The 60,948-nt window shown below is 37.0% G+C and overlaps 1 protein-coding gene across 5 annotated transcripts; it reads right to left on the reverse strand.

The window, feature by feature from the left end:
• Positions 1-19,276: 19,276 nt before the first annotated feature.
• LOC126832031 (chitinase-3-like protein 2) lies at positions 19,277-60,639 on the reverse strand. Of its 5 annotated transcripts, none has more exons than XM_050562721.2 (8): positions 60,548-60,639; positions 26,250-26,312; positions 25,036-25,457; positions 23,972-24,096; positions 23,035-23,158; positions 21,359-21,544; positions 20,967-21,086; positions 19,277-20,159 (listed from the first exon to the last, which is right to left on the reverse strand). In XM_050562721.2, exons 2-8 carry the CDS (start codon positions 26,299-26,301, stop codon positions 19,881-19,883), a joined length of 1,308 nt encoding a protein of 435 aa, XP_050418678.1. In that variant the 5' UTR covers positions 26,302-26,312; positions 60,548-60,639; the 3' UTR covers positions 19,277-19,880. The 5 variants fall into 5 exon arrangements, with proteins under 5 accessions (XP_050418678.1, XP_050418679.1, XP_050418675.1 ...); XM_050562722.2 differs by lacking the exon at positions 60,548-60,639 and adding an exon at positions 56,092-56,110; XM_050562718.2 differs by lacking the exon at positions 60,548-60,639 and adding an exon at positions 48,164-48,444.
• Between the last annotated feature and the right edge of the window lie 309 nt (positions 60,640-60,948).

Consider the following 60,948-nt stretch of genomic DNA (forward strand, 5'->3'; position numbering starts at 1 on the left):
TTTATCTAATCCGCTACTATGATGTAAAAAGTACAGCTGTATTTTTGTGACTTGTAGAAAGAGACTTAGCCAATGAGTCGACATCAAGACGTTATGACAAAAATAACACGATGTTACGACAGAATAACGTGTCGTGTCACTGCGTCAATACTGTCGTTATGTCGTGTTATGAAAAGGGTGAGATTTAATATGGCTACTATCAGCCACCATAGCTTATAGCAAGCCTATCTTTTGGATTCAAATGTTACATAAGTTTTTATTATACATGAATAAATAGATTTACCTTTGAGTAAATATTGTATTTAAAAATAATATTTCCAATAAACTAAGTGCAATTTACATATTTCAGGAGACCAGGAAAGAGAAGATCACGTGCTAGCATGCACGTGCATTCAACAAACCCACATGAATAAATTTATCAACAATGTGTTATTCGGAAATTCGAACACGCTCACAAATACAATGGATAGGGCCTACTATTAGTCTATATTGCAAAATAAATCGGACTTCCCTGTCCCTCTCAATTTACATATTTCTATTTCGGGAGGCCAGGAAAGAGAAGAACACGTGCTAGTCCATGCACGTGCATTCAACAAACCCACAACGCAAGTATAAATGAATAAATTTATCAAAAATGTGTTAACGAATTGTATTCGGAAATGCGAACACACGCTCACAAATACAACCCTTCACACTTAAAATACGAAAGACAATTAAATGTATACTATTAATCTTTATTGCAAAATAAATCCGACTTCCCTGTCCCTCTCAAAAAAAACGACAAACTTACTTAACGTTTTATCCGTACTGCCAATATTGTACCATCATTCATCTTGGCTGCTGGGTGAACCAGCTGTTTTGAAGTTGCGCAATAGAAGACTCATCTGTAGAAACGACGACGAGGATTATATATAGCTCCGGCGTAGTAATACAGAGAATTGCCCTGGTTAGGTTTGGTAGCCCCAAAAGTCCTGGGTCCGTATTCAAAGGTTTTCTTAAGGTTAAGTAAAAATACTTAATTTTTCCACTTAACCAAGTGTGTAGCCTTAAATCAGTATTCAAAGGCTGTATGTTACATCTCCTTGGCTATGTGAAAAACTTAACTGTACACTTAAATTATGGAATACCGGCAATCGCCAAAAATCACGAATTTCTAACTTCGCACGCAAGTTATGTCCCCTTAAAAGCACCACTATAATCATACTAAGCTAATATATTTTCATGGAAAATTCAATTTTAATAGATTTCAATGACAGATATGTGATGCTTGAAGAATCGTTGCGATATGTGGTTGGGCTTTTTCCAGCCAAACTCTTTCCCAAACAATCACCAGCCTGAAACATCGCCTTCTCCGCATGCTGTAAAAGGGCGGCGGCTGTTTGTGGTAAAACATAATGTATTTTCATAATGTATGGGCATCAAAAGCTGATAGCTTCCAAATCCAACAGGGCGTCGATCCGTTACAACTTCTCAGGTGAGTTGGGAGTTGAAATAAGCGGTAATTTTGGAACCAATGTAGCACCATGAGTCTTCTGTCTGACGTGGAGAGCGTCTATGGGAAACCGGTCGCCACATCCTACATACAACCCATGCATCTTTTCTTACTACATATTTCTGTAGCCTTGTGATCGTCTAGAATTTGTCTCTAGCTGTCTTTACTTCTGCTTCACGTTGTGTATTTACTTATCACAGTTTCTTAAGACGTCTGTCTTACCAGGAATAATAATGCATAGTTCGCTTCTACATTTTATATAGCATATAACTGAATACAGGTATACAAGCATAGCACAAATTACAATACTATATAGCTAAAACCACTTCTCCACCCTATCCAGCCTCTCGGCTGTCTAGGAACTCAGGTGTACCCTCGATCTCTGGAATCTAATGCAAGTCTGACTTACAGGGTTCCCCGGTTTCTTTTAAAGGTAAGTGAATATCATGCACAATAACGCGTGATCATGGCCCTGAACTTGTGTAATTAACAAAATGATTGGTTACTTTAAATCAAATGATGCAATTAGAATAATTCCACTCACGTGTAATTCGGTGGTAAATGAGTGACATATGTTTTCGATAAATCGCTCTTTTTTATGTGTCAACTATCAATTACAGACTAAGTTGATTTAAGTATTTTAAGTACATATCACATATTATGCGAATATGTTATTTCTCGAGCAAAAATTCTACTAAAAGTATTACACCAATCAGCACATAAATTTTTTTTTCTCTTAACATCACTGGAGTAACCCGATATGTTTTTCCAAGGGGCTATGTCAATATAGGGCGTTCTATATTTTCTGATTGTAAATGTATTTTCTTTTCTGTAAGCATACTAGACCACAGGTTTTGGTGTATATAAACAAGGATTCGGTGCTAACAGGGGTGTAAATTGGTGTGGTGGTGCGTAACGGTAGTTGAACTCAAATGGGGTTTAACTTTCTACCTCTTTGGACCAATCAGGCTATTTATGACGGTAATGGAACGATTGTGGATATCAGCGGTAAACTTTTCCAGGAGTTTGACATTTTGTTCCGAAGAATAGCTGCAGACATTCAGGTTCATATAACTTAAGTGAAAATCTTATCTGCTGATAAAAACTTACTTCATGTCCCTACAGTAAAAACTAAAACTGGTGAACGGACTTTTGTTTACGCCTCTGCTAACGTGTGGAATGAATTACCTAAACATGAATTACCGAACTTTTTAAACGTGCTTTTAAACTATGAACATGTTGACTTTTTAATGTTTTAGAACTATTTGTTTTACATTGTATTTATTTTAATTATGAAAGGCGCCGCGGAGCAGCTGTTAGCTGGAGCACTCAGCGCTATACAAATTGATTATTATTATTATTATTATTATTCACTAATGGAACTGAAATCATTACACTGAAAAACGTCTAGTGTTGAAGTTCAACACAATAACGTGTGTGAAAACTAATATACATAAACTTGTGTTCTTTTCTAATACATTAACACAAGGTTATGTTCTTTGTATTGCACCAACACAAACTTGTGTAAAATTATCAAATCTTGTGGGGTTTTTTTCAGTAATTTAACACAAATAAGGTATATGTTTCGACATAGTGAAAAATCTTAATGATTTATTGGTTTGTTTGGCGAAAGGAGTATAGCAATGTTGTAAAGTGACTTCACCAAAAGTGTCCAGTTAAAAGAACAGAAATGTCGAACCTATAACTTTGTTCAATAAATGAAGGTAAACAAAAATATACTAATATTAATAAATATCTATAGTCTGACAGTATATTTATAGTGCGCCCTTTCATATAACATGTACAGGGGATAAACATGATCACTTCAAACTAAAGTAAAATCGTATTGTTTAAAGGGACTATCCCGATTGGAACAGAGTTTCAAAAATAAAAGTCCGAGTGCGTAGGAAATCTAAGCGCAAAAATATAGAGTAATGGTGTATTTACCTTGTCTTAAAATTTCAGCTTAAAATATTGAGTCGTTTGGACGTGAACGTCAAAACTTCTTATCCGGACACTTACCACTTTTAAGATTTCGGGTCAATTTTTTCGTTGGGTGGCCTGATATTCGATTCTCGTTCTTTGAGAGGTCCATACAGTGACTGGCCCATGTGATGTTCTTGATAACGAAAGGTACATTTCAACTATACATTATTTTTATAAAAACAAATGTCTGGTTTTATCCAGACTCTGCATAATACAGCTTGGGACACGGATCTCCATTTCCAGATGCAGAATGACGGGGTTTAAGTTGTTTGAAAACGTATCACAAATATTGAGTTAGTTGCTCGGCCCTTAGGTAGAGGATTTGAAGGGTTTTTAACACAAAATGAAGCAGTTTTATTCTCCCAAAAATATCGGGATTAGCCCTTTAAGGTTTTAATTGTATGTTTATGTAATTGTAAATAAACTATATAAAAAAAGAAAGTAAAATCTTACAATGCCCATGATTTTGTTAACACTGGTACAGAGTTATGTTATTTATATGAAATAGAATAGATGTTAAGATAACATTTATAAGGCTACTTTGTTAGCTACAATAATTTGATTTTGATGAATTCATTCCAACTTTAACCTGATATGCATAATATTTGTAATTCTCTAAATTATTACAAACTTTACGCAGAGATCGTCACGTTACTTTTCAGTGTATCTATTGATAGTGAGATACCTGTAATGTCTTCTGTGAAACAAATTGTTTTATAACAGTAGAATAAAATAAAGAGATCGAGATTGACAGTTTGTTCTGAACAGCCGCAGGGGTTTGGGTTCATTGTGTAGAGAATGAATATAACCATCTTCACAATTGAAAATGAAATAATTATCTTTAGATTTGGCAGCTGGGGCTGACATTGTGCTTATCTTTCTCTTTCTGTTAATATCCAGTTATCCTTCCCCTGGGGATTCTGAATTGACGCTCGATGTTTATAAAATCCAGATCGCAGTCTCCATCAGTAAAGTGCCGGCAGTTCCTCATTCCGCTATCATGGGTCCAATTGTCACTACAGTGTTAGCATGATGTAGCTTTGGTGTTCGGAGCAGTCAGTGTATGAAATGATCTCTTTATTCTGCAAATGATAGGGTTAGATTATGACTTGTAGCTATGTCTAGCCGGAAATCATACTGACAAACCGTTCTTCCTTGATGCAGGATTTATGTTAGGATTGCGTACAGAAACGAGGTTAACTAATGAACGAACGGTGTATTATCATTGACGATTTAATTTCCTGATTTAAATTCACAATTTAGGAATTCATATTCAAGATACGAGCGTATGTAGTCATGCTAAACATTATCTTTATCTTTACATTTGTGATGTATGTAGTCATGCTAAACATTATCTTTATCTTTACATTTGTGATGTGTTGTCCCAAGTTTCGTCATATCTTATCTTAGATACCTGTGATTAGGCATGTATTGCTAAATACATTTATCTACTATGCTACTTTTTAAATTTTAGATGTTATTTAAGAACCACTTTTGTTCATAAAAATCTACTATTATAACAGTATTATCTAGACTTAAAATAGCCTAATGCGTGTACTGGTCATATGAATAGCGCTTGTATGATTAATATCGGTCGTCTTTAGTATGACATATATATTTAAAGGCAAACCAGTCCGAAATTTATTTGTCTTGTATCATTTTGATTTGAACGGAATAGGTTAGTATTGTAAATGACATAGGCTCAATGGTTGACGTTTCTACAATTTGTATACAAGTCAAGCCAATAACATAATCTGATTATAGTAGGCTGTTTCTAAAATAGAAATTATCAGATGTGGATAAAATGCCGAACCATAGCAAGTTCTACGACATTGAACTATTGGAATTGTCAAGTGCGCTGAAGGGCTTTTGGGACGGCCCAGTGTTGCGCTTCGACCTCTAGCTGGTCGGTCGCCTCTGGCTTGTAGTTGTTGTTTCGATCCCTGGTGTGAGCGTATGTGGCTTGGAGGTTTCGATCCCTTGTGTGAGCGTATTTGGTTTGGAGATAGGGACGCCTTCTCAACCTCGTTGGTTTACTCCGGGTTCTGCGTTTTCTTCCCACACTAAAGACCCCCTGCGTGTGCGCTAAGATAATAAAAATGAAAATATGACAACTTGTTTGTGGAATCGGACATTAAACACTAAGAACAACAACAAGTGCACAAGAATATACGTAACTTACTTTAAAATGTAGAATTGCTAATTTTATGTCTCCGTGTTCAGTATAAATTAATATCTTTTTAAACCTTCGATAACAGAACGACTTATTATATCCGATCACAAATAGTCCGTCACAACTTTAACCAAACGTTTCAGTGAAATGTCTTTGTACAGTAGACTTCACTTTCATGACTTCAAGAATAAGAAACCTGTCTGTCAGGCCTATCCTAAAGTTGTTTAAGAAATGATAACACGCGATACCGAGATCTCGAATAAAATACAAGGTACAATAATCATAATCTTTACGATTAGACATCATGTTTTGATCTTTATCAGAGGTCCAAAAATTGCTTATAAGAGATAATGAGAGAGAGAGAGAGAGAGAGAGCGAGAGAGGTGCGGTTTAACGTCTACTCGACCCACGTTAGGGCATTTCGGGACTAAAATATGGATCAATTCTATTTAAATAATTCGTTTGCTCGTCATAGTCTTTAACAGTGGGAGGAAACCGGGCGACCCGGAGAAACCCCACGAAGTTGGACACGCGACCATACTCCGGGTCACGTTCAAACGGGGAATCGAAACTACGCCACATGACTCAATGACAGACCATGTGATCAAACCACTAGACCACCAAATCTATCTTTTTAAGAGATAAACAAAATTGTGTTATCTTATGATTGGTTTTACTGCTGATTTTTTTTTTCTTTTAGTACTCTTTGGGGGTAAAGAGTCAGTTGATATTACTACACGTAACAACCTGCGATATCCATCTATATGGAAGCGGACGTTAGTGTTTAGTTTTCATTCAGCAATCCTGATAACATCCCCATTGGCATAATTGTTCCATTTTCTTCCCGTCCTCCCTGTCACGTTTCCTCTAGCAATATGGCCAGCTTTCCGCTCAAACAGGACTGGTCTCTCACAAGGAAAAACGTTTGTGATATCACACTCAGTGGATGCGGAAGTTGGACCATATTTCCAAGTTACAAATTACAGTCAGACGGAAGTTAGATGCGGAAGTTGGACCATATTTCCAAGTTCCAAATTTCAGTCAGACTTGCTCTAACGATAGGACAAAGTTCAAATAAGTGTGGAGTGAAAACCTGTCGTAGAAATCAGCATGGTGATAAGGGACTAGTAATAGAGAGTGAGAAATTGGCCCAGGGTCATTAATACAGCTATAGGCTCCACTGTAAATTGTTCTCATAAAAAAAAAATATTCATTAAGGGGCGAGTTATGGAGGGAGAGAAATTGACCAGAACAAGGTGTCGTTTTGCCATGTGGGCGTTTCGACTTGCTTGTCATACACATAATTTCTTTTTATCATTTAGATAATGATAACAGTCAATTTTATCTGGCAAACATGAACATGTACTCGGGTATACAGTTCACTGATAAATCAGCCCTAATTTTTCACGTATGTCATCGGTGTTGCTTCAATGTGTCTTATAACCAGACGTAGGGCCAAGCAAGAAACGACATCTAGTCTTTCGGAGGGTCCAAAAATCCGAGGTCCCGCGTATACATTAGCGTGCACGTCAAAGCCCACTTGGTATTTGGAATTCGAAGAAGAGAAGGCGGGCCAGTCAAAATATCCTTCATAGCACATTGCATGGCGTATGCCCGTTTTCATTAAGGCAGTTATTGCAGAAAAGTAGGACGTTAAACCACATTTAATTCATAGTCATCTTCATAACGATACATATATGTTAGTATATATTGGTGATTATCTCCCCAACATACATGTTATCAAAACGGTAGGCCTACATAGGTGATTCCATGAATACTTGGACTAATCTGCCCCGAAATCATATAAGATGTATAAATAATGGTGTTTGAAAAGAAAATCCTTTTGACAATTGACCACAGTGATATGATTATAACACGAGTATACGACCTACAATGGCGTTCCACCTATACTCATAACACGAGTATACGACCTACAATGGCGTTCCACCTATACTCATAACACGAGTATACGACCTACAATGGCGTTCCACCTATACTCATTTTCGAACTCGTTTCCGTGAATTTGTTTACCGGTTGACCCACATGCGTTTATCACCAAAGAGAGAGAGAGAGAGAGAGAGAGGCACAGAGTGGTGTTAACGTCCACTTGACACAAACTAGAAGGAAACCCACGAGGTTCTATAGGCGACACAACTCTTTGTCACGTACATGCCGGGACTCGAAAGCACACTAATTGACTCAATGACAGACCTTGTGATCAAAAGTGCATTCGTTCACCGTTTCGCCTACATATTTAGCCCGTCATATTTAGCAGAAATGACAGCATCACCCGTCACAAATCTGTGGACAGACACGGGTTGTGGGAAGAGCTAGATCTAAAGAGAATAAGGTGTGTATGGAAATATCTTGACGACAGGATCACTGCTGCTTGGGCAGGCGAGGTTGGACAGGCGACCCTACTCCTTGTCACGAACAACCGGGGATTCGAAACCACGCCAGTTGACTCAATGACAGGCCTTATGATACAGCGCGAGCGTGCTAACCATTCGGCCACCCAACCCCCCTAAAATTTACGAACTGACAGATCTAATAACAATCTATATCGTATGACCTGGTGGGACGGTAGCCCCAAGGAAAGGGTGGTATGGGAGTGGGGCAAGATTTTGTAATGGTTCCTTAGTTGAGGTAGTAGCTGCAGCCTTCAACACCAAACGATACGACCGGTGATTTTGAACCCGTGTCGCTGTTACAATTCCTATCCATCAGTAGTAACAGCCTTTCAGAGTCTTAAGGGATCAAATTTTGTTTTACGCACATTTTGCTCTAAAATTGGGTAAAATTTCATTTCCCTGTCAATGGTAGCGAGAGGTCCGTGATCAATGAAGTATCTTAAACTTCTCTAAACCTCCTGGCTCGGATGGAGTCTGTCCATGTATCTTGAAACAATTTGTCAGTTCTATTGCTCCCCATATTACTAAGCTTTTTAATCTTTCCTTGGATACCTCAACTCTCCCGAACATTTGGAAAATTGCTTATGTTACAGCAGCTTATAAAGGCAAGGGGGGGGGGGCTTAATATCCCAATCACTTGTAACTTTTGTAAAATCCTAGAACGAATTTTCTTTTAAAACTTTGTAAAAAATAATAATTTACTTTTAAAATATCAAACTGGTTTCCAACCAAACGAATCGATAATAAACCAACTATTAGAAATCTGTAATATTATGACTAGTAACTTATATCAGGGTAAACAAGTTAGCTTTATTTTCTGTGATTTGTCTAAGGCATTTGATCGCGTCTGCCTTGGGTTTTCTATTACGATGGTTTTACTTCAAACTTTTTTTTACAAATTCATGCTGTCGTTCCCCAATGGTCTGCGTTAGGTCCATTCTTATTTCTAATTTATATGAACGATATCTCTAATGATCTTTATAATTCAGAACGATTATTTGCCGATGACACGTCATTATATACTATCATCAATAACAATCCTGACGAATGTGCAAACTCACACATGACCGAATTCTATTATCAGATTGGACTAATTATTGGGCTGTTTAAAAGAAATATTATACATCCGAACATTTATTTTAATAACCAGTTATATGAAGAAGTAAATAGTCGTTGTCATCTTGGACTTAACCTTAAAAAGAATGCCACATGGTCAATATATATTTCAACTATATATTAAAAAGCTATCAAACGATCGTTCTTCTTTAAACAAAATCTATTTGTCATTTATTAGGCCAGTTCTTGAATATGGTAATGTCGTTTGGGATAACTGTAATAAGAAAAATTCGGATTTATTAGAAAGTGTCCAGATAGAAGCAGGGCGAATAATAACAGGTCTACGACGAAATTCTCAAAGAAAATTTATTTATACTGAACTTGGATGGGAGCTACTGTCTCAACGCAGACAAAACAGAAACTGATTATGTTTTGAAAAATTTATTATGACTGTTCCCTGACATATCTACAAGATATCTTACTTGATTTTTTTTTTTGATTTCTCGAGTTACAACCCGCGTTCTTAAAATCTCACCCTCCAAATTCCTTCATATAAAACAATGTCTTATTTTAACAGTTTCTTTCCGAGTACGGTACGACTAATATCTCTAAGTTATATTCTTTTCAAAAAATCAAACCCTATCATAACGTTGGTAACAGAATATTATACACTGCCAAATAAGAAACAATAGTAGTAATCTAAAAAGCCACCTCAAAGAACCATTCTTGTCCGACTCTGTTGTTTGTTTCAATTGCCCGAAAGAAAAAGAAGATCCATGTCTCTACCTTTTTATGTCCATAATATAATCAAATTAGACTACATATGTTCGAAGTTATTAGCAAAATTATAAATGATTAAAATATGACTTTAAGAATTTTTTTACGGGGAGATCGAAGCTTATCATTGGAATCAAATATAAAATTAACGAAAACTGTTCACCTTTTTATCAAACAAAGCCACATATTTTAATTTCAATATCAGTGCAACATACACTTACACACAACCTCGGTATTATGTTCTTTAAATCTAATGTTTGTGCATTCTTTACTTAAAACTAATATATATTTTGTTTTAGAGTCATGCAGAATAATTTACCTGTTATTATACAATATATTATAGAAAAACTATTTGGACTGATTAAAATTTTTTTTAAAAATTACTTAAAAGAAAATATAGTTAATTAACTATAGTTTTGATTCATTTTTCAAGACATACAGTGAAAATGTCAGTTTTTGTCACCACTGCCGGTCACTATAAAATTTGCCTTGATGTTATAATTGCCAGAAATAATAATTCATAAACAAATATCTATTAAGTGAATCAAGGATTATTTTGAGTTTGATTTTGTAGGTACATGTACTTCATGACAGAAAAAAAACGTTGTCTTTTTAATTTCTATGAAAAATGTTTTTTTTATTTATATAGTCATAAAATAATGGGTAATGAGAGAGAGAAATGGGGTTTAACGTCCACTCGACACAGACTAGGTCATTTCGGGACCAACACATGGTTCGATTTTATTTCAATCATTCGCTTGCGCGTAGGGGTCTTTAGCAGTGGGAGGAAACCGGAGGACCCGGGGAAAACCCACGAAGTTGGACAGGCGACCCTACTCATAATGGGTAATACTTTCAATGTAATGTAATTAATTACATTGCTAAAAATGAGAAAGTAATTTTAATGATTACATTTAAAAAGTAATGGTAATGGTAATGTAATTAATTACATTGCCAATGTAATGGCCCCAGCCCTGTTACATCTATTGTAAGAACTGATATAGGCTGCAAGCCTGTTGCTCAATCCCATTCGGTTATGAATAAAATATCGTTTAAATCTAAATGGTAGCGTTAATAAAGTGAAAACAAACCCCTGGTAACTTACGTTTTTCGATATGAAATGAACATAACAGGTTTGCGATAATTATAGAAAAACTCGTTATGCAACGACATATCAACTGATCGAATCCGCTTATAAAGGATTAGTAAAGTCCCTTTATTTTAATTCCCACAATAATATAAGTTATCAAATCTCCACCCCATTTATAGACCCGCCCGTATAATAGTTGTTATGTAGTTATGGCAACAATATGGAATTTATACCTATCTGATGGGGAAAACAACAGTTTTGTTGTTGCTTTGATTATGCAACAAAATATTGATTAAATAGGTTATTAAATATATATAAAATTGGTTGTTTATAGCGACAAAGGTGGTACAATTTTATTCGAATAATTATCTTGCTCCTAGGGGCCTTTAGCAGTGCAGGAAACTGACGAGGTGAAGCAGGCCCACCCAGAACTAATGTAGATTGGGTTTCGAGTCCAACATGCCTGGTTGACGGCTGGAACTGTTCGTAGTTCTATTTTATTACTTGCTACCGATAATATACAGCCAAGGTCTTGCTATGCTCATGAACTCGCGGTTAGCAGTCAGTTATACGTTCTTACCACACTCCCGCGACGTGCCTACCACGCTTATAGACACTGCGTCATGCCCACCCCGTCCTCATTCTCTTTCAAATCAGAGAACAACCAAACGTCAAGCAATAAAGAACATTCTATAGTTTTCTTGATGTTTCCCGTTTGAGTGCTAGACTGGAGCTACTGGACGAGGCTCAGTATCTTCCCTATCTATCTATATATATATTTGAGACTGTCGTTTGTCTGTCTGTCTGTCTGTCTCTCTGTCTGTCTGTTCGGGGTTGGCGGCTACACTAGGTCTGCCCCGAGTCCGAAATTTGGGGTAAATGGGTAACTCGAATCGGGGAGTAACATAGGCCAGGTGGCGTTAGTCTACCACTTCCGGTTTCGGAGTTATGACCCCCGAGCGACGCCGGTCTGTTTGTGGTTGGCGGCTACACTAGGTCTGCCCCGAGTCTGAAATTTGGGGTATAGGGGTAACTCGGACCGGGGAGTAACATAGGCCAGGTGGCGTTAGTCTACCACTTCCGGTTTCGGAGTTATGACCCCGAGCAAAGTCTGTCTGTTCGGGGTTGGCGGCTACACCAGGTCTGCCCCGAGTCTGAAATTTGGGGTATAGGGGTAGCTCGGACCGGGGAGTAACATAGGCCAGGTGGCGTTAGTCTACCACTTCCGGTTTCGGAGTTATGACCCCCGAGCGAAGCCGGTCTGTTCGGGGTTGGCGGCTACACTAGGTCTGCCCCGAGTCTGAAATTTGGGATATAGGGGTAGCTCGGACTGGGGAGTAGCATAGGCCAGGTGGCGTTAGTCTACCACTTCCGGTTTTGAACTTATGACCCCCCGAGCGAAGCCGGGTATCCTGCTAGTATACACATAGAGGTCGTAACATCGTAGAAAGCATGTGGTCAGAAGCTTCGTTCCAGCGTGGCGGCAACGTGGTTGAAGGTGGTGGGGACGTGGCTGTAAATGCAATACTTGCTAATACCCTCGTCACACCTGGGTGGCGTCCTTATTCCGCTACTACGGAGACGGAAAATGGTCTCAGAGCGCGTCAAGATCGCCATAAGCGTGGTGAAAGCGTGGTGGAAACGCAAAATATCGTGCTGTGGTCTCCATGGTCGCCAATGATCGCCGAGTCACGGCGTTTGTTTTGAGCATGTTCAAAACAAAAGCTAAGGTTCTGCGATTTGACCTAGACAGCTGTGAGAACGCGACTTTTTTCAAGTTTGTAATTTTTGGGACATTTATCTTGCGTTTTGTTCACGTTTGCCGGCAACCTTGTGCATTTTCTAGTCGCCGTACGTTCGCGGTAGCGCAGTAAGGACGTCAACCCGGTCTGACGGGGGCATAAGAAACCCTCGTGGCATAGATTATGTTATCATTTGACTTCCAATCTGAATGTGGAACGAGCATGTGGAATGCTGTTGCGTAATTGGAAACATAAAGTATGTCACCACTTACACAATGACGTGACCGGCCACCAGTTCTGTCAATGGTGATAGCAGAGATGTCATAAATGACGGATCACGTCTACTTAATCAAAATCAGCACACCGTCCCATTTTTCGGCCACAAACGGCAGTCATATTAGAAATATGCTAAATATGTTAACATGTGATCATTTTAAACAGTGTAAACGACAGAAATGGAATCTGGGCCCGAAAATATATACATGGCCACCATCTTGAAATATGCAAAATAGGTGAACTTGTGGTCATTTTATACAATTGTAACTGACAGAAATGGAAACTGTGCACCTGAAAAACTATATGTTGAGACAAAAGACGACTACTTAATCAATATCAGCACAAGATCCCATTTTCCAGACAAATATGGCCGCCATCTTGGAAATATGCAAAATGGGTGAACATGGGGTCATTTTACACAGTTGTAACCGTTAGAAATGGAATCTATGCCCCTGAAAATATATATATTGACACCAAACACTACTACTTAATCAAAATCAGCACATCGGCCATTTTACCCGCCAAAAATGGTCGCTATCTTGGAAATATCTTCAAGAAGTGATGGAAAAAGATCTGAAATATAGTCACGACCCCTGCCAATATTAATACATTCCCAAATCACAGTTGATATGTCTATAACATTATAAATAAGGTGAAAATTAGTTGGAATATTATCGCAAAATGGCTACCCTCAAATAATGGCCTCCCATACTACTATTCAAAAAAAGTAGGGGATATTTGATTTTTAAGTGTTATTAAAGTCACCTAATGAAACTGACGAAGAAACAAATGACAAAATGAAATGAAGTTCACATTCATCGATTTATTCCAAATGATCGTTAGACTAAGTAAGGCACAGACTGACCATTATAAGGGTAAAATGATACCCGGGGTCAAACAGCAAAGTTACCACAGCATCACAACCAAGTCAGTAACGGGTAAATCCTCCTCTGTTTGCCAAACAAGCATTGATCCGACGTGGCATACTCCTAATGAGACGTCTAAGGTCATTTTGGTCCATATTGTCCCATTCCTGTTGCAACGCAGCAGCAAGTTCTTGGACATTGGCAGGACGTTATTGACGTTGACGTAACCTCTGTCCAAGCATGTCCCAGACATGCTCGATGGGGGAGAGGTCGGGACTCAGTGCTGGCCAAGGTAATGTGGTGATGTTCTGTTGTTGGAGGTAACCTGTAACGATCCTGGCCCTGTGACATCTTGCGTTGTCATCCTGGAAGATGAAACGGCGGCCATGACGTCGTGCGAACGGCACAACATGGACTGCCAAGATGTTGTCCCGGTAGTACTGGCCTGTAACACGCCCTGCAACAACATGTAAAGCCGTTCTTCCAGCAACAGTGATGCCTCCCCACACCATAACAGAACCACCCCCAAATCGATCATGTCTGATGACGTTAACGTCTTGGAAGCGCTCGTTTCGACGACGCCACACCCTCCTACGTCTGTCCAAAGAATCAACAGTGAACCTTGACTCATCTGAAAACATCACATTGCTCCAGCGTCGATTATCCCAGTGTTGACGATCCCTACACCAACGACGTCTTGCCTGAATGTGATGATCTCTCAAACAAGGGATCACGCGAGGACGTCGGGCGCGAAGGTGACCCCTATGCAGTCGATTCCGAATCGTCTGGCCACTCACTCTCACACCAGTGTCTGTTTGAAGACGAGCGCTGATCTGATTTGCTGTGATGACACGATTTCTCAAGGCCAAGGTACGGATAAATCGATCCTGGGCTTGAGTTGTCGCCCTTGGTCGACCTGAGCGTGGTCTGTCCTGTACAGATTGTGTATCACGGTATCTGGACCATAGCCTGCTTATGACAGACTGAGAAACATTCATCGTCCGCGCCACAACCGCCTGTGTTGTGCCGATCTGTAGCATGCCAAGGGCACGTAACCTTTCATTTTGGGTAAGCCGACGCATATCAAAATTTGTTTTCTGGTCACTAAAACAATTAAACTGATGTTTCCACCCTGGAATTCAATGCCACAATGACTGTAACATTCAAAGTCAGAGTCGTGCAAATCTTGGGTTGGACCCCCATGATGATCCCAAGCATCACCTGCATTCCATGCGGTAGCTATTGGTGCGTTTGGGCGTCACATGTAACTGGAAATGTTTCTTCTGTTAGGTTCTATAGTGACTTTTTTCGTAGTCATTTGCATATTTTAGTATTATGCCCCCAAAATCAAATATCCCCTACTTTTTTTGGATATTATATGAAGACCTATCAACATTGAATTTTTTTGTCATTAAACATCAAAATCTTCAAAATAATGCTTATTCCATGATTTCTACCCGAAAATCCAACGGATGGGAATTATGTAACAAACCGAATCGGGCTACAATGTTATTAGAGCCTAGAAGGGGATGATAATAACGAAATAAATCGGCCCATAAGGAGGTAAATTTATACACTCCATGGGGACATAAAGATCAACACGGGGCTTTTGCTATACACTGTAAAAAATATCTGTTTTTTAAATCCCTACTTTTTGTTATTTGAAGGAAATTATCCGTATTATCACAGAAATATCTGTGATTTTAGATAAATAATCCGTATTTTTACCATAAAATCTGTTGTTTTAGTTGCATTTCTGTATTTGGACAGAAGCGTCTGTATTTTTACATATTTTTCAGTATATTAACTGACAGAAACTGTTTATTAACAATGTAAATTGTATTATTAATCAAAAGACCTGTAATATTCCAGAATAACTTGTATATTAACGGCACTGTTCTGATTCTTCACAAAGTTATGGTGGATTTAGTTAACGCATGCGCGTCGTATACTTTAATTATGGCGTTGCTGACAATGCAAAGAAAATAAATAACAGAAGCAAATCAACAATAATATCTGAAGGTAAGTCTTCCTAATAATATATACAGGTGTGAAGGCAAATCTACAGCATAGGTAGATACTGAGTATGTTATTGGATTTAAAGACACAGTCTCGGTACTGTCTATTCTGTTTGCCGTTTTTTTCATCTTGTAGAAATATATGAAATCGACCATATAAATAATATCAATGTGTATGAGACGCGATGGGTCAGTGAATATTATAGTAGGGTGAATTTGGACTCATTAGTAAATGTTTAATACGTCGTGCTAATCCGCACAGTATTACTTAATTCAGTAAATTATATTTTTATGGATCTTAATCCACCTTAATTACCCACCATTTATATCTACTTCATATTGTCTTATATATTTCATTAATCACCTATCTCCACCATTTGTACAAGTGCAATTCTTGTGTATTTTCTGGAATCTTTGTTGTTGATGAAATGAAGACAAGACTGTTGATGGTTGTTAATAGTTCTCTATATTCTTTGGTAAACAGTAATCAACAAATATCACAACAGACAATTAATATAACAATTATTGGTCCAATGCTTAATAGTAAATAAGCTCCAATGTGGATATTGGAATTGACATCAACTTATGTCTCCAAATATCTAAATACAGTTAAATAAGGTCTGTCCTTAGGTATGTGATCTAAGTTGATCTCCCAAGACACGTGTGTAGCAAGTTAAGGTGGATTAAGATCCATAAAAATATAATTTACTGAATTAAGTAATACTGTGCGGATTAGCACGACGTATTAAACATTTACTATTGAGTCAAAATTCACGCTACTATAATATGATGCTGGCTTATTTACCATTAGCCACGAAAGCTACCCTGTTTTGCAACTTGTCCTCCCTTGCCAGTGATGCAAGTTGGAATCTGTTCATTTTGGACTAACAACAGGGGCCCTGTGTGCTATTGACTGTACATTTTAAAGAACCGTAAGCCCTAAACAGATATCTCCGCTGCCTTGGCAAGATGTCGCCGATAGGATACCATACTCCATGACATATGCAGGAAAGTTAGCACCTTTTAATTTCATGTTTTTGTATGTGCTTCATCGTTTTGTTTCAGGTTTTTATTGAAGCTAACAAAATTGCAAATGGAAGAAGATACGGTAGAAAGTAATAAACATAGCCTCCAGAAATCACAAAATTTGAAGCCATGTACAATTTCTTGCGCTGTTTTAATGTTTTTGTAAATTCATGACTAAAAATTACATTTACAGAAAATAAATTATTTTTTACAGATGATTTTGTTTATATTTAATCAAAATAATTATGTTAAAAAACAGAAAATCTTCTGACAGCAGATTTACCAGATTTTTTTCCTATAATTTTACAGAAACATGCTATTGTGACTTAACAAACAGAATAAAAATTACAGAAAAAAAAATCTGGTAAATCTGCTGCCAGAATTTTTCTGTTTTTTGACAAAATTATTTCTTACAGAGTCAATTTACAAGACCCCAACCCGCACCCTAAAGAAACATACGTCCACCACGCACAAGGATGCTTTATATCCAGGGACAGGGACAAAAGAAAAAAATATTTCAAGACATAATGGATAACCGATATTCTGGAAAGTGTGCCTTTATGTCCATATGATGGAAGTCATAAATTTTCCGAACGGGAAAAACGGGTAGCCGTTTACCTCCTTACCGGGCGATTTATTTCGTTATTATTATCTCCTTCTAGGCGGTAATAATTTTAGAACGGATGGTTAAACATAGGTTAGTAGCATAACGGTTTCCAGAGTTTTTGTGTTTATTTACACAACATGATAAGATTACGGTTTACATATACCGTGAAGCCCAATTTTAGACCAGCTGCTGAATCTAAAACAAGACAAAAAGGAGTGGCCGTAATATTAGATATAGCGATGGTCCGAGATGGTCGCACAAGAGCTTGAGAATTATTTCAAAGGTGTATATAGATAGCATTGATCGACACTTCATCGCCGACAAGCTAAATGCGCGCTCTTAAGTTTGGTTTAGTATGAACTTTTAAATGAACATCAACACGTAACGGCGAAGGTACTAATTTCATACAGACCATCTCCAACAATACAACGGTGAAGGGGCTAAATCGCTAATATTTGGGACCTAGAAATTGACAAAAATGGGTCGCAACGCATATAATAATGTAATATGAATGTATATAAACTGATTTACATTCATTCGTTTCTGTTTTTACTGCAATTTCTAATCAGTTATGTTCGGCGAAATACGCCAGAAGTCTTATGTGAATCGCAATCTTTAGCGGCTGTTTTTTTTCAGTCTACACCGATGGTATTTATTGCGCATGCTCTCCAGATAAGAATATAGCGTCACCATTTGACATGACTTGTGGAATATGTCTAGCCCTGTTCTTTGAGTCCCTTGTTCCAAATGGCGCTGAAACGCATTATGGTACACGATTCGTGTACCAATGATAAAATGTTTATTTTGTCTTGAATATTGGATATCAGAAGCCCAACTTTTCCCTGTAAGATCACAATACCAATGTTGATTTGAATTGACAAATAATTCGTGTTTTCAATGTCGAGGATCTTTGATGATATTGAGTTAAAGACTTAGCTACTTTAGAGTAGAAATGAATATGTTGTTTTGTTGATGGAAAAGGTGAGCAAATAACCCTTGTTGTGCGCTGGCCTTTAGAGGTAAAACAAACCCAACAATGTTTTATTTTACGAAATAAAATTATTTTCTAATTCAGCTCATTATTAATTATTAACAATACAATTTCTTAATAAGTATTACTCTTTTGTATGACATTCAATTTAGCACCCGTACAATTCAACCTTTAAAAATTAGAGTTATCCCCCTTTGTTAAATTGGCGTGTTCTAGATTTCTAGAGCTAGGAGTAAAAAAATGAAAAGTTCATACACTCGTATTCGTTTTTCCACCTAAGAGAAATACTTTTTGTCACCAATATGAATTGACACAAATCTTAACCTGATGACTAATAGTATTTTCATCAGAAATAATTAAAATGGCGAATTGCATTTAAAGTTATTAAACCATCTGAGTATACTGAAGATTTCAAATTAAACAGACTATTTGTTTTAGTTGTCGTAATGTTCGGGTGTAATAAAGCTTAAGAATCGCCTTTTCAGAGGAAAAACTACTATACACAGTACCAACATTCTACGTGGTTTTTTTTTATTCATCTGTAATATCTTAATCAATTTAATGCAGGCCCCAATAAAAAGCAACGCCCTCATTATCAGCCACCATAATCCTCCAGAACACAGAACAGCAAACATATAATACATAACAACAAAATAATAATAATAATAATAATAATATAACAATTAATCCCGGCCCTTGCCCCGTATTTGGTATTTTATCACTGGGGATATTGCACTGAATAAAATACTGAAGTTATTTTGCAACTGTTTCATGAAAATCGCCCGTTTGTATAGGTATGTCTTTATCAACCACCAAGAAACAAACGAATAAAAATATTGGTGTCCTAAAGTGACCATTTTTAACATTAACATATAAATTTAATATTCTTTAAGTAACAAACAGCCTTGTGTTTTGGGGTATTTAATAATATTCAGTATTTTATTCAGTTAATATCCATTTAAATCATTTATTCCATGTAAGAAATTCGTCGAATGTCCACCCAGTCCCCTTACTGTGGGATTGATTGCATTGAATGGGAAATTTGATTCCTTTTTTGGAGTCACGAGTCACAAACACATTTGTGGATCGACATATATTTAACCAGGAGACAACTACACATATGTTGTTAGCCACCGTATTTGAATTTGATAATCGGCACCCAAAGCAGGTTCGGAGTTTCGTATTCGCCGCAATCAAATACGCCTCATTTTCACTATATACAAAATTGGTTCAATCCTAATTGAATACGTATAATCGAAGCTATGGAAGAACTGTTCGCGTTGATAAGAACATAATGTCGAATATACCATAAAAAAATTTTTGAGGAAAAACGGTATTTCAAACTTGACAGTCTATGAACAATTACCCGTTAATGAGCCCAAACAATATACACTGTCGCTATAAACGATGCTATACATAAAACAAAACGACAAATCACAAGTTGAGAGGCATCTCCACCAGGTTTATGATATAAGACTGCATCAGGTGTGACAGTAGGTACATTTGGTTTGGTAGCTTTTATGATCTCGTTGTGCATGGCTGTAAGTAATGGGAATTTGCCCTTTCCACAATGGTTGCCAGCAAAATCATCGAAATCCATTGACCAAAACATGGCTCCTGCATACCCTTCAGCCAACATCCATTTCACCTGTAATTTAAGGTGATAATGCAAATACTGCGCGTAAGTGGGAAAATTTTAAAATATGTTAATAAACCAATAGTGAAGTATTATCAGGTAAGCACATGCTATCCCTATAGAATCTTCATTTTTTGCAAGGACGGCACCAAATCTATTAGAAATGAAATGAAATAATGAAATGGGGTTTAACATCCTACTGTTCTGCTCGCCTGATCTATTATAGAACTTGTGAGCCTACATTAGTCAACCGTCACTGTAGTAGATACTGGAGATGAAAAAAGACAACCGAAATTATATCCTCGCTAGCCAGAACAAATATTCAATAGGCTGATCCAGAAATTTCAGTGACCATCTGCGAGCGTCGAGGGCGCGAATCCCATGACGGGTGGTCTGTCAGCATCCCCCGGTCAAATTGGAAAATTAGTGGAATGCAGTAGATGTCATTTCCAACTAACTGTTAGTGTTAGTTTCATGTATAATCCCGAGTCCTGTACCGAGCTTTGGGTTCCAGTCTGACCCAGGTTAACTCTGTTATGCGTTTTTAATTCTAATTCAAAAGTTAATGTTTTGAGTCTAATGCTTGTCTTAGCCGTGAACACGCGGTCCAACCCATGAGTTGTTGTTCTGGGTCCGACCTACCATTTATTAAAAGCACTCGATCTAATTCTTAAGTTTGACATCCAGATCTAATGCATAAGTTCCACACGAGCGTTCAAGTATGGGGTCTAACTTAATAGTCCCTGTTCTAACCCTTCAATTATCAACTTGACTAGAGATCCTAGACCAAAGTAAAGCGATGTATTGGTGATATCTTACCTTAGCTTGAATACTCCTAGTATCGTCATATCCTACCCATTGATTACCCTTGTAAGCATAGGGTACTTCCTGTTCATCATCGTATTTCACAGTAGCGCCTTGCTTTATCATCTCACAGATCTATAAAAAAGGGTTGTATTAAAAAGGAGAGGCGGGCGGTGTGTGTGTGTGGGGGGGGGGGGGGGGATGATTCTACTTTTAAAGTTTTTTCTATCTAAATATGTTGCTTACTTATCGAATCAATATCTATCAAAGTCAAAACTGTGACGCAGCTTGGGAAACTGTTGGTTGCCTTCCTGGTGATTAACCGATCTTATAACTATTGACCGTTTCCTTAAAAGTAATTGGAAATCGTTAGGGTTTAAGTTATTAAAAGGAATTAAAGATCTTACCTCGGGGTAAACAAGTCGACCTTCTATAAGATATAAAGTACCTGTAGTACCCCCTCCATCAACAGTAGCACCAACATCAAATACTGATGAATCATTTAATGTAAAACTAGCACCAGCACCAGTCATACCAACTACTATCTTTTCTTTATGTGCTTTATTACGTAACCATTCACCAACAGACCATTTCTGAAAAATGGACATTTAATATTTCTTTGTAAAGGAATAATAATTGAGCTGTGGGTTATTTGTCACAAATCTAGCGTTGTGAGCGGCTCATATCTAGTTCTTGAGACTTTCTGGCGTTTTTCGCCGAACATAACTGGTTTGAAATTAGATTAAAAACAGAAACGATTGAATGTAAATCAGTTTATATACATTAATATTACATTATTATATGTGTTGCGACCCATCTGTGTCAATTTCTAGGTACCAAATATTAGCGATTTAGCTCCTTTAATGTTAATTCTCGTCTCCTTGACCAGCTCTAACTTTTCCCAAATTTCCGTGGAGTTGATCGTTTTCTATCAACGGTTGGAGTAACATATGACTACCTCTTGTTCAAAGGCAGTATGATGTTCACCATGGAAATCTCAAGATACACAAACTGTAAGTAGCATACAAGGGAGCTACGGTGGCTAAGTGAGTAAGACGCTGGCTCGCTTGTCTGAATGTCGCGGGTTCACTCCTGGTGTTGGCCGAGACAATTCATCAGAACATTTCGGCGTGTTTTTCCCTTGTCAGTCGTGCTTTACGCAGGGCCTGACAAGGACAGCTGTCTAGTCGTTCAGATGGGACGAAAAACCGAGGTAACGTGTACACGTTGGTGTGCACATAAATGATCTCTTGGCAGCTGGAATTCGATATAAATAAATTTTGAACTACTTTTGTGTGTAAGCAGTTTACGAATGAATTTCGAGCTCAGATGTCTTCTATATCCATATATGGAATATCATACCACGTGTTAAAGATACATTATGGGAGATTAGATACAGAGCTGGTACTTCTCACTATAATAGTTAAAAACTATATAAAGTAAAGGGAATTTGCTGAGAATTTCAGTCAAATTGATCCACTTTGAACCGAGAATTTAGCGATTGAATTATGGGTCTAGCCTCGAACATCATTACTAAAGTCGGTACGATAAAAGAAAAACATAGTCTCGATTATTCATTTTGTGATATAATCATGAACGAGCGTTGAGCAACAGATCGGATCCTAATGCAGTAAATATCCCAGGCTAGCGATGCCATCGAGAGTTGAGTATGTTCTGGATAAGTTAATTAATGTCTAATTAAACATACATTATGCAAGAGCTAAATATGCCTATTTTGCAGGTTTTTCTTTAGGCCTGAAATGTTTTCTAAATTATTAATTATACATTTTTTCTAAATTAACTTATCCAGGCCATAATCAACTCTCGATGGCGTCGGTTTTCTCCGATATTAAATAGATTACATGGAGGAGCGAGCCTTAACTTCGAACAACCAGTACGGTGATTGAAATTTTTGCACACGTCTTGTCAAACCTTCAATGGTTAATATCCGTGTTCGCAATAGAGTAATTTAAATGAAATTTTCAAATTATTCATTTTACATGAATGTATGTATAAACATATATAAGCTATATAAACTTATAATATCAATTAAATTAGTTTTTGTAAGATTTATTTTGCCTACCTGGTTCAACTGGTCTGAAAATCTTGGATCTGATGTTCTAGGATTGAGTGGACTATTAAATCCAGCAATTTTATTCCATGGTCCAAAATAATCATACGCCATAATATTTATATAATCCACATACCTGATTTATACAAAAATGCAATTTATTATAAAACATAATATAAAAAGAAAGAATCACGAAAAACAAAATGAACAATTAGAAAACAGATAATTTGATTTATCTTCACAGTACCAAGTGAAAGGTGGGAGGTTGGGGGGGGGGGGGGGGCTTTATTCAAGGATTATAGCAACGCCTACGCGTTTATGCACATGCGCCGTTCTGGTTGCATCAAACGTTTCAGTTAAAGATACATTATGTGAGATTAGATAAAGAGCTGGCAGTTCTCACTATGATAGTTAAAAAAAACTAGATAATGTAAAGGGAATTTGCTAAAAATTTCAGTCAAATCGATCCACTCTGAACCGAGAATTTAGGCGTTGAATTTTAGGCCTAGTCTCGATCATCATTAAGGTCGGTACGATAAAAAAAACATAGTCTCGATTATCCATTTTTTATTTAATGATCAACGAGCGTTGAGCAGCAGATCGGATTCCAATCCAGTAAATATCGCAGGCAAGCCAAAACACCGAGAGTTGATTATAGTCTGGATAAGTTAACTAATGTCTAATTACTAATTTAGATAACATTTCAGGCCTAAACAAAGACCTGCAATAGGCAGATTTAGCTCTTGCATAAGGTATGTTTAAAGAGACACTTGACACACGCCACACGGCAACACGGTAAATGAAATCCTTGGACAGTGAAATAGTTTAGTACTGAACAGTGAAAATACACACACGACAGTGAAAATACAAACATAAATATCTTGCATGAAGCAGACAAAAATCTGAAGTATGGAAAAACAATGTCCAAGGGCTAAAACACGAAAATTACTTAGATATTTGTTCCACTTCGTAACCGTCATGTATACGTTTTTTTCCAGCCGGTGCTGCTATGGATATTATGAGTCTTGGTTTACCAGATTCTTTAGTTTCTCTTTCAAACTCTTCTCTTAAACCCTGCAAAGAATATACAAAACTTTAAAAGGTTATATATCAATAAACAATATACGTCCCAAAGTCATACACGTATTACTTATTACTTTTCAATACTTTCAACTATAATCAATAATTATGCTCCTTTTATGCGGAACCTTATTAATGCCTTGACGAATCCTATCATCTCTTTGTTTGACAAATAAAAACGTCCTACACAGATAAGGGTCTGGTTGTCAGGTCTGTCAAAGGGTCAGGTGTTGTGGTTCCGATCGCAATCTCTTGTATAGATGAATGAATTGGAATTTAGTCCTACGTTTCTGAGAAGGGTTTTGGAAAAGAAAGTTTGGGACCTGACAGTTAAAACACTCTTGTCTTTCGGATAATACAGACAAAAACGAGGTTCACTAGTGTATTCGTTTGTTTAGGAGTAAAAGAACCCTTGGCAGTTGGACTTTGATAAAGAATAGGCGGATACACCGCAGTCTTGTCAAAACTGATTTCATAGCAAACTACATGGCGTGTATGACAGTCTTCCAATATGATCATAACACAGGTAGTTCAAAATATCGTTTTACTTGTCTTTACTACACTAGGATCTGGAAGAGTTGTTATATAACTGGTTGATCTGAGGGATTAGCCAATGGAACGGTCTGTTGTGGTGAGTTCTTGGCGTGGGTGTCCCATTGAAAACATCAACGCTGATTGGTTTATCAAGTCTGACCTCATAGGGTCAAAAAACACTCGTATGACCACTGACGCGACAACTGGTCAGATCTTCATGTAGTGGAGGCCATCGAGTGTATAAAAAACGAAACGAAATATAGATCTGTATTTCAATCAGACTGGCAGTCTTCATTAGCCCGGTTGATGCCAAAAACTAGGATGTTAAGACCCCATTTAATTTCAGTTATCGTAATGATTTTAATTATAAACTGGGCGTTAAAGAGAAGGTGTACTTACTCTTAGTAAAGCTGTAAATTGTTGTTTCGTATTTTCTGTCTCGCCCGGATATTCCCAATCAACATCAATACCATCGAATCCATTATCTCTTAAAAATTTAGCACTTGTCTTGGCAAAATGTTCAATGTTTTGGGCTTTAGAAGATAAAGCTGCAAACGTTTTAGATTTTGCATTCTGTCCCCCAACAGATAACAATGTTTTTAATTCTCCGTTTTTCAGTTTTAAGTCGTTGAATTTTTTATATCGTTCTGTCTCTCCGCTAGACATAGCACCTAGCGTATGATCCGTTTTAATGACTGCGAAGGCATAGATTAGATGTGAACACAGATATGGGTTAATGTCTTCAATAGTAAAGCGAACTTTCTCAACAGGGCGACTATTCGCCCAATTGGTAAAATAACAGAGACTCACAAATTCTGCTCCTGGAAAATAAAGCAAATACTATCATTAAAGGGATTTACAGATAATTTTGCATAATATCATATTCGCAATAACCCTGGACTAACCTAGCACGGATCTATCTAGACTAACTTAATTTATTAAAAATCCTAGTCATGGCCTACATGGAGCAAATCATTTTAGAAAAATACTTTTTCCTATCGAGTGTTCGACTGAAACGCCTGTGTAACATTGACGGATTGGCAATATTTTCGAAAATTGTTGGTCTGTGGTGTTTCTAACAAAATTTTTCTTACTCGGTGTCCTTATTCTATTGTGTAGTACTACATTTCACAACATTTTCAGCTAATTTTGATGCACATTTTTACTGTTTTTGAAAAATATTTTCAAAATAATAATGTAATAACAAGATAGTAAACTTGTCATAATAACAGGATAGTTATCTTGTAATAATAACAAGGTAGTTATATAAAATAACTACACTGTATCTTGTAACAAGACAATCCGAATACTTTTGTTTCATTTGATTGACTCTAATGGTCTTCCGTAGTGTTTCTTATCTAATCGTGTATTTTTTGTTTTACATATTATTGTGTCTACGTATAGATTTTGAGTACTGTATTTTATAATATGTCTACTATTTTACTTGCAAAGAAAAAACTAAGGATAAGGTCGCTAGTCATACAAATAGAAACATACGGTACCAAGTTAAATCTGGTACCAAGCCAAACCGCAAAAATGAGTTTGGAAATCCAGATAATCCTTCTCTGCCTACATCCCAACTAATTATAAAAAGTATACTTGATATACCTTACCTATAATTGGAAGGATACACATCCATGTTAGAATTGATGATAGCGGGTTCATCTTCTAGTCACCTGTAACAAACAATAACAATGTTTACATATTTTATAATGTAACGCAGCACAAAGGGGCAAGAAAACATTATACTGACATCCTGGTTCCAATAGTGCAGTTGTAATGCAACAACTGTTGTTGTCGTCGCTGTTGTTGTTGTTGTTGTTGTTTTTGTTGTTGCGCTGTTGTTGCCTTGTAGTTGTTGTTAGGTGGTGATGGGGATGGTAATTGCAGGATGTGAGATGGGGTTGGTCTCTGTCAAAACCTAATTGGATTTAAATATTCCCCAAACAGTATTAGTTGATCAATAGTCGCCCAATAATCCCCATGAGAGAGAGAGAGAGAGAGAGAGAGAGAGAGAGAGAGTTTAACGTCATTTAGGGAATAACATATGGTTCAATTTTATTTCAATAATTCGCTTTCGCGTAGGTGTCTTTAGCAGTGGGCGATTGGACAGGCGACCTTACTCCTTGTCACGTACAACCGGGAAATCGAAACCACGCCTGTTGACTCAATGACAGACCTTATGATACTGCGCGCACGTGCTAACCATTCGGCCATCCACCACCCCCCCCCCCCCCCCTCGTTATTAATTGCTAATCCGATATTCTTTCTTAATCACATTTGTATTAGTGTCGGATTCCACGGTATTAGCTGCATCGATCTGACGATAATTCAGCGCATTTCCTATGTCGGCTGTAGTACAATTCAACATCGCGCTTTGTGGGCGATAAGCTATCATATTTCAGCGCACACTTCTGTTGCAGTAATTCATCTTTGTTCAATATTAATCTAATTGACATTTAAAAGATGTGGAATTGGGTTTAAAATCCTAATTTCTGCACCAACTGGGCTAATGGGTTTGGTTTTAAACCCTGTGGTTTCGCCTGAGCTCCGTCGAGATGTGACCATGAACGGTTGATTCCGGTGACAACCATACGGTCCGCATGACTAGAAGAAGAATATCAGATAACTCCTTAGGGTGCTAACACCACGGGGTGGAAAGAAGCTAAAAAAAAAAGGTGTAACTATATGAAATGAAATGGGGTTTAACGTCCTATTGTTCTGCACCGACAGCACTAACGATCGAGATGCCATTCAGTGTGCTATAAGTTAACATTTTTGCGTCGACAGCGGCGCTACGGCCTATTCTTATTCGAATTTCAACTGTCAAGAGTTCAATTATGTGTACACCGATGTATACACGGGACCTCGTTTTTTCACCCTATCCGAATGACTACGACGTCCCGTGCCAGGCCCTGCGTCCTGCACCACTGACAAGGAGGGGACCACGTAGGAAAATCCTCGGTCAATAGCGGGATCGACCACAGGAACCCCAGGTTAGCGAGTCAACGTCTTACTCACTGAGCCATCGCAGCTACAACAACTATATGAATCGTGACGGTTTTCCTTTTATCCATAAATGCATTCTTCGCTTACAAATAACCCTACCTGTGCGCTAACATTAATACACTCCTTTAACAATTTGCTGAAGGAGAAATCTTAATCCTGCCTCCATGGTATGACAGATCATAAAAATGAAGATTGACAGGAACTTTGAGATTTCCACTGAATCCATAAACAATTTTATCCTAATTCCATAAAACTGAGACTTATTCTCACCTTCTAAACCCTGAGTTAGTCAACACATGAGAGAGTATGGTTCATAAATTGATGAATTCTAATAATAAAATTTTGAACAACCATTTATGACCTTTTGTTGTATGGAGTAAATTAGATAACTACATATTTACAATAATAATAAAAATCAGGGTTAGCCCCAGGTATCCAGGACACTGATCTGTGGATAAAGACGGTAATTGTTGTCTATCTGATGCAGTCTGAAGACCTAGACAAGGTCAATTGGTGTAAATTGGTATTACTGTGTATATCAAATATTGCTCTAAGCAATTCCTCAGACGAAAAGGGGTTTAAGAGATTTGTTTTATGGTGTTTTTATGAAATGGGGGTTTTGCACCAAAGCAAAATCAAATTATGAATAGACCCAACAATTTTCACTCGAAGTCAAAGGCTTTCATTTCATTTATAGAGAGGAGGCCATTTGTATGGGAGGGGGGGGGTCACGTGGCTAAGTGGGTAAGACGCTGGCTCGCTAGCCTGGAGGTCGGGTGTTCGATCCCTGCATTTGCCGAGAAAGTTCATCCAGATTTTCCGGCGTGGTTTCCCCTTGTCAGTGATGCAGGACGGAGGGCCTGAAAAGGACAGCTGTCTAGTCGTTCGGATGGGACGAAAAACCGAGGTCCCGTGTACAAATTGGCGTGCACGTAAAACATCCCTTGACAGTTGGAATTTGATATAAGAGTAGGCCGTAGCGCCGCTGCCCGGGCAAAATTTCCCTCAATAGCACACTGTATGGCGTATGCCCGTATTCATTAGCCCAGTTTAGGAGCAAAACAGTAGGACGTTAAACCCCATTTCATTTCATTTCATTTCCATTTATATGGACCTACATTTCCCAAATTTAGGGATCGCTATAGTCGTCTGGCTAGAGAATTTGTTCGCGATTAAAATCTAGATGATCCATGGCATCAGAACCTTTGATATTGTTAATAATCTTGAGTTCTCTGGTGGATGATATATAGTCTGTGTCATAGAGATTCAGTTTCAGACCTCATAACCAATTTGTATCTCATTTTGTTTTTTAATGATACCCTTTTAAACGTGTCCATAGCAAATAAAAGTAACCGTATGTTCGTTGTAACATGATAAATACTAGAAATTCCTAATCGAAATGTCGCTCGGTCATAAACAGCAGTTGTTATATTCCGTAGAATTGTAAAATATATATCAAATGTAGTGACGGATTATGAGGTCGCCGTGCCCTGTGGCAATGTGGCCGCCGGGCCTTAGTGACAAGATGACACCCTGGGGGGTTTCTCTCCCTCTTGTAATTAGGGGATCCGGGGGTACTCCCCCCCCCCAAGAAATTTCGACCTGAAATGGTGGTCGGTGTGATAAGGTGGGGGGGGGGGCACTGCCATAGGCACATTGGTACACGAGTAAGTTCTGGCCCGATGACACCGGTTCGCGATTCTTGTTGTCAAGCCAGCTGGTTGAGTGAGAAACGGGGACCAGACGAAAATATTAGACAATCAACAAGAAATGATATTTCGGGTTTCTGGTTACGGAAACATTTCTGGATATCAACTTCCCGCTGACCCCCGGCCCAAAGTGGAATCGTTGATATCAATTTCTTTTCGGACCGAGGCCCCTAGTGGTCCCTCTATCTAATAATTTCAACACCTATCGAGAAAAAAGCAACTTTTTTCACGACTTTTGGGAAATGGGTCTTTATTAATTTTTTCTACAAAGTATTAAAAAAAAAATAATTCTGTCACCTAACCGCCGAGCCCTAGGCATTTGCCTGTGTTGCCCTCGTCATGATCCGTCAGTGATCAAGTGGATATACATAGTGATATATCAATTGAATATAATATACTATGTCAATGTAATCATTCATATAAAGTATAAATATATGTTATACAAAGACAAGAAACTTGAGGTTAAAATAAACAAACAGATTACAATCCATTTAAAAATAATCAATACTTTACCCGATTAGTAAAATAAATCCATGAATTATAACTTATAAAAAACCATCATTCACAACCGCAATGATTCAAAAGGACGATATTATATGTAATTCTTTTCACGTTCTTTGTAAAAACATAATGTACTCTCAACTATCAAAATACTTTCGTGAATTAACTTAAAGCCCTTTTAGCTAGAGGCTATTTCTGTCACTTTGTTAGCAGTTTAATATTGGCCAGTATTAACGTAATATAATTATATCCGTGCAATAAATCTACACTATAATTTACACCGTGTCAATAATGAGGAGGGCCTAAGGCAGTGACATTTTTTACTTAAAGTGAAGATATCTGAATAAAAAATGTAACAAATTAATTCTGTTTAAATAAACATATTTTTGCGGTCAAAAACCATTATGTGGTAAGATTTAACTACGGTGGTGGCATATTTAAGGTCGGTATACAAAGTAAAGGATACGGTAAGTATAAGAAAGTTCACTGAGTGAATTCCCAGATAGCTAAACACTCTCTTTTTTTTAAATTGTTTGTCTGTTTGTGTTTTTCTGAGTATGATGTCTTGTCCGTGTATTTGTTTTTGTGTAAATTTTGTGTGGTGCAGTCCCCCAGCACTTACTATTGAAACGATCAATAGTTTAGTAATATTAATTCCTGTCTTTAAATAACCTCCCAAATAGTGGGGGGGGGGGGGGGTAAATGTATTTTCTTTATCTATGCCCATTTTACCACTTTAATATTCCTACGGTATGGAATAAAATATAGCCTATCTCTATATTGATTTTATACCTCTTAAGTTTGCTGTTTTTTTAAACAGTAAGATAACACTATCATTGCATGGACGCACTCACCGCGTTATAAATAAAGGAAATAGAGGATGATAAATAAAAGATCATAAATAAGAGTACATTATGTATATATATTTTCATCATAAAAATGTTATATTAACGTCACAAGAATCCAGGGCGAGTCTAACAAGTCTAACCACACGCAATCAATAGTAGTATTTTTACCAAACACACATTGGTACAAAAAAATTATTCAGATCGGTTAAATAAAACTTCAGTTTGAAATTTACATTAATATCTATTGAATTCACTTCTCCACCTTTATGCCGCTGGCGTAAATTACAATTCTGCTATATAATAATAGTCCTGAATCTCACTGTGGTTCTGTAGGAAAGTTTGAGTAGGGAGAATTTCTTTGAAGAAATGTTTAGTAGTTAGTAGACAGCTTAGTCAGTATTTTGGACTTGTGTGGATACTACCACATGGTAGGTTATCAATTTTATCGTACCTGCTATAGTTTTCTTTCAATATCTATGAAATAAAGGTCAGAATAAATCTAGCTGTGTGAACTTAAGTGAAAAATATATTTATTAAACTTTTATTAATTTTTCACGAAAACTCAATACCCAATTTTTAAGTGACAACACGAAATAAGCTCTTAAATGTAAAAAAAAAAATAAAAAATAAAAATAACACTTCAAAATGAATTACAATGGTATAACAATAAAGAATTCGTTGACAGCATTCAAAAGGGATTTTTAAAATTTCCATCAGAGTCTTTGACAATCATACATTTACAAAGTGAACCTATCTACATGTATTATATTTATCACGATAATAATTGTTACCTTTATATTAGAAAAAAACATTTTAAGACACATTAAAGATACCTTCCACGATACAACCTGGGTGATCTGATGATATATTTGGACTAAAAGCATAATCAAACTAAATTTTTCTTCAAATCCTTCTCAAAACATTGTATTCGCGAGGAAATACCCCAGGCAATAAAAAATGTATTACAAGAAGTCATGTTTGTCAGTTTGTGTCACGTGGCTTAGCTGACGCGCCACCATCGCGTGCAACTTATGACGTCGCGTATGGGTGGGATAACGTTTTGCACCAAATCGAATTGCAAAAGAAACCAATAATGTTTGGTTCAATGATATGTATATCAGACAACAACATACTCGAATTCGGCCATGGCGAAATGACGTAATTAACATTATTCAATATGGCGGTCTTCAACAAGGTTCAGTGTGTTTTAGTGGTGGGAGAATAACTCTCTTTTTTAAATTCCTCAAACACAAATGGTGATAAGAGGGGAAATGTGCTGAAATAACGAATTGGACCAAAAGAAACCCCCTCAAAAAATGTATTTTCATGATATCTAATTCGTAAGATGACTTTTAGCTATAAGGTTTTCGATGTCTCTGAATTTAAAGATTTTTTCCTATTGGATATGTCATTTATATGGTTTTCGGTGTCGCTGGGTTCAATTCTGATCTCAAAAATAAAATTCAAGAATCCATGATGGCAGAAATAAAATCCCAAACGTCGGAATTTTAATTAATCGTCATTAAATTTTTTACTTCCGTTAGATATGACATGTACACTATGTCTTATAGCCTATAGGCTAAGGGTTTTAAAGGCTCAATACCACTCTCGTAACTGAATAATATGTTCCAATCTTTATTCTGGTCAACAAATTGCACTGTTTTACAATATTCCAATTAATTTATGATACAAATTTAATCTTAACACATCTAATTTAAAAAATTGGAAAAATTCAACTAAATGATTTGAAAAGCTTGACGTAAAAGCTTTTCAAATGTGACTTGGATTTAAAAATATTTTTGAACCCTCTGGACAAGTAAAATAGGATTTAATGGATAATTTACACAACAGGTAGGACACTAATAGCCCGTTCAGACGCTTAAGTTGAACTGGTTTAAAAACCCCGGGGATCGTTAAACCAGTTTAACTTAAGCGTCTGAACGCACATGTGGGGCAAATAAACCAGTTTAAAAACCCCAGCTCGCGACCTGTCTTCGAGAAGGCTTTTTATTTTAAACTGGTTCATCTTAGTCGTCTGAACGGGTTGGCTTAAAAAACCCAGCTCCAGCTTGCTTTGAGCATGCGCAGTACGCAGTAAGTTACATTCCTGTGAAAATATCGGGGTCAGACTGTGCCAATGTTATCTAAAGCGTGCGAGAACCGAATAAAGAATATGAAGCTACCCATGCGCAATTAACTCTAACCTCCGACCGAAGAGGTCAGAATAGTTGAACTGGTTTGGCTTATAGTACGTGTGAACGCAACACGATGCTGTCTTAAAAACCCCAGCGATTATGAACTGGTTTAAAAATAAGCGTCTGAACGGGCTACAACACATCTAGTACTTAGAATAAGGCTATTTTTTTATTTTCTGGAGCTGTCAAGCCAGCAAGAGTGTTATTGTCCCTTTAAGGGTGCAGGGTTCAATTTCTATCCACAAAACTTATTATGAATAGCCCAGATGAGGTAAATTTAAAACTATGAAAATAGAATCCAATATGGAGATTTTTGTTCTTTTGGATATCCCTTGAAAAATAAAGTTGTCATTGTTACTGGGTTCAATACGGGGTTCAAAAATTAATTTCCGATAAGATTGTCAGACATAGAATTTGTGCATAGGCTGACAACATCACGACATATCATAGAAAGCATCATTTTCATTCAGTTTTTTCAAAAGAAATTTTGCGCCTGTGAGAAGAGAATCCCATCGGACCCCATGGACCTTGGGCCCCAGGTCCGTCCGTGGTATCATCTAGACCGATAGTAACCACAGGTAGACAAAAAAACAGGCAGAAATGATGAACCTGTCCTAATGATACCCCTGGGGGTGGGGGCCGGTGGTGTTCTCTTCTAATAGGGGCACAATTTCTTTAGAAAAACTGACTGTAAATTGTGCTTTATAGAGTATATCTTGGTGTTTCTAGCTTCTGCACATCTAACTTGCGGCAACCTTAGCAATTCATCAAAATCGACATAAATTCATGATTAAACGGGGAGACCAAATTACGCAAGAACCTAAAATAGTTTAGGGAGCCCTGAAACTACCATACTCTTGTTCAACCCATCCCTAAAAAGGGAGGGGAAAGATGGGATGTTAAAACGTTTTGCAAATTTCTGTGGTACCTGATTACATTAATCATCAGTAGAAATCAGGGGCGTGCTGGCAGGGAGTTTAGGAGGACGGTGTCCTCCCAGGCCCCCATTAAACAATAAGTCCACCCGTATAAGCGCCCCCCCCCCCCCGAGAGCTCTAATTTTCACGCGGAACCCACTCAAAAAATTGAGAGTGCGCACGCGAAAAATCATACATACACAACGATTAGTAAAATATATTATGCTGACGTGCAAATGTCTGTCACCTTAAGGTGAAATGGTTTTTGATACATGTATTCATGCCTCGATATGTATAAGATGCAATTAATTATTTGGATAGAAATACATTGTATTAGCATTATATTAAGCAGACCTGTCATGAGTGTCTTGTGTAGTACAGTGGTATGTCTTATAGTCAAAATAGCAGCATAAATTTGGAAAATATGATACCTAGATTTCTCCCAGAAGTGCTTGCAAAACGCGTTTCCCGTTGTCAAATTTCAAAAATTTTCTGGGGGGAGAACCCACCCAGACCCCCCTACCAGCGGCGCGCCTTTGGCGCGTGGGTCGTCTTCGGTGACCCACGGGCCCCTTCGGGGCCAGCCCGCCCCTGGTAAAAATACGCTATATAAAATAATAATTCGTATATTATTTTACAGCTACAATAACGAAAGAAAGGTATATGTTTCCGTGTTATTCAAAAAGCAATTTATTGTCATTTCATGCAGAAAGATATGGTGTTAAATAGTGTATGCTTTAAATTATTATATAAATTAACACTTGGAATATTGATCGAGTATTTTACAGCGACAAGAATAGAAAATTCCAATAAACAATTTATTGTTAGTTTGATGGGAAAGTGCTACAGGTGGTAGATAATATCCAAATGTTGTTTAAATGCATATTTTCATAAACCTATTATGCAGATAGACGTTTATATGGAAGGTCCACTTGGATATAAAATAATATTTTGTGTGAAATAGGCGTCCTGAATACAATACAACATAGGCGGCTTATTAAATTTTGCAGTCTAGTAGTTTATTCATACCTTGATTCTGTGAAATAAAAAACATTTTGCCATCAAAGCTGGTTTGAATACTGTTTGATGCAAAGTGAACGTACCCTTTTCTGCGTGCCCAGTTTGTGATATTTTAGTATGTTTACGGTAAGAACATGTCTTAAAATGCTTCTATTATAAAGGTAACAATTATTATCGTGATACATATAAATATATTGACGCTAGGTATATGTTTGCTAATTTCATTTTGAATTCGTGTGAGAGATTCCGCTCGGTGTATTTCTTCACAGTCAGAAGATACTACATCTTGTGGTAACTATGTATTGTGACATCACATCTTGCGTTAACTATGCTTGACATCATTAATTAGTATGCACAGATAGTTCTTTATATAAAAAGACAAAACTTCTTTTTTGAGTGTTATTAAAGTATTCTTATTGTTGTAGCATTGTAAATGTGCTAATTATTTATATTTTTGAACTTTTTCCACGTTTTCGCTTAAAAATGTGGTGTGTTTTCTTGAAAAATATTACCAAAAATATGTTCTTCAAATCATTTCAAATAAACAGCTTCATTCTGGCCTTATTTCATAGAAAATGGCGGAAAACTAGAGGGGGTAGGATAAAATTAATATAATGTCGGTGGCCATATTTGATGACGTCATTGTGGAATAACCTACCACGTGGTGAGTGTCCACCCAAGTTCAAAATACTTACTTCGGCACCCACTAAACATTTCTCCCTACTCAAACTTTTCTACAGAACCATAGTGAGATGCAGGATTATAAAGGGCTTTTACAAAAAAAAATTATCGAAGATTGAAAACATGCGCCAATCAACTGTGTTGTTTCCCCTTGGGGTTAACTTTTAGTAAAGGTATTTTGAAATATAACCCTATGTGCTATAATGTGTCAACAGCAATTGTAGATATTAAGCACCGAGATGACAAACAGTATTTTACTATTACTAAATAGATTCGTGGTCTGTGAAAAACTCATATACATAATTATACTTTCTATTTCCAAAACCGCGGAATTTTCCTCGCTGAATCACAAATAGTGTTATTCATTCATCCATTCATTTATCATCACGGTATATCCTGTTCGCGTGTATAGGTAATAATTAATCATACAGTGAATCATGATATATATTAATTTGATATGAGGATGTAGATTTTCTTTATTTCATGTTAAATTTAATAAAAACATTACTTGGTGTAGTCAGTAACAACTTTGCCTTTTTGTCTAACCTTTACCCCCAAACTAGATAAATATATAGAAAAACATATCGACATTGAAAAGGCCATTTTATTCTTTATTCTTAAATTAACCTCAATGGAATTAAAAATAATATCACATTAAGATAATAGCCAATCTTTACATTCATTCTAATAAAATACTCATTTTTCATAAAGTGATAACATTAGTTAACCACCAGTCAAAGATGGGGGTTTGATAACTTCATAAAATAACCCCCCACCCCCACCCCCAATAAAAAGATAACAAATAAATAATATCTAATATGCAGTGGCGGTGCCAACCTCCGGTGGTTGGAGAGGCAAAGCTGGGGAAAAGTCCAAGGTTGAGGGGGCAAAGGCGTGCGCCGGAAATGCAGTCTGGTAGTATTTCAGGCACTGATCGTCGAAATAAATAGATATGACCAGTTATACCGCCTGTTGCCTGACCACTAGTTTATCCAATCAGAGCGTAAGGTGTTAAACGAACGGACTTGCGAACCTCGGCGAAGCCCGATCATGAGCGCCAAGTCCATGCGGTACAATGTAGATGTTCGACAGCTGCAGGCCCAACGCTCAGAAAGTGTTAACATCGAACGAGTTTTACAAAAGAATGTCAAATCATTTTTTGTCGGACTGAGTAATCACATCACACTCACCTTAGTTTACATAAACAAATGGTCAACATGTCCTCCGTCATCATTCTTGCTCATAGACCTTCTAAGCTTATTTCTGCCTATTTTTCCCGATTTGTTCAAGTTTATGTCATGATAATGTCACGAACTTTAATGCATATCGTTGTGCTCTTTCTTCTAAAGTAGTAAAGAAAATAAACGTTTCATCGAACTAATCCCCTCTCGGACATTGATTTCCCGGAAGTAGGTCTCAATTGCATGAACATTCGCGGGTCCTAAAGTCTTCCTAGTTAATGGATAAAACTTTCATCCGGGATTATGTTCGAAACACATCGGTTATTATCGGAATATACCGAGGATTCTCGTTAACATGCCTCAAATTGAAATATATGTCATGTCAAAGTATTACGTCACAGTCTGGCTCTGTGTTATACACTACTGAATTCAGTTTGTTAACGTCAATAACGGAAATTTACGATGATTACGTCATTCTTTAAATACTGATTCTTCTGTATGAGCGATGATTTACCTATTTGTATCATAACTAAAATACTGGTTTACTGCTTTGCCTCTATCATCATAATTATATTACTTTAAATTGTACATACAGTATACACCCTACTCCCATAGAATCATATTAACATAAGCCTCTTTGTCTTGTTTTTTTTTTTAATCCCATTCTTTAAGCCTTTAAATCTTACATTTTCGAAATGCATACTATTTAAACCAAAAGAACCCCTGGAATTTGTAATTTGACCTTCGAAATCAATATATAAATTCATATAGTCCACTTAGGAACACCATACTTATATTCCATAATACACATAACACAATGCTTATATTCCATTAAACATAATTGTAACACCAGCTTATATTCCATTATACATATAACACAATGCTAATTTTCAATTATACATGTAACACAATGCTTATACATGTAACATAATGCTTATATTCTATTATACATGTAACGCCGTGTTTATATTCCATTATATACATGTAATACAGTATTTATGTTCCATTATACGTGTAACATTGTGTTCATATTTCATTATACGAGTAATGACGTGTTTATATGCCATTATACATGTAATACCGTGTTTATATTCAGTAACATGATGGTCATGGGCCAGTAAATTATATTAATACATATAATGGAATAAATAAAACATGTCGCTCTCAACAGGACTATAATAATTCAATTTCGTTATGTATATTATACAGGGCTATATTGATTTATTTTCATGTCGCTACTCCCACCTCAGAGTTAATGTAAAAGAAATGTAAATGAACTTAGATGAAACGGGGTTTAACGTCCTACTGTTATGCTCCGACTGGGCTACTTAAGACGGGCATACGCCATACAGTGTGTTATAATGAGGGAAATTCTGTCGGGACAGCAGCGCTACATCTACTCTTATATCGAATTCCAATTTTATGTGCATGTCAGTATGTACACGGGACCTCAGTTTGTCGTCGCATCCGAAGGACTATGTACCACTGACAATGGTGGGGGGGGGGGCACCCAAAAAGAAAAATGAGAGTGGAATTTTTTTTTTTAAATTTGCAGCTAATAACAAATCAGAAGAAACTAAGTTGACGCTCAGCATTTCAATAAGATGATATTGTTATGTACTAGTATACATAAAATACCAAATCAGATATCTACTAGCATGTATATGTAAAATACCAAATTAAACTGAACTTACCAATCGCTATAACTGACTCCAATGACAAGTATGAATAATGTATAATAATATCAAAAAGTGATCACGCTTTGACTGCATTGGCGTGACTTGATTCAGTGATGACTATTTTTCTTCCTTCGAAGTGTTCTCATATAAAATCACATGATGACGTTGTACATTAAATCGCATTCACTTTAAACATACGTTATATGTATGTCTTAATAACTTAACATAAGACATGATTACGTCACTCCCCATGTCGTGTTAGTATCCTATCACGGTTGACAAATGAATTCACGGATACCTTCCTGTTCATTGAAATTATAATCACTCATCACTGTCTTTCTGTAGATAAATTGGGTGGGCCCGTCCTTAAAACAAAGGTGTGCATTAATGTACAGTCACAATATTCAAATTGCAAAACTATGCACATAAATTATTAGATGCACAATTCGTCAAAAGATATCTCAAACGCAATTTATCGAATTGGGTTTAATCATTATAGACGTAAGATTAACCGCATTTGCTTCTTACTGTTTAAAAATGTCTATGGAACAAAATACAAAAATTACTGAAGTTTTAATGTGACCATTTATCCAAACCTCACGTAAGCAAATATACATCGTGTTCGGAAGTATTTAAGGATGAATACAGTGGTTTCCCGCAATTGTAACAACAAATACGACCGTACTACGAAACCAGGAACCTTCTCGGCTCCATCTTGGAATTGTGACGTCGAAAAATCGAAGTGAAAATTGTCTAAAGAACAAGCATGCCAAATTTTGTGTTGATCGAATTCGCTTTTATTTAAGGGCGGCGACCGATGAAGAAGAATATCCCATAGTGTATGTACGAAAAAAAAAACCCACTAGGATAGGTGAAATGAAATGAAATGAAATGAAATGGGGTTTAACGTCCTACTGTTTTGCTCCGAACTGGGATAATGAAGACGGGCATACGCCATACAGTGTGCTATGAGGGAAATTTTGCCCAGACAGCGGCACTACGGCCTACTCTTATATCGAATTCCAACTGTCAAGGGATCTTTTACGTGCACGCCAATGTGTACACGGGACCTCGGTTTTTCGTCTCATCCGAATGACTAGACAGCTGTCCTTGTCAGGCCCTCCGTCCTGCATCACTGACAAGGGGAAACCACGTTTAAAAGTTATATTGACTGTCATCCATTCAAACCCTGACGATATGTCACTTTAAATGACATGTTAATCAATCACCTAGGAAGAGAGGATCTTATAATCTCTTAATATAATTAAATATGTCACATGAATTAAATCAAGTTATTATCTTAATTTAATCCGATTAAAATGTTAATGATTCGTATATCGAGTTAAAACTCACAAACACAGAAATATAAAAACATAATAATGCTAAAAAATTTTAATTAAGTAATTTTACACAAATAGAGATCGAAATAAACAGAGGGAATTGATAAACACAAGATCAATTGAAATGAAATATTGTGGTTTGTTTATATCAAAATAAAAGTCGAAAAGTAGACCATTAAACTCATCTTAAAGTTGCAATATCTTTATTAATTTATAAAAAAAAAAACAACCATAATATATTATAGACACCTAAAATATATTAAATCTTGCAAAACTCAACATTTCTCAAATACAACGTTTTAAAACTCTTACATTGGTTGACTACTAAAATAACATTTGTAACGTTAGAGACGGACAAACAATGGCCATTCTTAGAAAAAGTACCGGAGCTAAAACTGTGAGAATTCCTATGCTAATATACATTATACATATTCATTTCGTATGCTTAAAGGCTGGTTTATGACAACAAATAATTCTGGCTTACATAAACTTGTTGCTTCTTTAAACTATGACAAAATCATCTGTAACAATATGTAGTAACGACATACCAAACATACATTAAAATAGGGATGGGCTAGCGTTGTGATGTACTGACTATTTCGCCAAAAATAGATTGCACTAGGAAACTGTAAACGGTCCGGTTTGTAATAAAATCTATAAGATGCTAAGATTGTGGTTTTACTTAATTGATGGTTTTACCCCAATAATTTTGTGAGTTAATTATAGATTGTTATAATTATCTTGAATAACAGCGGCGACAAGCAAGAAAAAGAAGTGCTCTATGTCAAGGAACAACTTAGGACCCTAATACACAGATATATCTATTTACAGCAAATATATCACACTGATCCGCAGTGAATATTTGCTTGGCCGCGACAATCACTGATAAGGATGGCATTGATGCGGCTTAATGAGCTAGAAATATTAACTTTTTTCCTGCGACAAATTAAATTCTAAAACATTTTTTGTATATATTGGAAAAATAAATAAAGGCGTTTGACGTATTTGTAGTTAAAAATTATTTCCGATTTAGTGTAAATGGGTATTAAAATGACTAAAATGCAGCATTCTCTCCGAAGCAGTTATGTCTTATGTAAACAATGCTCGCGCCATTCAGCCAATGATTCACACCGCGTGCTGTGACAGCACGTGTTAAGGCAGTCATCTATGACAGAGATATTATACGAGACTCGTAATTCTCTGTGAAACAGATTGCAAATATATAGCTTCGGTCATTTATTAAGTGGCGAGTTCGGCTAATATGCTTAGCTTAGTAGCTATTCTTTTCTGATTATCTGATTTTTTAACGAAGCTCTGTGATGGGGGTGTTCAGAAGGGGTTTCTTACACCTTTGACCTTTACTCGTAATTGTCATGACACAAAGGTAACTTATATTCGTTCGCATAATAGAATACGAAATAGCCACACACATATGGAATGCTTTGATGAAGATAGTTATGGCCTGGACAGTGACTTCTCAGTCAATATTCATACGGCTCTAATCGCTGGTGACACATTTACCTGGACAAACCCAGACAGTAGTGGGATATCGATATCGCGGATGACAAATGACCCCAAAAATTATATGCGTAACAAAACACTGGTATGTGCTGTATAGCAATGTCCGTCAAATAATCAAATATGGTGCCACCAATCCTGGCGCGCAATCCGTCTCAAAGTTCTTAAGCACAAAAAGACAAAATTAATATTATCTATTAATATTGGGAAACATGCCAAATTAACTGGTGTTTACAAGGCGATGTAAAATCTGCAGTTTCAAGGGGAGTATCTCGAGTATGACACAAATACTAATACACTGACACGTATAAAAGTATCATCTGAGGTGTCGAATATATTAAGCATATCCTATCACGAACACGGCACTCACCACTACAATAAAACACTTAATTTGGATATAGACGGAAACATTTGTGTTTGTAGAGTAGTAATAATTATGTTAATATGAGACAATTTTCGGATTACGATTAGACTGCGGACGTATGTCTTACATTCCGACTAGACGGTGCCCGCACGTCTCCTATTCTATTAGACGGTGTATGTACGTCCTACATTCTGATTTACAACCAATAAAGCACCCGAAAATGTCCACGTAACATGGCGTAGGCAATCTTAAAAAAAACAAAGATCAGAGAAGTGCGCTTCGGCAAATTGCAAATATATATAAAAAAATATTTAAATAGAATACAAAAGGGGCTTTTGTTTCTGTCTAGTAAAAAAAATACCTAACTAAACAAACCACCTTATTGCACTGATCGGTGAAAATGAGCAGTTTCGCGTGTCGTGTACAATTTGTCAAAGTAAATTTACTTAAGACGGGAAAAGAAGTGAAAATTTCGATATAGTCAATCTATGTTAACACCCATCTATATGTGTATGTACTCATATATAGAACACGATTTCCCTGAACACATCTTTAACAGTTAAAACAAATATATCACCGTTTAAAACAACAAAAAATCGAACAAAACGCGCTTTGTGTTATCCCTCAGCATAGCTGTCATAATCTAGACATCGGTACAGTTGTATTCACATGCAGTTTTTTAATCTTTAAATACCAGGTTTCTGTTACACGATGCTTGTAGATTTTTTTTTGTAGATGCAGCAACGCAAGAAAACATTCCACTCATGCCTGAAAGTTAGGTAATGTTAAAAAGAGTACAGGTGTCATTATGCAAATGGGATTTAACGTTTAGATTTGTTGCATCGACAGGGGGTCTTTTATGTGCTTACACGTGACCTCGATCTTTCGTACCATTCGACCGAGAAGAGATATTTCCTTGCCAGTTCCTCAATTCTGTAATACTGACAATGAGAGACCACCCTGGAAAATCCTGAGGATCTTTCCCTGCCAACACCTGTATTAAACAATAAACCTCGTGGCATTAGAACATACAGTGTAGTAACCAAAATATGGTCGAAAAAGTTTCCCCCCGGATTATCCGGCGCGATTTCCACTTGTCGGTAATGAAATGGGGTTTAACGTCCTACTGTTTTGCTCCTAAACTGGGCTAATGAAGACGGGCATACGCCATACAGTGTGCTATGAGGGAAATTTTGCCCGGTAGCGGCGCTACGGCTTACTCTTATATCGAATTCCAACTGCCAAGGGATCTTTTACGTGCACGCCAATTTGTACACGGGACCTCGGTTTTTCGTCCCATCCGAACGACTAGACAGCTGTCCTTGTCAGGCCCTCCGTCCTGCATCAATGACAAGGGGAAACCACGCCGGAAAATCTGGATGAACTTTCTCGGCCAATGCAGGGATCGAACACCCGACCTCCAGGCTAGCGAGCCAGCGTCTTACCCACTTAGCCACGTGACCCCCCCCCCCCACTTGTCGGTAAGGAATGGCTTCTAGTCGTTCGGATTCAACGAAAAACACGATCCCGTGTACAAGTTGGCATCCACCTAAAAGAACCCTGGACGGTTGGAATTCGGTTGCTGTCACGGCTAAATTTCTCTTATAGCACTTCATTAGCAGAAACGTAGGATGTTAAACCCCATTACATTCATTCATTCTAAATAAAAGGCTCAGCTGATATAATTTAACCAGGTATATCTAAATAGACTTGTGTAGAATATTTGACAGTATATGTAAACAGTAGTAAGCTCTTTATTTACATTGTATTATGACAAAAGAACCACCAACAAGGTTGATAAACGATATGTCCTCGCTAAGGGTCCCAAATGCAAACAGCGAGATAAATTGTTACAAAGGTTGAGCAGGCCCGAGTCCCACAATAGTACAACTTTAACTAGTAGGTAGACAAGACAAAAGATCTAACGGGATGCGATGCCGATCATATGGTTGTTATCTATGCAAGACACTAAAGTGTTTGTTCCCACGATTGTCGTGTGTCTAATTAACTAATGGGCAGCCAAGTGATATAATGGGATCATGTATGCATGTCGCGAGTCACGTCGTTCCTATGATTGTTATGACAAACAGGAATGTCGTCTTTCTAACCCCGTCGATTTTATCTGGTTTGATGTGTAGTCTTGAAATACCTCTGTTATGTTGATTGCAAGTTAAACTGGTTAAACGGCCCCATCTTATATTTAATTAAAGATACGGTGGCTTAAAGCGTCCATTTAGATCGTCGTGTTTCTAGATGCAACGCGATAGTCGCCGTTAAGCCAGCACGACGAAAAAGGTAACGATCGGCGACTTTTTCGTCGTACTGGCTTAACGGCGACCCGCGACTTTCACAACACGAGAGTCGTCGTTAAGCCAGCACGACGAAAAGGGCGCCAAAAAGAGAGCCGGTTACTTAACGATATCGGCGCCTTTTCGGCGACCTTTTCGTCGCTCTGGCATAACCAAAAAGTCGCCGATCATCGCGCTGGCTTAACGGCGACCCCCGAATCTCACAACACGAGAGTCGCCGTTATGCCCCCGTCAGACCAGGGTGGCGTTCTTACTGCGCTGGTGCGAATGTACGGCGAAAGAAAGTGCACTAGGTCGCCGGCAAACATTAACACAGCGCGAGAAAATGTCCCCCCAAAATTACAAAATTGAAAAGAGTCGCGTTCTCGCAGCTTTCCAGGGATCATTTGCGACCATGGAGACCACAGTAGGATATTTGGCGTTTCCACTACGCTTTTACAAGGCTTATAACGTTCTGAGCCCATTTTCCGTCGCCTTAGCAGCGCAGTAAGGACGCCGCCCCTGTCTGATGGGGATATTAAGCCAGCACGACGAAAAGTGCGCCGGTTGCTTTACGATATCGGTGCCTTTCGGCGACCTTTTCATCGCTCTGGCTTAACGGCGACTCTCGTGTTGTGAAAGTCACGGGTCGCCTTTAAGCCAGTACGACGAAAAAGGCAACAATCGGCGACTTTTTCGTCGTAATGGCTTAACGGCGACTCTCGCGTTGCATCTAGAAACACGACGATCTAAATGGACGCTTTTATAAATGAAAGATATTAGACAGCTTTATTGCTGTGAAATTTCAAGATATTGTTTTTATAGAAAGCCGGAGATTGCCATGGGCACTAATTGCGCACCCTATTTGTATAATCTTTTTGGACACAACATGATTTATAATGACACACGAATACAACATTAAACATTTTATTAGAATCCTTAACTTCAAGTTACTATTATGGTTTTTAAATGTGCATCCTCCAATAAAAACCCATTTTCTAGTGTAGAAAGCCCCATTAAAGAACAAAACACACTAACGATTTTAAATATATAAACAATAATAGTATTTACTACTTTAAGTCGGTCATGTTTATTTCATAAATTTTTAACAAGCAGATCTGTCATGGATTATGGACGTATGAAAAGAAGTGACATTTCACCGTGTAAAGTGCTATAGGATAAATTGATCTTTGTGTGTTGAGAGGGAAAGAGAGACGGAGGAGGGAGGAATGGGATGTAACGTTCACTCGACACAAACTACATGTAGGTCATTTCGGGATTAGCATATTGTTTAATTTCATTTGAATAATACGCTTGCGCGTAGGGATCTTTAGCAGTGAGAGAAAACCAGAGGACCAGGCGAAAACCCATGAGGCTGGACAAGCAACCCCACTTCTTGTCACGTACAAGCGGGGGATTAAAACCACGCCCCTCTACTAAATGACAGACCTTGCATTAAACCTTCAAACGTTTTTTGTAAATATTATCAAAACGACTATCAAAACTGATTACAATGAAAAACTTTTATTGTGATTTGATTACCGCTATAAAAGTTATTTCTATATGATTATGAAACCGTACTTGAAGATACGATCCATGATATACTACAGAACAAATTGTTCGACAGCCTCATTAAATAGTTGAATTTATAGTTTATGTGACTACGCTTTTAAATTTAAAGCCACCCAATAAATTCATGAAATGTTGGTATTTTAAACTTAAACATCAAGAAGATGTTTTATTTTATTATGTTATTTATATGAGCTAAACCGCTTTGAGTTAGGTAAATAATGATGCATGATATAACAAAATACTTCAAAAATATATAATAATAAAAAAAAATAATTGAATTTTCATTAAAATTACTTTATTCTGAGCGAAGTTATCACTGTTTGAAGTTTTGACAAGATATAGCATAGATTATTTATCATCATAACAACGGTACCTGTTATTCGAGATTTAGCCTCGCCTCAAAGCTGTTTTCTAAATTAATTCATTAAACGGCGACATTGCTTTAATCCGTTTAAATCTCCACCATCCGGTAATCTACTAATCTAGAGAGTTGATCATATGCTTATCTTGCTTCGGCCACAGTTGTTTATCGTTCCATTGAGTTTTGTAGTCATTTGACTACAATAAGTTACTGGTCTATAACCCCCTTAATTTCCAATTACAACGACCCCAAACTGTACTGCACATAGCTTAACCTATAATAAACCAATTCGCAATGAAATAAAGATGAAACCTTACCGCATAATTATATGATTTGATTAAACCCTACTGCTATGCGAAATTTCTGTTCATTTTAAATGGCCGCCGAACCAGAATCACTGTTCGATAAGATAAGATTAAGATTTCAGTGTTCCAATCTTCACTATTTTGTAACATAATTACTTGTGTGTTGAACATTGCAATTGTTACTTAAGTAAAGCCTCGAATAGTGTATCAATTGTAACCACGGATAAGACTGGACGCGGGTACAATAATGTAGCTAAGTCTTGCCATGTGAATAAATGCCTAAATAATAGTTTTTATAACTTTTGAAGCCAAAATAAAGACGAGCAGTGGGCAGATTTAGCTCTTTCATAATGCATCTTTAAAGGGAAATGGGTTCTTTTTCTAATTTTAATAAAAACGTTTTCTTACTGTATCGACACGACACAAAATCACTTATAAACCCCAATACTTGCTATTCAAGGAAGACAGAAGACATAAAACAACAGGTATAATCCAACGAAAATATAAACATTTTTCGAATTACATTGTTATGACACTATAAAAGCATGTCATATCGAGAGCGAAATGCACTTAAACAGGACTTGGATCTTGAAATTTGATTAATTATTACATGTATTAAGGTTTGTTCATTATTATGCCAAGGGCGTAACCCCACACGGGGATGTTCATTAACTTCGTTATATTTATGGTTTAAGTCGGAAATTTAAGGTTTAAATATGATATTTTTCTTTCTTAGTGCAGGTTGCAGTCCGTATGTACCCTTACTAAATCTACTGAAAAGAGCAGAATGTGAATATGATTACTAAAATGACATTATATACATTTTATAATATTTGTTCCAAAAATTTTAAAGTAGTCAACAAAGTTTACTTAAACATACATTATGCAAGAGCTAAATCTGATTATTGCAGGTCTTTCTTTGGGCCTGAAATGTTAACTAAATTATTAATTGGAGATTAATTAACTTATCCAGACCATAATCAACTCTCGATCCCATCGTTAGCCATCGATATTTACTGGATTTAAATACATTTTGTGATAAATAATTTATCTTAGAAACGGATGATCGAGACTTTGTTAGTAAACATACCAAGTCAGTAATAACGACCAAAGCTAGTCTAACATTCAATGGCAAATATCTCGGTTCAGAGTGAAGAAATTTGACTGAAATTTTCAGCATATTTCTTTTCATTATCTATTTCTTTAAGTAATATATCCAAAACTGTCAGCTCTTTATATAATCTTACCTTATGCCCGTTTAACTTTGATTACTAAAACTTACACAAATGGAATGGAATGTGATTTAACACTTGATTACAGCCATTGATTGTCTTTGGGGAATTTAGATTTTTTGCAAAGAACAGTACTATGAAAGTTGAACACCAAGAGAAATATCAGTCTAAAAATGGTTCAATTCCGTTCTGAATTTATACAAAAATATAATGAATTAAAAATATACATCATTCAACAGGCCGGTGTCAACTAAACATTTTGGATTGGCCTCTTCATAACCCGATGGAGTCCAGGCCGGGAGATTATATTCTTTGATACTTTGGTTTCATTTTCTTAAAGATGTATTATATAAGGTTTACATAAAGAGTTGGCCGTTTTTGCTATAATACTTCAAAAATAGATAATGTAAAATGAATATTTCGAACAGCGGCCCTCAAGTGATCCTTGACTGCTTTAATGGTTTGTCTTCTCATCTGAACGACTAAACGCTTGCCTTACCAGTTCCCCCCGTCCAGCATTACTGACAAGAAGGAAACCAGAATGGAAAATCCCAAGGAACCTTTTTCGGCCAACACTGGTATCGACACCGATACTCACCGAACTAAAATATACGCAGCAAATCAAAGGATGTAAGGTACTTTAATATGTTCTGAGCGAACAAAGCCTGTCAACATCGTTATTCAAAGTTTACATTTCGAATAAAAGTTCAAATTATTCTATAAAACCGAATGTTTAGAATAATCTACAAAACTAGCCAACAGGGTGTGTTGCTGTGTGTTACAGAAATATAAACTCAAAATGGTTACCTTTTATTGAATATTTCACATCTACAACGTTTTAACTCTCCTGTGTTTCAGTTACCATGTACGCCATTGTTTCGTTCAACAGCATCATATAACAATATAATATCCTTGGTTCTTTTTTAGAAATGTTCCTGACACGATGACTATTAGTTTATGAGCACACCTCACCCAGCTTCATACTAACTTGTCATGTTTATCAAAAGATGTCTATATGACGTTCGCCATCGTCTTTCTCCTGTTGACCCGCAACAAATGAAAGGCATGACCTCTGTCAACCCGATCAATAAATTGTCACAAAAAGGTCGGGCTTTTATGTATTTGCAAACAAGCGCCAAAACCAATGTTAAGACGAAAGACCGTTGCCAAACTTTGCCCGTATTTTAAAAAAAATACGGTAGCTGAACAACGAATCTCTCATTTTTATACTTCACTAAAATAAAAGACTCTTTATCCGATCAAAACGGATTACCAACCAGGTGTTATGCAGTGGAATTTGTAGTTGGCTTTAAAGCATTTAAAGAATTGTCTTTCTCAAAGTAAACCTTCAAACAATTGAATACATTTAAACCTTGAATTCCTTCCAATAGTTTAGCCTGCCAAAGTTTGCTATTCACAACCATTTCTTACCGAAGAAAATATATCACTTCGGTGATATCTAAATATGAAATCGATATGCTCTATTATTATTCAACCAGGCTGTACCATTGAGTAAAGAGTGTACATGCACCAATTAAAGAACAGTGTGAAAAAACAAAATTCATAATTGTAGGGATAATAATCAGTTTGTTTTTATGCTTTTTAATTTGTTTCAACTCTTTGTACAATAGCATATATTTTCTGTTTATAACCAGGTAAATTCCTATCGTTCTGATGCATATTCCAAAAGCACAAATTTCTTCATATTTCAAATAACATTAAAATGTTTAGCTTGTATTTGTATAACGTCGATACGTATTAAGTTTGCATTTTGAAAGCTAGATAATACCAGGGATAGTGTCAAACGTGTACTCATACGAAACTTTCAATGTGTGTTTGCAATTGAGAACAAACCCCAAGATAGTTGACAGAAATGAAATGGAGTTTAACGTCCTACTGTTCTGTTCCGAATGGGCTAATGAAGACGCCATACAGTGTGCTATGAGGGAAATTTTGCCCGGACAGAGAAAGAGAGATGGGGGTTAACGTCAATTCGACACAAACTAGGTTATTTTGGGACTAATGATTCAATTTTATTTCAATAATTCGCTTGCGGAGAAAACACACGAGGTTGGACAGGCGACCCTACTCTTTGTCACGTACAAGGAGTTGACTCAATGACAGACCTTATGATACAACGCGCACGCGCTAACCGTTCGGCCATCCAACGTGTACAATTGAGCTTTATATTGGTTGGTGTAATGTTGATGATGAAATTTAATGTTATATATATATATAGAATTAGATATCGACCAATAATCACAATTTACCATATTTCAAAATTTTCTCGTGGTACCCCCGATCCCTCTCTAGCCAAATATCATGCTTCCGCCACTTCCGATGTCGCTGACAAATAAACAGCTTTTTGAACTTGGCGAACTGGCATCACGTCATGAAAAAAGTGTGCAATCCTGGATGAAAAATTAAACAAAAACCTGGCCGCATTGCTCCATTTTTCTTGTAACTGCACCAAAGAACAAATATGAAGGTCAAGCGAACCATAGTCTCCATTTACATACAAACGTTCAAACGCACGACGGAGACATTCATGACAAACAGTGAAATATCTGGACAGTCGAGTTGTAGTCATTGTTGATCCAGTAAACAAGGTGCATTGTTTTATTTGACTGACTTTACTGGACCTCTATTTAAACTGTTCGGAATAAATGTAACGACAAATACAAAAAATACAATCTGATTAAGACACAAATCCTATTTCGTTTCCTTTTTTAGTTCAAAATTTCATTTTACTTGTCTTTACTACTCTGACGTCATAGGTTCAAAAGTCACTCGTTTGACCCCTGACGTGAACTCCCACTACAACTTGTCAGATCTTTATGTAGTGTAGTCCATCGAAAGTATAAAAAACGAAAGGAAATATAGATCTGTATTTTAATCACATTGCAAAATTGTAAAAGTCATGCGTCGTCAATTGCATTTTCGGAATAAAATTCGCTAATCAACGCTAAAATTTATTCAAATTGATTATTAAACATTTAATTAAGAAACAAAAGATCAAAATATCAACGGTAGATAATCTTCCCGCTTAGATTCAGTTGGATCAAAGATTTACGCAAAGATTGTAGGTGGCTCTGGCTTGTTTTGACAATTTCTCGTTATGATCGCTGCAGAAGATCAGAAGATGCCGAACGTTGATCAGTTTTGAATGCATTATTTCTTTATAAATTCTGATCGGAAATGAACCATTGTTGGACTAATATTATTTCTTTCAGAGACTTTTAGATGTAAAGCTAATGCATGAGATAGCCGCCTTTGTTCGTGGCGTGAAGAGATTTAGTGATGCCTGGGGTCAACTATGCACTCATGTACAGGGCCCAGTACTCAGGAATGTGAGAAATCGGGACATATTAAATAAGTGAAAAAAAAAGATGAAACAAACTCTTTATAAATATCATTTCGAAGGGATTTAATTTTTGCAATGTTTAACCGACTGCCAGTACAACAATGAGAAGTTTACTCCTCTGCCAATTGAGGATTAGCCTTGTAATGTTACTGTTGAATAATGTATTCCCACCACTATTACATCAGAGCGAGGTCCTGGCGCGTTCCGTTCAATGATCAGTTGGGAAGTACAAACATTGATAAGTTCCAACTGTATCAAACCGTGCCAAAGTGAAATAAAATGATCTGTGCCGACTAGGCTAATACACCATACAGTGTGCTACTCTATTTCGAATTCCAACTGTCAAGGGTTCTGTTACGTGTTAGCCAATGTCACAATGTGTACACGGGACCTAGTTTTTTCGTCCAATCCGGATAGACACTGTCCGCAGAACTTTCTAGGCCAACATCAGGGGCGAACCCGAGACCGTTTGGTAAGCGAGCAAGCGTCTTACACCCCACGACTCCCATCGCCAAAGTAAAGACGGTCGTCTTTGTATACAACCTGTATATACGAAACACCAAGTTATGAAATGAAAACAGACACATCCCATGCGGTGTGTTATGGGAGGCATTTTCCGTCCACTCTTCATAAAACTCCAACTGCCAAGGGGTCTTTTACACGGATGAATACACGGATGGACCTTTGTGTTTAGATGTCATTGCCTTGCCAAACCTTCCGTTCCGAACCACAAACGGGGGAAAAACTAGACTGGAAAATATCGAGAAAGTTTCTCAGCCAACACACACCGGAATCAAACCCGGGACCTACCGGATAGTGACCAAGTAAGTGCCACCGTGCATTGTGGCTTTATTGGTGTTCCTGGTCCCGAAATGACCTAGTTTATGTTGAGGGGGAGTTAAACCCAATTTCTCTCTCTTTCTCTCTTTTATAGGTGTTCCATAAGTGCTCGTTCAATTTGGTATCACGATTTAGGCGTTAAGTCCAAGTGACGATACAAGCTTAATTTCGTCGTTATGCAATATTCAATTTGCCGTTGAACTCTTTCGCTGCTGAGTGACACTGAAATACAGTTCGACAGAGTGCTATGCCAGTCAGCTATAAATAGCTCTAATTTCGAATGGTCTGGTTAAAATTAGATATCTTTCAATCCAACGAAAATATTTTGACGCAATTTTCCGGACATCTATCAAATATATAATTTGATCTTATATCAAATTTTGATGTCGATAGTTCGATTTGTCGCCTGTTGTATCAAACTTACTCTTTCTCATCTGCACTGCATCATTTTACGCTTTTACCAGAAGAATCATTACAAAAAAAAAAAAAAAATTTCTTTATTGGTATTTGTCCTCAACTGTTCTAAACATTCCGCGTCACTTTCACTTCGCTATCGGTGTCAAAATCTTCATATTCTGAACCTGAATCTAATCGAATAATTACAACAGATAACAAAAACTCTGGGCTTCAGTGACCCTATTCTGATAGATAAGTTAAGAGAACCCATGGGTTTCCTAGAACGGTCTTTGAATGAAAGTTCCTCAAAGGGTTTGTCTGATGAGGACTAGCGCACCATCTCTAATTGATATGCGTCTATATTTGTGTACATATGCGGATGGCGAGGTGTGTACAGTACATCAAGTTTGGTTGATTGTTTGTTGATCTTCACTTTGGATTTTAATCACGGAATGGTTATTAGTTCCATATTATTAGGTTAAAAAACCACTGGGAATGAAATATTATTTGGTTTTCGTGGGAGGAATAATGATTTGGAATTGATCTAAATCATTTTCAATTGCTTGTAAATGGTTGATGACGAGTTGTGGTCCATTCTCACGATAACTTAACGACTCATGTATAATAAGTAACAAATATAATGAATTTATAGAATGTTTGAAAGCTGTGCTGCCAAGGAATCGAACGAATATATATTATATATATACATTACCAATGGAAGCTGGGCACATCATCCACAAGAAACTTAATACTGAATCAATTTCGTAGTCATATTTATACTACCAAAATCACACAATACGAAAGTTACAAAATGTAGTTTTTTAGACATGCGGCTGGAGATAATATGGTCTAATGACATGATCCCGCTTTTTAAATATTAAAACTAGGTGACATTTTACGATTTGAGGTTTTTCTTTCCAAATTATTATACCACTGCCCTATTTTCAAAATTCAAACCGCAAATCCATCGGCACGTAGTGACTATGATTTTCGGGTAGGCTGGCTTTATCGTCAGATAATATAATATTAACGTCACTTCCGGTAAAATAAATGGGTTACTCACAATAAAAAAAATAGTCTTTTATACAATTTATTTTTTGTTTTCGTATTTTGACGATGGGCTAATAAATGATATATAGTAATTTTTAAAAAAAAATATTAGCTTTATTAAGTATACAGTTTCAAAGAAATTCCGCTCGGATGTTCATTATCTAGTCCCTTTACACATGAAAAGATATCCAAAAATGCTCGTGATTTATAAGAAATAAAAACGGTCATTTTATTAATTTATCATCTTTATCAGAAATACGTAATATAATGACGTAGACGATCACAAACAAAGATGTTTATATAATTTGGTCAGAGGATTTCTTTTAGTTTCGATGTCACAATTGACTAGCCGAACTCAAAGTCTCCTACCAAGGGCGGCAAAACCTTCCATAAACACCCCACGAAACCCAATAAAAAACGTACAACAGTGAGATAAAACACGTATACAATGGTAAAAAGTGCGTGCGTGTCAAAGCGGTGGACAGATTAGACTGGTTGTAGCAACCTGCTAAAAAAACGGTGTATGGTGTATAAATGGGCAAAGAAACACTGAAAGTGTTGCAGTTAAAAACATTGACCGTATATACCGAACCATAAAAACATTCACCGTTATACCAAACCATTAAAAACATTGACCGTTATACCAAACCAAAATGAAATGAAATGAAATGGGGTTTAACGTCCTACTGTTCTGCTCCTAAACTGGGCTAATGAAGACGGGCATACGCCATACAGTGTGCTATGAGGGAAATTTTGCCCGGGCAGCGGCGCTACGGCCTACTCTTATATCGAATTCCAACTGCCAAGGGATCTTTTACGTGCACGCCAATATGTACACGGGACCTCGGTTTTTCGTCCCATCCAAACGACTAGACAGCTGTCTTTGTCAGGCCCTCCGTCCTGCATCACTGACATAGGGGGAAACCACGCCGGAAAATTTGGATGAACTTTCTCGGCCAATGCAGGGATCGAACACCCGACCTCCAGGCTAGCGAGCCAGCGTCGTACCCACTTAGTATACCAAACCATAAAAAGCATTGACCGTTATACCGAACTATAAAAACATTGACAGTTATACCAAACCATAATGCTAAATGACTGTATGGAGGTATGTATTAACACGAGACATAGAAGGGTGTCACGTGTGATTAAACTTGGATCAATCCAAAAAATATCAGAGATAGAATTACAGAGGCATATTATACGTCATACTCCTGGCAGTGTTTCGTTTGATTAAAGCTAATCACATTTAACACTGCTGTAAAGGAAGCAAATTTCTGTTCCAAATTATAACTGGTCAATAGTTCATTAACAACGAATAGCTAACTGCGTAACAATAATTATAATTGCGCTTTAAACAGAATTCAACAAGCATACAATGTAAACAATACTGTTTGGAGACGAACAGTACTTTCACCGTTTTTAATACCTTAAATCACTGTCCAAAGTTTTAGGAATGACTCCAGATTAAACGAAGGGCTGTCATGTTACTGTACTTGGGATAGATTTGATTGAACGGGAAGAATAGACACACTCCCTCAAAAGCTCGAGTATCAGAAGTCAATCCAGAAATGGCCAGAGAGGGATTTCTCAAGCCATTGCTTCAGGAATATGATTATACCCGCACGGTCTTACCAAGTTTTTGTTTTTCTAAAATTTGACATCTTTGTGGACAATCTGAATAGCATAAAAATTTGAAATATTATTACATCACTATTTAAACATGCTAACAAATCGTTACAAACAATCATATTAATAAGCTTAAGGTATTTATTGAACCTGTCACCAACTAAAGCCAACAATATGGGCGTGTGAAAATTATTTAGAAAATTTCTAACGTATTTATTTGTTGCAATGTTTGTTAAATCAGCTTGTGGAAATTTACACAGAGATAAAAAAGAAAAATCTGTAAATGTTGATAACACAATCTTTTTTATTAACTGCAATTAACTTTTGGAGATCAGTATTGTATCACAACAACACACTTTGTTGACGATAATAATGTGTAAATCATGTTACCAATTCTCAATATAACTGTGTACTTATACTTTAGATCCATACTGATTGTGAGTCAAGTGTCCGGAGCAAACACGCATCACGACAACCGTAGAAGTGAAGTGGCAAAAACAATATCTGGTTCGTTGATGGGGTTTAACTTAATGTACACCCAGGGTGGTGAAATGAAATGGTGTTTAACGTCTTACTCTTCTGCACGCCATACTGTGTGCTATGAGGAAACTTTTGCCCGGTCAGTGGCACTACGGCCTACTTTTATTTCGAATTCTAACTGCCAAGGTTTTTTTTTTACATGCACGCTTATGTGTCCACGGAACTTCGGGTTTTCGCCGAATCCGAACCGCTGAGGGTGATACGTAAAATCTTTTATTTCTTCTGTTTTTTATATCCGTCGATTGAGCTCATTTTATAGAGCAGACTAGAAGTCTTTAATTCGTCCATTGTTATGGCAACCTCTAAACTTCATACACTATACAATAGCAGCGAGCACAGTGAGGTTTTCCCAACACGACCTATTAAATATATATGTGCATTCTCTATTAATATGTTTAATATTTATTGGAGGTTAATATTCACTCCAGAAATTTTTGAACATTTGTAGGCACGATATCTACAGTTTAGCTGCTTGCAAAATTTAATTTGCATTATAGTTTGAATTGAAAATTGTTATTTCTGGAGATCTAGTACAATTTTGGATACTCATATAAATGTTACCTGAAAAATGGTGGTAAACATGCTTATTAACATAGAAAACATCAATCGCAGCCCTCATAATGAAGGAATAATAGACAAACATTATCCCCATCCTCATCCCCATCTCTAGTATTATATAAACGATATTTTTGGGTAGAAATGTCATTCCATCGTAACCATAGTAAACGTTATTTGTGGTTTAAGAATACATGCATATTCGGGTATCTACGTCAGTTCTGGTTTTCCCTACCCGGGGGCCCCGCATAGTGTCTTGACCGCGAGCCCTACAATTTTCTAATTAGTTCATGACATCAATATCAATATGAACATATGACATGCCTTTAAGTTTAACAATACAATTTTCTATAAAACTTACCTCACACACCTCACATTTCACTATCCATTATTGTTAACTACAACTTGAAAGACATGCCGGGATAATGAATTATGTGTCTTTATTCGCTTTCTAGAAAAATCAAATCGCTTTAGATTAAGTTGTACGGATTGAAATATCGACCAAAATATTTAATATTTTGATAATATTCTAAGACTTTTTGGCGGGTATTTAATACAGCATAAACTTAAACCGGTTTTGTAGTTGACATAATGCCACTTGTACTTGACACAGTCTGGAGCAATGCGGTTGTGAACAATGCTTGTACTTACTATAAGAGATAAATAAATATACTTATATTTCATGGTTTGTTGACAATGGTGGGGTAACGAGGTAACACTGAGCCCACGCTTATTGGTCTAGATCCACCGTGTAAATTGTACATGGTATCCATCTCAGCCATATCGGTTCGTTAATAACTAAATATCCATATGGCGTTACAATGTAAATGTACAATTGTTGGTATTTTGCTCGTTACATGAGCAAGTCCTTTGCAATTTCCAGCCTGGTTTCCCTTTGTCAGTCGTTCCTCGTATAGTCGTTTGGATAGTACGAAAAGGGAGGTCCTGTGTATTACAGGTTACAGGTTGGCAGTTGAAATTCCACGAAGAGTAGGCAAAAACGCCGCTGTCCGGGCAAAATTCCACCACAGCACATTCCATCGAGCAGCCCGTCTTCCTTATCTTGATTGGTGTAGAAAAGTAGTACGTTAAACCCCATACAAAAATAAATTGAAAATTTTGGCTATTTGAACTATCGAAATAAATGAAAAGTGCCCAGATGTTCTAAAAGAATAATCACAGTCCCAAGTTCATGAGACATGTCAATAATCAACAGCGATGATTTGGAAATGGATTTCATAATAGACTAAAGGTAAAAGGCAATCTCGGCGCAATGGGCACGAGCAGAGTCATCGATTAAGTTTTTTCTCGTACCCAATACTGTAGCCCCGATTATCAAATAGGGATTATAAGAGATCCAAGAGTGTTTTTACTCTGAAGAGATTTTCGAAGTAAAGAGTGCGTATTTATATATAAGAAGTTTTTCACCGTAGCTAGCTAGCGATTACATGCACTATAGGGATCACAAAGCATGTATTATATATACGTATGAGACTAAAGGTACGTTGGCACCATGGGGGGAAGATGAACTGGTAATTAGATGGCCCTGTGAGGTGCTGTTCTTTTGCGCGGCGCTCGTGGCCAGACAGCGCCTGAACCGTTAGCTATTTTACCAAAGAGATTTGTTTAAGGCTGGTGCATTGGTGACAATCTGAGCCCCACAGCGCCTAATTTCCAGACATGAGACGTACATATAACCCTTTCTAGAACCCACGGTCCTGCTAAGGTCATATTTGATGTTTAATCCCTATTGTCACGAATGCTCCTTATTTATTTAGCCCTTGACAGCGATTTCCTCTTTGTGCGCCTTTCCAGTGCTCCTTCACGCTGGAATCTCAGTCACTACTAGTCATTTTGTTAAGTATCTTTGCAAACGTTTGTCGGTCATGCCACGCCAGGTGGAACGGTCGTCAGGCCCCAGCCAGAAGAAGAAAAAGGGGGTGCGCTGGAAGTCATGGAAATCACCAATGAATCACAAGTGGTGCACATCTATGTACATGTAGTTTGTATTCATGTCGTGACATCTAGGTTAAATGTTCGCCCAAGATATATTCTTGTTGTGTTGTTTGTGCTGTATCTATGCACTGACTGTTCTTTGTTTTATTGAGAATGGTTTGCCATATAAATGAAACGTGGTATTTAATGTAATCTATTGCATGATAGACATAAACACATACATATAGATAGTTTATAAATGTGAGCTCTATCAACTCAATTTTGATTCGCATAATTATATCTGGCAAGATTATTCCACAATGACAAAGATCCTCATTGTTCTTTTCTCTTCACTGATGCTTCATCATTAACATGGAATGCAAAATTTTGCCGGTTTGAAAAAGAAAACAATATCCGTGTTGAAAGATTACCCAGTGCTAAGCTTTCTTAAGACTATAATCCTTTAGTAACTGTAACCGAAATTTTCGCAAATCCCTGGGTTTATTCCATTGCATGTATGAAATCAACGTATTCGTGTAATTGCACGTCTTCATTGGCCCAGTGGGCTAAGAACAGTAGGACGTTAAACCCCATTTCATTTTCAATAATATCGTAAGTACCGGAGATTAAAATGTTAGAATATCAAAACAAATATACATTTTCAATAATTGGTATGTTTAAGGATTGATTACTGACAACAAATTATTCTGGCTTCCATAGACTTAGGGTCACTTTAATATCAATTGATCACGGGTTACGACAGGGGGTCATATTGTGACCGTGTCTTCTCAGGTCTTCAATAAATAACCACAATGTGTTAATAGAGCTGCCATTGAGGTTGCATTCAAGTGAGAGATTTACAGAAAAATGTATCAAAAGGATTATAGGCATTACCAAGGTATGGCGACTTCCATGTATTTTTCTTGCCATATTGGTTTTTGCCTTCGATTACTAGTTTACAATGGATTATATAACAGCTCGTTTAAATATGTGAGAACCGTCTTCGAGACGTCTGTATTAGGTCATCACCATGTCAGATGCTATACTATAGAAACAAGAAACTTCAGCGCAGGTTACAGCATATTCCTGAACCAAACATCCACTACATTTTCGACATTTATCATGTACGAAGGGGTGGGAACGTTTTATCATTGCATTATTAGAGTATATAAATGGTGTCACATAAAGGTACCTTGGACATATCTTCCCACGTAGATACCCGTTTGTGTTCTGCTGGAAAGTGTTTTTTGTTAGAGGTGTGTTTGCGGGTGTGTGCATTTGTGTGTGTGTGTGCGTGGGGGGGGGGGGTCTTATCATGTACGCACAGAAGGGTTAACACCTTCTATCTGAGGACTTGGTGTCAATCAAATACATCCAGGCTTGCTCCACAAATCTAGAAATAAAAGAGTGACTTTAAACGGTAACTCGATAGAGCGTAATGGATTGTTTAACCATTTTAATCTTGAAAATTATCATGTGTGTCATATATGAATATAACGCCCCTCGATCGTCACTTATTATAACATAATATCAAATGAAATTGTGATCAAATAAGGCTAATTAACCAAGATAACATTATTTTTATCTCGTTATCACTAGATCACATCAATCTTTTTTACTACATACGGCATAATTCATACATATCATAAATTCTTTGTAATCGATGCAGTTTTCACTCCACGTTCAGCCCTACGTTTAAATGTATCCTTTCAAATGGTACATATCGCCAACAACAAAGTGGAATAAAATACTTATAATTAATAACTGGTATTGGAAGTTAATGCGTTTTACAACTACAAAATAAAATGTGTCTGTTTTATCGGAAAAGATAGAGTAAAAAAACTATAACACGTACATGTGGAAAACAGATACTAACTTGCTGGCGACGTTTCGAAGAGTAAAGCGTCGAGGGAAAAAACTGTTAGAAACGTCGCCCAAATATACAAACTATAAAACGTACATTTAGAAAACGGCTACTTATTTGGATAACGTTTCGGAAACTAATGAAGTTTAGAGATAAAAAAGAAAACACTCTTAGAAACGTCGACCAAATATATTCGTAGCAGTTTTACATGTATGTGTTATAGATGTCAGCATTACTTGATATAGGTTTTAAATTACCAGTTTAATGAAAGGCCACGCCGATTTGATTTTCGACTCTTAGGGGAAACTTGTCTACTTATTTCTTCGGAAAACTAACTAATTCAAACCCATTTGGGCTGTTCGAAAGCTTTCAGTTCCAAATTTTTAAGTTTTGAAATTTTAAACTAAACACATTTCATGGGATTCAAGTGGCTATGTTTTTACCTAGAACCCCAAGAACAGAAAATCAAACAAATTCGTAGGACCTTGTAGTCAGTTTTTCTTTGGAATGAAATGAAAATAAAATGAAATGGGGTTTAACGTCCCACTGTTCTGCTCCCACCGGTCTAATGAAGACGGGCATACACCATATAGTGCGCCTATGAGGAACATTTTGGGGCTGTGGCACTATGGCTTACTCTTATATCGCATTCCAACTACCAAGGGATCCTTTACGTGTACGCCAAAGTATACACGGGACCTCGGTTTTTTGTTTCATCTGAATGACTAGATAGCTGTCCTTGTCCGTCCTGACACGGGTAAATCACGTCGGAAAATCTGGGTAAACTTTCTCGGCCAACGCAGGGATTGAACACGTGATCTCCAGGCTAGCGAGACAGCGTCTTACCCACTTAGTCACCGTGGCCCCCTTGTCTTTGGAATACTGACGTCAAGATTGGTATAAATCGCGAGACAATAATTTTTTTCTACCGTCTTTCTTTTTTGAAATTGACTAATATGTAACTATGATTGAGAGATAAAAAAAATATTAAAAAATGAAATAAATAAAAACATTTTACCTATGGTGGTCTGGAAAGACTATGCATACCATTCACGGCTCTAACCACTTCATCTATTTATGAATACGACACCATATCAAGTTACCATCCTACAACAGCAGCTGCCAGTGAGGGACTTATTGTTATAGACATATCGTCTAATCGACAATCGGACAATAATATGAACTCCCATAAACCTATGTACAACATTTATTTATATCCGGTGAAGATATCCAAACAAAAATTACGAGAAATTAAAAACTAAAAAAACGCAGGTCCAGGATTTCTTGAGGGCGGAGACGAACTTAAAAAGAGCGTACTTCCCGTAAGACAAATATTTTTGGACTTTGCACATACCCCACCCTCACGATCATTAAAAACTGATCTGAAAAACGACTATTTTCTCTTATTTTTTCATAAAT

This window comes from Patella vulgata, chromosome 9 (assembly GCF_932274485.2).
Source record: "Patella vulgata chromosome 9, xgPatVulg1.2, whole genome shotgun sequence".
NCBI lineage: Eukaryota > Metazoa > Mollusca > Gastropoda > Patellidae > Patella > Patella vulgata.

Excerpts from the sequence above, each read along its gene's own strand:
- LOC126832031 (XM_050562721.2), bottom strand. The coding sequence starts at position 26,301 with ATGAACCCGCTATCATCAATTCTAACATGGATGTGTATCCTTCCAATT. Across the intron at positions 24,097-25,035 it reads AATTTACAGCTTTACTAAGA|GGTTTAAGAGAAGAGTTTGA; the intron begins GTAAGTACACCT and ends TATTCTTTGCAG. Across the intron at positions 23,159-23,971 it reads GAAGTGGAACAAATATCTAA|GTATGTGGATTATATAAATA; the intron begins GTAATTTTCGTG and ends TGTATAAATCAG.